Source organism: Prinia subflava, chromosome 4 (genome assembly GCF_021018805.1).
Source record: "Prinia subflava isolate CZ2003 ecotype Zambia chromosome 4, Cam_Psub_1.2, whole genome shotgun sequence".
Lineage (NCBI taxonomy): Eukaryota > Metazoa > Chordata > Aves > Passeriformes > Cisticolidae > Prinia > Prinia subflava.
In genome coordinates, this window is record NC_086250.1 from 13,372,483 (window position 1) to 13,424,876 (window position 52,394).

At 45.9% G+C, this 52,394-nt stretch overlaps 1 protein-coding gene and 1 long non-coding RNA gene across 3 annotated transcripts in view; one reads left to right on the forward strand and one right to left on the reverse strand.

The window, feature by feature from the left end:
- The window catches only part of LOC134549316 (uncharacterized), a 7,472-nt gene extending 5,363 nt beyond the window's left edge, over nucleotides 1-2,109 (forward strand). The window contains exon 3 of the long non-coding RNA XR_010080058.1: nucleotides 1-2,109. This exon is cut by the window's left edge and continues 333 nt beyond it. This is a non-coding gene — a long non-coding RNA (uncharacterized LOC134549316).
- Nucleotides 2,110-18,938: 16,829 nt separating this feature from the next.
- On the reverse strand, nucleotides 18,939-43,294 carry LOC134549698 (cystine/glutamate transporter-like). 2 transcript variants are annotated; one of them, XM_063395556.1, is made up of 17 exons: nucleotides 42,794-43,294; nucleotides 41,830-42,108; nucleotides 39,794-40,060; nucleotides 37,500-37,626; nucleotides 36,641-36,756; nucleotides 35,840-35,965; nucleotides 32,769-32,868; nucleotides 32,636-32,680; nucleotides 32,322-32,445; nucleotides 31,906-32,009; nucleotides 29,956-30,052; nucleotides 29,058-29,207; nucleotides 26,588-26,762; nucleotides 23,209-25,765; nucleotides 20,552-20,592; nucleotides 19,591-19,670; nucleotides 18,939-19,059 (listed from the first exon to the last, which is right to left on the reverse strand). In XM_063395556.1, the coding sequence occupies exons 3-14, from the start codon at nucleotides 39,984-39,986 to the stop codon at nucleotides 25,701-25,703; spliced, it is 1,422 nt and encodes a 473-aa protein (XP_063251626.1). In that variant the 5' UTR covers nucleotides 39,987-40,060; nucleotides 41,830-42,108; nucleotides 42,794-43,294; the 3' UTR covers nucleotides 18,939-19,059; nucleotides 19,591-19,670; nucleotides 20,552-20,592; nucleotides 23,209-25,700. The 2 variants fall into 2 exon arrangements, with proteins under 2 accessions (XP_063251626.1, XP_063251625.1); XM_063395555.1 differs by having other exon boundaries at nucleotides 39,794-42,108.
- Between the last annotated feature and the right edge of the window lie 9,100 nt (nucleotides 43,295-52,394).

A 52,394-nucleotide genomic window follows, 5' to 3' on the forward strand; every position in this document is an offset into this window, starting at 1 on the left:
AAAGAAACTTTGCTAGTACCACAGAATGCAGAAATACATGATTGTCTTGATGTGGAAGAAGAGAATTAAAAGAATATGCTAGATGCTAGTCACACTTCATCCAGGGATAAAGAAAATAGATCACAGGTCAAATATTGCTCTCTCATGCTCTTCTGCAGCCCTGATAAGTCTAAATAGCAATAACACACAGTTTTGGTCTCCAGCCACAGTTTTTCTGACAAAAGACTGGTTAGGAAGCAGACCACATTTTTTACAAATGCAGTATATCTGTTCTCAGAGGAGAACTGAAGGGGTCACTAGTTTGGATGTATTGAAACATTTTCAGTTCCTCTCTCTATCAGAGGGGTAAAATTAGTTTAACCAGTTATACCTATCACTGGCCTTTAAATCAAAACTAGCTACTAATTTCTCATGCTCTGTTCAATCATGACCAAGTTAGACACAAGAAAATGCGTAAAACTACACATTACACCTATAAAACAGAGAGCCAACCCAGCAGGGTTTTGACTAAATGCTTTTCTGAACTCGTAGAAAAGGCTCATGCCAACTGGAACCACTTCTTTTTTCTCAGGAACACTCATTTTAGGTGCTGTTTTCTTCCTTGGAAAATTTCAGATCTGGACTGGCATCTCTGGTTACTTCTCTTGAGCCCAAGTGATCCTGTCCTGTTCTCTCTCAGTTTGTGAAATGATAGTGGTAGGTACCCAAAAGAGGCAGCTCTAGGTTCAGTTCAAGGATAGAATTAAATGTAGTTCTTCCATACCCTGGGGAAACAGTCCACTCACTCCTCTGGCTGTGGTTAATCAACCTCTCAGATTTCATGGGGAAAAAAAAAATTTAAAATAAAAAATTAAAAAAAAAAAAAAATCTGGCCTTCTCCATTGTGAATGAGAACACTACAGCTGCAAGAAGCCAAGCAGTAAAGAAAACATTCCCCCAACTCATGTTGTTCTACCAACAGGGAGGGTATGCACAACTTGAACTTAAAATGGTTTGATGTTTCTTTTCCTAAAAAAGGTCACAGAATCTGATAATTTAAAAAATGGCTTATATAAAACCAGACTTGCAAAACAAAATTTGAATGCACCCCAAATATAAACCCCAGGTTTATAATAGCCATTAGAATAAAGATCTTTCCAGTTGCTGTGCTTTCCTAATTAAAACAAATTTCTATAAACCCAGGTCTAATTCCTCAGGGCCCCAGCCCCTTCCCTCATGTCCCCTCTCACTTTTGATTTGGTTATTTTTCCATTGTAAATCAGAGCATCGGAGCAGTCGGCTCCTGAGGAACGTGCCCGGGCTCCGGGGCTGCGTCAAGAGCGTTCGCCTTCTGCCAGGGGGGAACCACCCACAGCTGGAAACATTGCCAAAGTGTCAGGCAGGCTTTGATTCCTCCAGACCCTGCAGAGTCTGTAATCCTTGTCTGCTCAAGCAGATTTCAATTTGCCTCTATTTGCTACTGGCTGGGAAAAAAGTTGATGCAAGGCAGACCAAGGTATTACAACAGTTTGGGTTGTATCTCTCTGGTCACTCCCAAAGGACCTGGCCAGCACCAACTGGGGGTTCAGTCGTGGCCTGGGATTTTACAGAGCCCTCTCTCACTTTTTCATGGTCCTTCTCTCACTCTCCCTCCTGTCGCAGCACGCTCTAGACTCCTCCTCTGAGAGCTTGTCCATTAATACAAAGGAGCTATTGGACTCTGAGGAGCACATTTCTTCTGCCCAGAGAACATCTGCAATCCTAAGCAAGATGAAGCAAAGCTGTGCGACAACACTGGGATTTCAGGACGGGTGTCCAGCTGGAAAACAGAAGGTGAAATTGTTGTTCTATATCAAGTGCACATTTATCTTTCTTGTGCACTGACTCATCCTCAAAGACAAGCCCTGGTGTTACTGTAGTGAGTCATCAAAGCAACTTTATTTATAATCACTCTGCCTGATGTTTCAAAAGCACCCAAGACCTAAACATTATTATAGCAATACTAAATGAGTTGATGGTCTCCCAAAGCTCATGCTTTGATTTGAAATTCAATAGCATGACAGAGTTTTGAAGGAGAAACAGTCCTGTGAATAGTGAGCACCGAGGCTCAACCTCCAGATCAGATCATCAGCTGCCATTGTGGTCAAACTAAAGGCACAATGGATAAACAAACATTTCTGTGCACTGGCCATTTAGTTACACAGTATTGTGTTGTACTGTGTATGATACTGTATCCCCCAGAAAGCTCTTCTTCTGCTCAACCATCCTTGTCCCTCTTGTAGTTGCAGATTTTGGAGTAACATGTTTGCAAACTAACAAAATCAGTTCGTGGACTCAGGCACATATTTTAGATTTACTTGATGCAAGCTGTTACAGACTACAACTTTTCCCAATGCAGTGTGCAGGTGTAAAGAGATTTATTCACCTCATATCCTATTTCAGGTAGTGCTGGACAGTCCCAGTCTGAGGGAAGCGTGATGTATATGAAGGAGCATCTGATTGACTGTTTGAAACAAGTTTGACCAAGATTAACAAACTCAAGGGATTTCCACTCCTGGTCATATTTCAGGGACTGCCTCAGAAAACTTCTGTCTTTATATTCTATTTAAACTGGTCTGTCTTACTAATGCAAGCTACAAGTCCATTGTTATAGTGCAGCTCTGCAGCAAGATACATCACACTGGGCTTTCAGCTTAATGTTAGGTTTTCCTTCCTTGCTTGGCTATGTGCTTATAAACATCCCTAACAATAACATAACCTACACCTAGCTAAAGAAATTAGCAACAGCTCTTCAAGCATGATCCCTGCATTACCTCCCCTTACCACAGCCAGGCCATACTGGCCTCTTCAGGCCAAAAAAATAAAATATTGTGGCACAAATTGTTCACACAATGCCTGTTGAGACCCTAATAATTATTAAAATTATCCCTTTCCTGAACTGGGAGATGAATCAGAGAAGAAAAAGATCACCTAAACCACAACAGATTATCAACATCTGCTTTTGCTCCCACCAGAACATTCATTTTCTTCTCTTTTACTTTTCTTGACTTTTATAAGACTCCACCCATCCCTGTTCCAACAACACTGCACAAATTCTCCCTAACTGATATCTCCGCTTTTCCTGTCTTACTCTTAGGCTACAGCCTAAATCCAAAAAACAGGATGTCAGCCTTACTCCCTGATCATCCTAGCTCACCAGCAGGCTATGTAGCAAACCAAAATTCTCCAGGCTCTATGGCTATGTATGCCTCAGCTGGACCTAGTCTTCCACCTTGTCACCAGTACCAGCCTTAATAGAAGAACATAAAACACAACTCCAGAATTCCCATTGTGGTATTTTTCCACCTCCATCAGATTTTTTTGAGCAATCCCAGCCATGTAACTTGTCATCAGCAGAAAGTGGGAAGCTGCCCTGGCAGTCCCCAGGCCACTGGGATGTCTCCTGGGTGCACTGCCCTCGCAGCATGCCTGCCGCAGTGACAGCCTGCCAACGCTGTCAAACCCACCACCCAGCCTACCTGCACCCAGGCTACATCAGCAGATCAATGAGTCACTCTGAAGCAGGAGAGGACTCAATAAACAGACATTATTTTCCACTGTCAGAAAAATAATGAGCATAACACCCCATACCTTTTCTTCATCTGTTTCCTACTGCCACTTACTGCAGTGCTAGGACTTCTGCAGATTTTTCTCACAGAATGAAGATTCAGGTGGTTCTGGACTATTTTTTGGAAGAGAAAATAAATGCACTATGAATGAGAAAGGAAGTTTTTGTTCCCTGGGAATGCTGCCCAGGAGAGCAGATGTCATTGTGAAACCCAGTGGGATTAGCCTCCTGTGCTGCTCCTACATCCAGCCCCTCCTCTGTTCTCTGCTGCTTCTGCTTCAGGCGTTTTGCCATCAGTAAGCAGGAATCTGTGCAGCCTTTTCATGCTGTGGTGATTGCCTAAGGAGCTGATTATTCCAGCTTCATGTTTTCTTCCCTTCACATAGAATCTATCTCCAAATCCACCAAGCCTTAGAGAACTGCTGATCTGACTTCCAACCAGCACAAGCTCTTCTTGTGGTGTTGAAAGAAGAGACCCTCTCCTCTGTGAACTCATGATGATAGCACAGGGGAAACTCTCACACACTCACAGGCACTTGAAGTGCACCTGTGAAAGTTTTGGGGAGGTTTGTGGACATCTTTTTAACTGTGCTTCACTCTAAGTGGTGATACAGAGCAAATATTTGGATCTCTTTATAGTGGTGTAAATGCCTATGACAAAGCCAGGCCTCTTTCAGCTGCAGAGTCCTTCTCCAGGCCTCTAGACTCTGCCTTACTCACACTACATCTTTTCTGTTTTCCACTCATATGACACAGCACCCTGTATTTCAATCCCCATCCCAGGCGCTCTCACTGTTTTGCTGCTTGCCAGAGATGCTCAGGAAAGTTCCTGCCTCTCCTCCCAACCTGGCAGCTGGTGCTGCCCACCAGACAGCAGCACCAGCTGATGCTTCAGAGGCTGGGGAAGCCCGGAGCCTGCAGAGGCCCCAGGAACCTGGCAGTCTCTCCAGTGAATGCTCCAGCTCCCATGCAGTGATGTGCCCAGATTATGTTGGATGACTCAGGCTCAGCTTTATCACCGGGGAAGATGGAAGGATAAGGACTCCACACACTCACTTACAAGAGCACAGTGATGGTGCAGAGCTATGAGAGGATAAAAGCCAGAAGGAGCTGCTGTGATAGTGCTTGGTCTGATTCTCTGGTCTGCTTAGAGCTCACTTGCCTTGAATGAACTTCTGTTTGTTTCCAGCTGCTGAACAAGGCCACCAGGGAAGCCATGTGCTTCTTTCAGCCCCAGGCCTGAGGTGGAGGCATCCTACCTACCTCTTGCTCCCTTGGACTAGTTTTGGAAGATACTACAGGGCAATGCACACCACCTCCTCTAGATATAAGTGACACACACATTTTTTAATGTTTTAATCAAGACTGCCTTCCACAGCTTACAGCCTCCTTCAAATATGACATATCATGAGCAACCATCACTGCACACAATTTCTTTTTAAACTCTGCACAGGATGTGTATGCAGAGAAACTCAAATGCAGTTCATAATGGGCTTAAGCTACTATGCCCCTGACCTTTTTCTTTCCCCGTTCCTTTCCTTGGAGGCAATGGTCACAGCAGTTTGGAGAGGGGAAAGCTTTTCTGCTTGGAAAAGGCCTAACTGCATGGGACAGTCACACCCAAGGAAAAGCAGAGTCTCCAGCATGTCATGCTCACTGTGCACCAGGATAAAACGAATTTGTATAGAAAGTCAATGCATGCAACAACCATCCACAATGTGTGCGCACAGAAGGGACACCATATTGATCTTGAATTATCCAGTACCATTCCCTTCAACATACTTGTATCCTTATTTCAGCCTTCTATTTCCTAATTACAAACATGTAAGGAAGGTTCCCATATTTACAATCTTAGCTCAGCATGTCGTAATATCAAGGAGACAGAGACATTACTTTAAAAAGTCTCTACTTAGACCAGATCCACCAGTTTTGATTGGTTCACAAAAACTGCTTCCGTTCTCTTTATTTTATGTTTCACCTTCTTCCCCTTACCTTCTTCCAGTGTTAATAGATGCTGCTTGTACTCCTTGAAATGTTCCCTCATTATTTTCACATTCAAGCAAAAAAGGATTTTCAATGGCATTTTGGAAAAGCAGCTGCATAACAGTTAGTTCTCCCATAAGTATGTCAGGAGGTAAGTACACAGATTTTTTACCTTTGAGGTCTCTCTCGGGTTTCTCTGAATCCACTTGAAATTCAAAAGTGCACAGATGAATCTGAAACTGTGTCACAACACCTGCAGAAGTTATAGGGCCAGCACCTTGTTCTGGACAAAGCAGAGAGATATTTGTTAGCAATTGGCTTTGGGCCACATAGGTGTCACAGACAGGTTGGATTTAGCACCCATGCAAGTTACAGGGAACAGCCAGTGATTTAAACCAGTCAGATCACGGGCTTGTCTCTGAGCTGTGTCAGGGTGCCTCTGATGTGTTTTATGGAATTTCAGAATTACACAATAGCTTGGCTTGGAAGGAACCTTAAAGATCATCTAGTTCCAGTCCTCCTGGCATGAGCAGAAACACCTTCTACATACTGCTCAAAGCTCTGTTCAGTCTGGCCTTGAACACTCCCAGGGATGGGGCATCCAGAGTTCCTCTGGGCATCCTATTCCACCTCACAGTAAAGAATCCTCCCCACCCTCACAGTAAAGAATCTTTTCTGAACATCTAATTTAAGCTTACCCTCTTTCAGTTCAAGGCCACCACCCCTTGTCCTGTCACTAAACACCCTTTGCCAGTCCCCGGACCACAGCAGGTTGGAGGATCTCTTTCATGTCCATCTCTTCACTCTGTGTCCCCCATCAAGGACTGCTGGTGACTGCAGTGCCATCTGATTACTTGTGCATGTCACCTCTACTCACCCCTGCAGTGCCACCCTCCTTGCTCCCTGATGCCCTTCACCTGCCTCTGACTACCCTGGGAGGTGAAATAGAGGCTACCCAGAAGAAGAAAGTGCAAATCCAGGCTCTGGAGCTATTTCCAAGTGAGTTTATCGATGGTGATGGCTCCTAGTTTTGATGGGAAAAGCAGGTGATTTTCTGGAATTTGTTTTTCAGCAGAAGCATGCAGAAAGTGAGCTCTTCTAACACACCAGAACTTTCAAATTAAAATGAGTTTTCAACAAATTCCAAAGCCATCTGCAAAGGCAGCCTGTTTTTGGAGCTGTGTTTCCTGGGAGCACTGAGGAAAATCACAAAAAAATGCAAAAACGTGTGAGGTGATGAGGAAAGCACTGGGAGAATATCTGCACCCCTTTTATTAAACAAAGCTAGCAGGTGCTAAGTCCAAAGCAAGGCAAAGGAGAGCCTCCCTCAAGCAATATCCCATTCAGCTGTGGGAATATTTGCTACAAGATGTTGTGGAAGCCAAAATTTTATACAGATTCAAAAAATGATGGAATAATTACTGAAAGAAAAACACATCCAGGGTTATTACACATATAGATACCAACTCTTGTGCAGGAGATCTCCAAGCCAAAATTTGCTGCAGGCAGGCAGAGCAGTTTGGAAAAGTATTGCTCCAAATCTGCCTTGAGCTTTTAATTTTGTTTGGACACCTCTATCACCCAGTGATAGGGATGGACTCTGGTATACCTCTTGTCCTGATATGGTACAGCCTTTCCTACATTTTGGGGTAAGAAGAGCAGGAAGAGTGACTAGCATTGGGTGCTGGGCATGAGAGGGAGATGTTAACTCGCTTCGTGTATTCAATCCCCTGGTTGTGCCCATCCAGCAGCATCGGGCAGCTTTCCATCCTGCCCACGGAATGGGTGTAGTGAGGGACAGACAGTGCAGAACGACGGACACGGGCGATGGAAGAGGCAGGTGAGGTTCTGGCAGTGCCAAAGCATTCGCAGTGACCCCGCAGCCCTGCGGTGTGCCCTGCAGCCCTCCCTGCCTCCCTCACGCATCCTCCTCAGCGCTGCCTCTGCGGGTGCCGCTCCGCCCCGCACCTCGTGCCCAGCAGCGGCGACGATCCCGGGCCTTTCCCGGAGGAGGCACTGCCCTGGCTGCGGGGCAGGTGCCCGTGAGGGGCAGGACCCCCAAACCCTGCCCCGCTGCCGGCCCGGGGCTCGGGGCTGGGCTGGCTCCTCCGGCCGGAACTCCGCGCTGGGCGGGCACCGCCACCTAGGGACGGGGACAGGGCTCTGGCAGGGGCTGCCGCTCCGGGAGACGTCCTGACAGCGCTCCAGGGACTCCTCCTCCGCCCGGCACCGGCGGCAGGGCGGGGAACCTGGGCTCAGCTTCCCTTTGTATTCTCCTTTTACACTGTGCCATCTGCGCTTTCAGCGTCAATCGCAATGACTCTGAACGCACTCTGAAGACCTGTGTGACAGCTGAAGAACAGATCGTCACCGGGGTTTTCCCTGTGCCAAGGAGCACTTTGCTTCTTGGAGGTATCCAGACCAAAAGATCAAAGGACCTGGCACAGTCAGTCCTGCAGCCATGTTCGGGGGCTTCCCAAATCCACCCTCAGCTCCCATCCTGTGCATCTCCCTCTGCACCAACATCTGCACTTATCCTTGAGCCTGCTTACTGGAGAATCCTCTTCTTCCCACACTCTCCTCCATGCTGCTGCAGCACTGACTGCTTAAAATCAGTAAAGAGCTCTTCCCTGCTCTTGTGCCCTGGCCTGCAAGCCTTGCCTGTGCAGGACATGCAGCATTGCAGCACCAGTCACATCCCACCTGCACTAGACATCAAGCAAACAGATATTTCACCTTTGAAGCTGATCTCACACACCGTGCCTGAAACTGGAGAGTGCCAGCCTGGTCAGCCTGAATTGCCTTCTCTGACTGTCGAGGTTAAAGCAGGAGCACAGTAGTATGGAGACTAGGAAAGAAAAAAAAAAAAGAGGAATTATCCATCAGAAAAAAACAATTGGCTTAAAGGACCTGCAAAACAGCATTCTATTTGCTAACCAAATGGAATTGCCTACAGCTTGGGGTTTCCCAGTGCATTCCAGCTGAACCCCATCTCCATCAGAAGTTGTTTCCTGGCCACTGCTCCTTCCCCATCACAGCTCAGACGGCTGGGGACTGGTGGGGTGGTGCATCCCCAGAGTGTCATCCATCTCTGCAGTCTGTGGTGCTCGCTGCCTTCTCCTCAGCCCTTCCAGGCAGCATTAGAGAACATCACCACAGCTCTCAAAATGGTCTCCAGATGGTCCAGCTGTCAGCACAGAGGAGAACTTTCTGGCAAAGTTAGGATTTCCAAAAGAAAAGAACACTCTCCTCATAGATGCACACACAACATATTTAAAAAATAATTAGATTAAAGAAATTTGAAAGGCTCTGGTTTGATTAAGAAAAAAACCCCAACATTCAGGCCTCAACGTCTGACAGTCCTCTCATGAGGGATGTAAGTAAAATTATGAGATGCTGAAGAATACATAAAAAAGCATGTGAGGAGAATCTGAGGCAAGGCACAAGACATACAGAGAGCACATGGACAGGGAGAGAGAAGAACAAGATTATCAGCTTCTGGCAGTTTGCTTAATGGTAGTCTTGAGAGGGAAACCCAAACTCTGCAGGAATTCCTGGACTGTTGTCATCATTTCACAGCCCAGAAAATTGTCCAGCTTCCAAATCCTGAGGGAAGAAAACAAGTCCTAAAAGGTTTGGATTTTCTTTTTGCCTGTGCTCAAACCCAGGCATGCCATTTTCTGCCCTCTGAGTGTGCCAGCCCACAGAATAGGCACTGAGTAGACACTTGAGCCTGGTTAGTTAACAATAGTATTATTTGTTTGTTTTCCATGTTTTACCCACAGAAGTCAAAACTTCTGAATTTGCCTAATAAAAAGGCAAAAATTTATTTATAGGTTCCCTAATAAAACCTCCACAAGTGTGGGAATAGATCACCAGGCTATCCATGTAGCTCATGCCACTGCAAGGAGCTGCTTCTTGAGATGAACAACAACAACTTTCACAATCATCTTGAATTCACAGTCATTAGAGGATTATGTTAATTTTTATGTCGGTTGATGGCATTTAGATAGAGAAGTGTCCTGCAAGTCGTCTTCCCAGTTATGTAATGAATGTTTTGCATTACCTATGAGTGTCAATTATTATGTTTCAGCTCAGGAAACTGCCTAGATGCCACATGTTAACAGAACAAGTAGAACTGAAAGTTGAGGGGAAGAAAAGAAAAGCAATCCTAAATTCAATCCAGGAAGGAAAAGAAAAGCCAGTGTTTAGGACACATCATGGAGTTACTCTGATTGTTCAAATATAGCAGCAGGTGGAGAAGATCCTGATAGGAAAATTGTCTTTTAATAGCACTGTCACAAAGTTTAGGTTTAGTTAGCAGCCTACAGCTCCATGCAGTGAAAATAATCACATTTCTGACTGAGAAAATGTACAGGAGACATTCTGTTAGTAAGGAATTTGACTTGCTCAGTCAAAAACCCCAACCAAACCAACCAACACCCACAAAACAAAAAAACAAACAAAAAGAGGGGTTTTTTTAACCATTAGGATTGATGTGAGGACCTTCAGTCAAATAAGTTATGTGAAGGCAGAGGTTGTGTCACTGCTAAAATGAGGTCAGATTGTATGAGGATCAAAGAGGAAAAGGGATAAGAAGAAAGACTCCTAGAAGAAACTGCTTAAGATGAGAGACAAAACAAAGGTCAGCTGGCTTTCAGGACAGCAGAATGGATCACAGCTTGAAATGGATGCTACAGAACATAGTAAAAAAGCCCCATAAACCTGCAGGAATTTTTAACAGAAAAGCCAGCTGGAAGTTGCAAGGGTCTATCTGCAAAACGCAGTCAGAAGGAGCCTGCAAGAAGCAAGAATGAAAGGGTGCACAAATTGTTTAAGCAGAAACCAATGTGACTTCCAACACCTCCTTTGGACTTAGTAAATGGAAAACAATACTGAAAATAAAATACAGTTAAGGAGACCAAAGCTGAAGATACTGACCAAGAAAAATTATTTACAGAACACACACTGAAATAAAATGTCTCCATGGGAGTGAGTAAAGACAAAGCTTCCTCCAGTGGTGAGGATATCATGTGTAGAGATTTCCCAAGAATTTCTAAGTTGAACACTGGCACACCGATTAATGGGCCCTCTGACATTGCTGTAAACCATCTGGAAGGAAAATCTAAGATATTAAGAACAGATGGATAAGAACCAGGTCAGCCTTCCCTATTGCTCCTATTTGAAAGCTAGATGTAAAAGTAACCTTGTAAAGACAGTTTGAGTTGCTTTGGGAAATCATGCCCAGGACTTAACATGCCAGACAAAAGGCACTGAAAAAGGACAGGAACAATAAAAAAAGGTGTTTGCCTGAGACTTGCCTCCTACAGGAGGGACTAAAGATTCCTGCCCTTCCTCAAACCCTCAGTCCCCATCATTACCACCATGATCTGGGTTCATTATTCCCTCAATCTAGAAACAGCCTCATTAAAGAATGCAATCGTTGAGCATGTCATGCCAAGAACAATATCTGTGTTTTCTTCACCTGGCATCCATACAGTGGTCATGCCAGGTTATGGGGCTCAGGTTGATTTTTAACAGTTTGAATGTTTTGGAAAATAATATGTCATTCAGCATGTTCAATCAAGCATTAGGTTTCTGCAGTTTAATCATCCTGTAACACATTCTGTCAAAATTGTTAAAAAGGTTTCTTAAAAATGCTGAGAAGTCAAACTTGGCACCAGTAAATGAAAAGAAAGCCTGAAAACTTGCTGAGGTGTTATTTAATAGAAAGCCTAGACCAGTTACATGAATATATAAGTAACAGTGTTAAAGCTAGGGATGCTGTGAAGCCCTAAGAGAACCACAGCAAAATCAATTAGAAATACATTATGATGAAAAGATCTCTTGAGCTAACATCCTTGCAGGCAGAGACAATGACAGTACATTTGAACAAGTAGGAAAAAATACATCATTTATATGAGTACAAAATGCATCCATTGATCCTTCTGAATTGTTCCTGAAAAGCAATTGCTGAAGGAATTACTGGAGAAGCTGCTGATGCCACAGCAGTCTGTCCAGGAGATCACAGAGGTGCTGCTGCAGAACAAGCCCACTGCAGCACCTGCCCATCCCGTGTCACTCTGGCTGACACAGAGAGAAGCAAACCCCTCAGAAATCAGTTTGGCTACTCAGTGTTCCTCAAGCCAGACCTTTTCCATCACCACCTTGGTGACTGTGAAACTGTCAGTCACATGCATAAGTCAGAAACAATTTAACCCTTTCTCAGCAGATTTCATGGTTTTTTTCAGGGGAAAAAAAGGTGAATGACAAGCCAATAGATCCATGCTTGGTACCTGCCAACTAGCTTAATTGCAAATTGATGGTTTGCAAGCATTTCTCATCTAAAAGGGTGCTGAGAAATGCTTTCTGCTCACTACTTTGAAGGCACCCAGGTACTCCAGAGGCAGCCAAAGGTTCAGGTTGGGAAGAAGCTTAACAAATGTATGATACTGAACAAAAGTCCCATGAAGAAGTATTCATGGATTAAGTTGCTTTTCACTTCTACTAGCAGCTTCTGCTCTCAGTGCCTCACTGGCTGAAATATTTCTGAGTCTCTTAGCTTTAGATTCCCAGATCTGCTTGGGCTAGAGGTTCAGGATCATCTTATGCCAGTTAAAAATCATGCTGCAGCCTGCTCAGCTCTTTGTTGATGTCGACACAAGCAGAACTGGAAATCGCTCAATCTGAACACTGTATTTTAGGTTTGGGTTTTGTAGGGGTTTTGGCTAGGTCACTTTTCAAGCAGGTGAATGCCCTACATCTGCTTCCTCCCATCAGCAGTGGCATGGTGGAAACAGCAGCAGCACCCACCTGGAGGCAGGACTGCTCCTTTGGGCAGTGGCACAAAGGGAGAGTTGCAGAGGGTGACTCTGAAATAGTGTGGGCCCCTCAAGGAGAACTCAGATCTGGTCCTCCAGCACCTGCAGAGCCCACAGCAGTGCCACACCACTGCACACTGGTTCAGCTGCTCACACCAGATCCTGCCTGATCTCAACATAACAACCAGCACCTAATTCTGGAGGCAGCCGGAGGCTGTGAGAAACTCTCCCCACAGTCAGAAATAGTTTTGACTTACTGGAAAATCTCATTTTCTTCCAAACTGTGCATGTTTGCACCTGTCCTCTGTTCTCTGCTTGGTTTTCTCTTTTTCAGATCAACAACTCCTCCTTTTCCTGTGGCTGGCCTGCTTTCATCAGGCTCTTCCTCACCTTCTCTTGCCTCTGATAAATTTGGCAACCATACTCTGAAGCCCACCTTGCTGGAAACAACTTTCTCCCACATGATGGGTGGTTTCTTCTGTCATGGAGGAGAAGAATGAGGGAAGATGATTTATGTACACAGGCATCATTCCAGTATTTTGTATAACAGTAAAACTCTTCCCAAACCCTCCATCTCCCAGACCCTGTCCTACCCAAAGGCTGCATGTCCAAGCCCCCTTACGCTGATGAAGCCATGGAGGAAATCTATGGAATGTTGCAAGGATGGATGCAGGGTGACAGCTGAAAATGGTCACTGTCCAGTCCCTTCCCATCCACTTTAAGTCAATTTAAGTGACTTTCATTTTTACTTCCTGACTGTGTGGAAAGTTCCCTGCTCACCTGTGACTGACAAGACGAGATCACTAATTTGCAAAAGAACAACTTTTAGGCTTCTGCAGAAGCAGTGAGACATGAAAGTGCATGAATTAGTGCAGCTTAGGGACTTATTGCAGTCCATAAGTTATCCTTCCAAATTTTCTAGAGGCACTGATTGTTCCTGAAGATAGCAGTTTTAGGAAAGCTGATGAGATCCTACACACAGCCCTCCTCTCGGTCCTTGGTCAACCACTTGTGACTCCTCTGCTGAATTACAACTTATACATCACAACTGTTTTAAAATAAACCATTCATTTGTGTTTCCATGTTATCAGTCATCCCAAATGTTATCTCATTATCCACCAAGTTTCAAGTACTATGACCATAATTCAAGCTTTCCCCGCTGTCTGTCCTAGCTGGAGCACACATCATTGTGGCACTTCATCATCAGAAGTGCCAGGCAGCAACTGGGGGACCCAAAGCAGCCACCACCAGTGTCAGCTTGCAGCGTGGGAAGGAGGTGGCTGTGCCAGCAGCCAGCCCTCACAAAGCCCCTGTGTCTCACTGCTCACTGCTCACTGCTGCAGGAACTGGCTCCACAGCCCTGGCAGGACACTGCTGTGGGACATTACTCAGCTCACCATGGACTTCCTCACTGCTGGTGCCATGGCATGGTGGGGATCTAACTTCAGCAGCTGCCATATCCCTGTTTTTCTTGACCTAAATCCAGTGGGGACAGAGGAAGGACAGGGTGTCACAGAGTCATGCAGACCTGACACATCAGAACAAGGTAAGAAAAGATATCAGCAATATGACCAGGAAACAACGAAAAGTTCTTTGCATTAATTACAAAGGCTTCAGGATGCAGGAGCTTCCTGCCATTGACTGGAAAGACAGGCCATGATTCTTTTCTTGAGCATCATGATGTGGGTACTTTCACTTTTCCTTCTTCCACATTCCCTGCCCAGCCTCCCTGTGGCATATCAACAGCATCACAGGCAGGAATCAACCCTAGGTGACCTTATATCAGTGGATCAAGGTCATTTTAACTCAGCAGGTGTCACTGCATCATGGTATGCAAGGCAGGTACGTCCCCATTCCACACTAGAAATACAGTAAATGCTAAAGCTTTACACTGCTCTTTACACCCTAACAAAAAACTATGTCCCCAAAACCATCAGGGGATTGACACTGGTTCACTGCATTACAAAGTGTTCTAAGGCTACAACTAAAATGGAACAAACATTTTAAAAAAATGTACTGAAGGGTAATTTATTCAGTGTGAATTCAAAGGACATTCCGCCATTCACTACAGGACCACGCAGCTGGTCTCGATGCTGTACTCCAAGATATAGGCAGGGTAAACTTGCTGCTTCTCAAAGATGACAAAGATGGAAGGGTCTTCTGGGTCATCTACACAGCTGTCATAAAGTCTGTTGGAATTCTTGGCTCTGGGTGGAGGGCGACAGTACTCAGGGTTCCCCTGCACAAAGTCTCCAACAAGAACCTGAGCTACGAACATGCTGTAGCGCCCGCTGCGGGAGGAGCAGTACTCGTGGGAGTAGCTGGCATCTCTGGCAAAGTAGCTTCCTAGGGAGCAGAAAAACCCACAGGTCAGACAACCCACCAGCCAAGGGACAAACACCTGCTAACAGCACTTTGGCAGCCAGCGATTCAACAACCCCAGCCAGCCCTACATTCTTGCTGGGTGTTCCCACATTGGCTTATTGTAAAGTACTGACAAACTCCAGTCCACATTTCACCATCAACCTCCCACTCCCACCTGTCCAAGAGCAGGTACCTGAGCCAAAAAGAGATGTTTTTAGCCCTTCCTGGAATGGGATTGCTGTGGGTGCCACCTGAAGCAACGCAGATGTATACAGGAGAGAATGCCCTAAAGGCTGGAGTACATGGGTCAGGAACCATCAGCCATTTTGCACCCACATCCCCCAGCCTGGCTGGGGTCTGCAGTCCTGCACCATTCTGCACTTGTACCTTTTCCATACATTGTCCCATGGGTCCCACAGAGTCTCCAGTCAAAGTTCTGCTCACAGATGGCAGACACATGGGATGGATTTGTGCCATGGAACAGGAGCCTCTCATTCACCCCTTTCAACTGATGGAGCTTCTTCATCTTTTCTTTTTGCCTAGAGACAAAAAAAAAAAATTGTTATCCTGGTTCAAACAAGGAGAATTTCCCAACTCAACTCCTCCTACTTCTGGGTCATGGAGGAACAGTGACACAATCCACTCCCAGTTGGGTTACTGCCTGCATTGCACTTCTGCTGGTACCCTGCTGCACAGCCGGCTCCTGCCAGCAAAACAACAAGTTCTCAGCATCACTATGGACTGTGTCACCCACAACTTCATACCACATGAGAGAGTAGAGAGACAAACATCTCTTGACTGGGAATTGGTCAGTTCCCATGTTATATAAATCCTGAATACATAAATATGATTATGAAACTGAGCTGTATAAACCCACAGTGAAGACTGCATAATCTCTGCCCCTATCTTTATCACAAAAAGGTCTCCTCTTTTTCTTTTTTTTTTTTAACTCTTATGTGGAAGAGGCTAAAACCAAACGAATAAACCTGAAACACCAAGCTCAGTTATGATGAAGGAAAAGAATGTACTTTTTTAATAACTCTAGAATCACACACATATCTTGCTAGGGATAAAAGACTCATTTCTATACAAACAAAAGAACACAGATGCAGCCCAAACAACCCAGTAACAGAGAGAGGAGCCCCAGTCCCCTTCCAGGACTGCCCCAGGGGAGCCTCAGCCTCAGGGAGCCAGGTTTTGGGGCAGTCATAATTCTGGGCCACCAGCCAGACCTGAGCAGAGAGATATGTGGCAGCCTCATCTCTGCTGGACAGTAGAATTTGGCAGCTACAAATGTAGACTACGGAGGACAACAGATGAGGAAATACCAGTCTTCTCATACAGTAAAGGCAATGAAATAAAATAGATACAAACCACTGAAAAATGTCCCAAAGTGTTGGGTTCTGGATCCTCTGCAGTTGGTTGATGCAGTAATTTTTCATTGTCTTCTCAAACAGACTCTTGATTTTTCTATATTCTTGGGAATCATAGCTGAGCTGTATCAACTGAAAAATTTTAAAGCACTAAAAATGAGGTATTACTGAGAGTAACAACTCCCAGTCCTTCCAAAAGACTCATCAACCTTCTCACATCTGCTGAAAAGCCCTACCACAAAGATCACAAGTTGCTTCTGTTTTTCCTGTTAACTCTCCTTTAGCATCACTGCCCCTGTGGAAGCACATGCACTGACAGAGGGAAATCAGTGCAATCCCATGTGAGCTTCCTTTAGAGGATGCACCTCCACATCTGGACTATTTTTAGTTCAGAGTAACCTAAAGTTGAAATTCACAGTGCTATTCAGGCTGAAGCAGAGTTTCACCTTAATTTGACACTCGAGCTCCTTCCCTACAGGGCTAAGCTGCAGTTTTACCACAGCAATAACATCCTGCCGCAAACTGACAGAGGAAATACCCCCTTAATATGCAATTGATCTGGTTTATCAGAGGATACAGTGTCTTGGGAGAGTGCAAAGGACAGGTATGAGCAGCAATGGCCTTTCTTACCCTGTGGGGTATCATAGGGGTTCTCAGAGAGCCTCCCAGGAAATGCACATCTGTTCTGAGTATGAAACTGTCAGTCTTGTTTCACATCAGAGTTACTTATCTTACAAGACACATTTAAAAGCTGGTAACATCTCAATTGCCTTGAATTATGCTCTTGGAAAAATCAGTATAGAGATCTCCCCTCCCACTGGAGAGCTGGAAAGTCCTACCTTGAACCCAATCTCAGGTAGTGCAGTCTGGTCCCACTGTGGAGGATAGACAGGATGTGACAGAGTCGTGTTTTGGCTGCAGAACAGAAAAAGGAGCCAGTCAGCTGGAGATGCTACTAACCAAATCCCCCTTCTGGAGAATCTAACCACAGGCTCTAAAGCAGCCTTCAGGCATCAGTTTGGGAGCTATAGTTTGTTTTCTTTCTGAATGAACACACCTTAGGTTGAACCAACACTTTAATTGAACCCTCTGCTTCACCCTCTGTCTGCTGATGAGTTTCTAAAGCAGAGACAGCGGTTATTAAAATAAAACATTAGCACAAGTAACATTTATAGTAGATGTGTTCATTAAATCTGTTAAGCTGATCTTCTTTTAGAAAAGGCCATAAGATAGGGTATCTCAAGTGCCTCTAATTCACTTCATTTCAGTGGATTTGCCTGTTCTGAGTTTCAGTTTATCCTCAGCTTTCCAAGGGATGACATCCATATGTACCACAGCTCTTGGGATTGGCAGTCCCTCCCTCCTAATTGCTGAACAGTTTATTTATTAGTGTTGGGGCACAAATCAAGGAATAAAAATTCCTGGCACAGTTGTGTCAGCCCTATGTGGCCTAGCCTCTCACAGAGAGAGCAGATCTACTCCAGTGGCGTCTCACAGCCACCAGAGACTGTCACCAGACGTCCCTCTAGAGAGCCTCCAGAAGGGTTGCATAATTCACAAATACTGTCACTGCAAAATGTACAGTTAAACCGGTCAGGAAAAGCTACCTAAAAATGAATTTAAGAAATACAAAATTGCATTCTAGGCAGGTAGGAGGAACTTCTTGGCAGAAAGGTGCTGTCCTCTAGAAACACTGTGAAACAACCAACGTGTATTACCTTCCATCTTGTCCAACCTCAGGCTGTTTAGGCATTCGAATAACCCTTCTTTGGGTTTGAAAGAGCACATTTGTTTGGACCATGTCTTGAAAGAAAAACATAATAACTCAATAATGAGAGAATTCATTGTCTAGGGACAAGGTCTTACATATTAAGTAAAAATAAAAGAGGAGGTAACCCTGAATATTGCATTGTGGTGCTCTCTCTATACCCCATCCCAGTGCAAACTTCATTCCCACTTGCACTGCTCCTACTTGGAGATCAGCAATGCCAACCACCTGCTAGCAAAGGCTGTGAAACTTGAAGGCAACCAAGCACCAACTGCACCTGCACTGGTATTCATATCCAGGCTGCTGGCCAGAGAAAACCACATCTCATGGCAGGCCTACAGCAGGAAAAAGTTTTCAGTGCAAAGTGGCCCACAAACCTGGCTTTCCTGGCAGCACAGCTCCATAGTGCTAACAGGAAAGCCTGGACTCTCTTCTTGGTCCTGTAACAATATCACAGGGCACATGCTGTGTGACATGGGTAATTATCCATTGTTTCCCCCTTTAAACACCACCCTTTATTTATGCCAGGAAACATTTGAAGTTTGGAAAGCTAACAGGAGTTTTAAATTAGAAACAGAAAAGCATTTTTCATTTTCCTGTTTTTCTCTCTGTATGCAACCAGCCCTAAATTTTTGTTTGCTACACTGTGCTTTCCCTCCTGTAAGTAGCTTGCAAGATATTCACCACAGGCTCACTTCTCCACCTTTTAACTTTTCAGTGCCTTTTTTTTTTTCCTGAATTCTCATTCCTCCTTTTCAGGTGTATAAACCCAAATGTATAAGCCAAGGTGCCATGAAGCATTTACTCTCAACTCTTCTTTTGAATGTACAATATTGTCAGGTATGTTTTTTTGAATGCAGATGCCCAAGTGTAGAAGCTCAAATAGCATCTCAAAACTGCAAAGAAATTTACCTACTGCTCAGGTTCTGCTTGGAGAAAATTTGCAGGAGGAAGAAGAGCTGCTCAAAGAGATGCAGACATAGTGGGAAAACCTTCAAGCCAATTGCACTATGTAATAAACTCAAAACAAGGAGATACTTCACCTGCAAAGTCTAACTTATACTGCTGAGAACCAGCCCTGAAATAAATAACACCGTTCTTGTCAGCTAGATATTCATTCTCCAGAAATGCAGATGTTACAGTGGCAGTGACGTGATCCGGGTGCTGCAGAAAGAACAAGGAAATTATAGATTAGAAACCACCCTTTGGTTTAGGTGTCACTGTGGGGAAATACCAAGGTTTCCCCAGGCCCCTATGACAGGATGGTGTTTTGAAGCAAGCCTCTAGGGCTTTAAGCATTTTTTTCTACAGCGATGGAGGGGTACCCCATGGAGCACAGCTGCTTCTAACCACAGCAACAAAGCAACCTTCAGCCTGTGTGGTCAGCTCCAGCCAAATGATGTTTGTCAGCTCTGGAAAATGCAGCCACTTTCAAAGCCAGTCCCTTGAAAGCTTTCACAGAGTTCCAGTCCTGCTTTGAGGGACAATTAAGAAGACAATTCCACCCAGGAATTGGAGCAGCACTGCAAGGGCACCCAGCAGTGCGTGCAGAACACACCAGCTGCAGAACAACACGCTCTAAATAACTCCCCAAAGATGGCTTAACAAAAGCTTTTGGCACAAACAGCAATGAATTTCACCTCTTTCCCATACTCAATCCACTGCTTGGAATCATCGAGCCAATACCAGACATACTCCATTTCAGGAGCAGACAGATGAGTCAGGAGACAACACAAGCGCAGAAGAGCTGATGGCACCTGGCTGCTTGCTCTGCCCTGCATTGGAAAAGAAATCCAGATGAAAGTAGGGTTTTCCAAAGCTGTCAAATTGTGCAGTATCCCTGGTCTGATCAGAAATCTGTTCACTTCTCAAAAAAGGAGACCCCCTCCAGCTGGGAAGTGCAGGTTTGTCCCAGAACTGAGGAACTGGTGTTTGCATGTTTATGGTGCATGGTAAGCATCACAGAGATGACCCTGACTTGGACCTGTGCCACTGATTTTCCTAAAAAGTATCTTCATAAAAAACATTTTAAGAAACATTTTAAACATTTTAAGAAAATACACTTGACACAGAGATTCTCCTGCATAGAGAAGGCCATGGTCAGACAGCTGTGCCCCTGCAGCCTGTGGAGGCCCATGGAGCAGAGATCCACACTGCAGCCCATGGAGAAGCCCATCCTGCAGGATGTGGACAGGCCCTGAGGGAAGCTGTGGTCCATGGAGAAGAACCTGTGCTAGAGCACGTTATCCTGAAGGACTGCAGCCCATGAGAAATGAACCATGCTGAAGCAAGGGAAATTTTTGAGAACGATGGAGTAGATGGCAAGTCCTACAGACTGAGGACAACATCCATTTCCCCTCTGCATTGCTTTGATACCTTTTGAGAGGCTAGAAAAGTCAGGAATGAAGGAATGAAGTTGAACCTGGGAATCTGGGGAGGGGGGCAGTCAGTGATCTAATTTTCTTTCCTCACAATTTAAATCTATTTTAATTGACAATAAATTAACTTCCCCCAAGTCAGGTGTGTCTTGCCCAATGTTCACCTTGGCTTTATCTCAGTTAATGAACTTTCCCATCTTATTTTCTCCCTACTGTCCTGTTGAGGATAGAGAGTGAGAGAGGAGGTCTCATTTGGAGGAGGGGATATTGTTACTCACCAGCAAAGTCTCTGCTCTGCACTATATCCTGGACACAGCACCTACAAAGAGAAGGTGATGAAACAGGCAGCCACCAAAAGTTCCAACTCATGAGATTTTACTTTGCTTCCTGCTGTGCTTCGCCCTCCATTTGATCTCCCAGCTTTGGACCCAGACAACACTTTTTAAATGTCTCTCACCACTTTACTGCCCCTACAACATTGCCTATTATGGATCACACGTCCATAACAAAAAGCTGCCAGCCGTTGAGCTTCCAAGGGCCTGTGACAGAGCTACTTTGAGCTGCCTGAGGAATCTGAACACGATATTGAAACAGAAAGTGGAAACGATCATGTGTCCAGCTCTGACGCCCTTTGTGCTTTGGCAGGGATCAGGGGTATTCACAGCAGGCCAATGAGAGGAAATCATTACAGGAGCAGCTTCTCCATGGAGCTGTTTACAGTGCAAAGGTCCAGACAAAGGCGTGGCAGCCCCGGACTGCCAGAACAAAGAGCGAGGAAGAGCCGGGGTCACCTTTGCAGACAGACCTTGTTCCAGCCCTGCCTGTGTACGCAGCAACACCGGCCAGGCCTGCTCCTAGAAAAATGCTCCAAATTATTCTTCTCTCCCATTGCAGGGCATTCAAGAGACCCAGCACTACCAGGAGATTTTTTGGACATGGCTGTCCCTTTCTTCTTCTCTGCACACCGCCATGTTGCTGCTGGCACGGCTGAAGAGTTTGAAGTTTGTGGATTTGAAGGGTGGGATTTGACGGGGGAGGTGGGGAGAGGGGAAATGGAAAGGAAAGCAGGGAAGTGGGGTAGGGTGATGTTTCCAGACAGCTTTTCTCCATTGCTGCCCCCTTCTCTCTTCCCTCTATCCCCGCTCTAGATAACCTCTGCTAACCCCTGGCAGCTCCCCTGCCGAGACTTGGGGCTCCCTGTCTGCCCTAATCACACGAGCTTGCAAAACCATCCACTTGTGACCTTTCACTTTCCAGCATTTCTGCTCCATGCTGGGATTCTCCGCTCACCAACTAACCCCAACTAGAAATAAATAGAGGTGAAACACCTAAAAAGCAGACAGAAATATTTTGCCAGCAAGACAGTGTCTTTCACATTTTGCTGAAGATCTCACTACATGGCCTTGTGCAACTGTACATTTGCTTTTTATATCTTAACAGGAATAACTTTATACAGAGAAAAATTTGTACTTAAAAAACAACCTTATGCTATCTTTTATCTTACACAAGCAGAAAAGATGAGTGAATGAAGATGCAAACACAACTTACAGTATGACAAAGTGCAAGCAGGTATCCCTCCAGCAGACCTTACAGCCAAGCCCACGAGCCATGAAATCCTGAACTTCCTGTGTGTCCAGCCCTCCCCTCTCAGCTGCACCCTGGGAAGGCTGTCAGAGCCTGGCATGTGCCACTTCCCTGGCACATTTCTGTCCTCAGGCTGCTGGGTCAGCACCCTCAGGAGCTGAGGGCATCAGCCTTGTGCTTGCCAGGCTGGAGGAGCCTGCTCAGCCCTCGCTCTGCATGGCAAAGGTGCCCCGGGTGCAGCAACACCTTTGAAAGTAAACCACGGCAGGCCTGTGAGGGAGCTCCCTGTGAGCTCCCCACAGCACTTCTGTACCTTGCTGTCTCCCTCGCAGCCTCCTGCTGTGGGACCAGGGCTGCCTCTGTGCCACAGGCCCTTAAGGAAGCGGGGCTGAGTAACATTTCCTTCTGGTTGTTGCGACAGACGCATGCGCATCTGCCAAGCACGAGCAGGCCGGCCAGGCACAGCCCAGGGCTCTGGCAAATGCAGCTGCAAAATCAATGTCACTACCACCCAGCAGAGTTTATCCCTGCTTCTGGGTTCCTGTCACTGCACTTGCCTAAAGCCAATAGCTCCCAGCCTTCCAATGGCTGGGGATATTCAGGGCCTCCTCCTTTCTATAAGGAGCAGGTTCTAGAGTGAACATCATTGTTGGAAATCCAAAAGCTGGCGTTGCCTTGCAAAGTGACCCCCCAAATCTCAGTGCAGAAAGTGGGTGCATCGTTCATCCTGCTCTGCCCAGGGTTAGTGATGCCACTGGTGGGGGGTTTGCAGCAAGCAGACACCCGCTGAGCCCCACAAATCTGTGTGTGCTGAGCACAGAGCCCCGTGAGACAGGATTGCTCAGCCCTCGGAGCTCTGCACCATCCCAGGTGTTTGTGTTCCTGTACCTTGGAGTCTGGTCCTCCTCTCTGTCCTTCCCCACACAAGGCAAACAAGGTTTAGGAGCTTTCCAGTTGGATCTCCAGCCTTTCAGGAGCTGACAGGGCTTCCCAGCAGAGCTCTGAGGTATAAAGCTTAACAACAGGTCAAGTACTCTTAACTATGCAAACTTTTTAAGCTGAAAACTTGCTTTTTTTTTTTTTTTTTTGGTCAGATTGTGTTCAGTTGAACTGCCTAGAACATTTTTCTTTCCTGGTGATCCAGTCCCACCAGATCAGTAGTGGCTGAAACACATAAATCTCTGAGTTTCCAGAAAGGGAGCACTCTGAGTGCATTCTATAGATATAGCATTAAAACAAACAAACAAACAAACAAACAAGTAAACAAACCCTACAAAACCCCTAGCACACACACAAAAACCCAAAACAAAACAAAAACCCCACAACACAACAAATGTTATTATGAACTCACTTTCTTTCACTTCTTTCCTTCTGAGGCCCTACTGAGGCCTACGAGCTTCAGCAGACATGAGACAGTAGCTTTAGGAAGAGCTTTCTGGCTTGGCAGAAAATGTTTACATATCTTTACTGGAGCAGCACACCATCCTCTCTAAAAACAAACAACTCTCCACAAACTGGAAACTTGAGCTCACTGTAAACTGATACTTTCTGAACATTGTTTTTATTTTCTTCGCTTTTAATTGCAATGTCATCCACGGAGCTGTTGAATCTCTGATTTCTCAACCACGGTACTACATCTGTCTGCATTTCCAGTATCTGGGAATGGAACAGGTGTCAGAGCAGACATCCTATGTATAGCCCTGCAAGATCATATTCCTGCACAAGTCAGCAGAGGCACCCAAGTGATTTCCCAGCATATGTCACATGATTTATCCTTTACAAAGAAACCATAGTCCAGCAGGTAGTGTAACTTAGTTTCCTCCCAGGAATTTCAGTTCTTGTTCACTTTTTCTCTTCAGAGGAAACAAACAAAGAAGGGACATTTCACCCTTTGTGAATGTCTGTGACATGTGAAAATCTGTGACACAGAACAGTTCTATTGCAATTTCAGACTGTTCCAAGGTTTGATGTGGGAGTCCTGATGCTACAGCATGTGCACACTGTGCTCACATGGGTATTGCAGCCTGGGACCAGGCTGGCAGTACCTCATGCTTCTACCTTAAGATGTGTACAATCCCCCAAACCGGTACCTAAGTGGGTGGACTCAGGAAGTGCTGGGGTGATTGAGCTCACCAGGTCCTGCAAGGTCTTCTGCAGGTTGGTTCCCCAGCCACCCACACTGGGTCCTGGTCCACCACTGGGGTGCTGTGGGAAGGTGTGCCAGGGGGTTCAGCTTCAGCTTGAGGAGGGATTGGCTCTTGTCTGGGAGCCTGGAAGCATTTCCAGATCCCGCTTGGATCCATTCTATCATTTAAAGCCAGTACCTTCCCCGGTAGATTGTGATGGTTTCCGCTGTGAGGATTTTCCCAGCGAGACTCTATTTCATGTTGGACAATGTCCAGCAGCTTGTAAATTAAATTGTGGGAGGGCAGTGGGGAAACAAGCCCTGCAACCACACTGCTGCTGTCCCAGCTTAATTCAGCACAGAAACAGGAAGCAATCATTACAAGAATAATAATTCTCGATTACTTTGAAAAAAACCCAACTTGAGCTCCAAAATTTTATACATTTCAGTAGATTACATTGGATTTGTAAACGGTACCTTGTTTTTATTTTCAGTCCATAAATGTTTGATACAAAGGAATTAAAAAATACTCCACATTCTGCTGTTCCTCTTTCCAGCAGTCATTAGAGGAGTCTCAGCATGCTACTTCCCATCTTTTAGGAACCAATTAACAATTATGTGATTGTAAATGGCTAATTGCTGTTTTATCTGGACGTAACACTGCCACATTAATAATGTAAACCAAAGTAATCCAATAATGGAAACCTTTCTTATGCCATTAGTTCAAATGAGCATTTATGGATTAAATCAGCAAGTCATGTGCAATTGGCAAGTTAAAGCTTGGATGTGAAGTAGCTCGTTTCTTCTTCCAGCAAAAAAAGATGCACTTACTCAGGAATCTGCCCAAGTCTCATCAGTGGTCCTGTCTAATTAAAGGAGGAATTGTATTTCACTGGAGCTAGGCCAAATTCTGAGTTTTCAACTTCACTGGTGAGGAGTGGGTCTGGAAACCTGGGGGAGGGACCAGGATCTATTCTGTCATATTCTAGTTGATATTTAACTGATTTTTTTAAAAATGCATTTGTACATTTTAAAATAAAATTTCAGAAAAGTAAAGTTCATAGTTAAAAGATTATTTCAAAGCTAAAAAATTCATTCTGATTATACACAAATCAAAGCAAAACATTCCAACCTTACTTTGTTAATATTTGAATTTCAAATATCTTCTCATTAGCTCAATCTGCACTTTCTGATGAATAAAATTTTTCCCCCTGCATTTCCCTTTCCAATTAAACTGCCTTATCTCTAACTTACTCTCTCTAACCCTTCCCCTTGTCCACAACAAGGCTACTATAGTGGTTCTGTTTGAAACTTGCATTTGGCTTCCATGTATTGGATTCCAAGTTCTGCAACATGCCTGCTTTCTCTATTTGCCAAGCTGAGAAAAAAAAATACTGTCTCTGTACACACAAACACACACTCAGTTTTACTCAGGACTGGGCTAGGTTGCAAAATAAGGATCTTGGTTTCAAAGACACTCTGCAGGCAAAGAAAGCTCATTTCAGAGAACTAGTTTGCTCTTCTGGAAAAAAGAAAGGGACAGGAACAGATCCCGATTGGCAGGCATAGGAAAACTTGCAGTGAGGTTTTGGCTCAGAGTCATCCTCATTTGCTCTGACTGAAAAGAATAAAAGCATGGCCTGCTTTTGGTAGGATCAAAGGTGTCGAAAATGGTGTAAGTAGATTTTTATCGTCTTCTGTGAGTTCTGATGATTTGCTCAATAAGTCTTGATTTCTTGTTGGACAACTTCCAGCAGTAACTGCAGTTTGTGTGTAAGATAATCTGAAAGGGTGGAAAAAAAGGAAGAAAGCTTAGTTCAGAGGAAATCCTGAGACATGGCTGAAAATCAGAGCATCAGCACTGATGGCTGGAGCACTTTAGGTTGGCAGATCACTGTATCTGTTTCCTATTCTTGCTGGGTGTTTTCTTGTATTCAGTGGTTACTGATGCACCTCTATCCCACATCAAATCCAAAGAAAACAAGACTTGGAACAGAAATGACAAATTAAACTCAAACCTGGGCTCTGATATTTAAAAAACCCTTGTGCCACCATGCCTACATCCAAAGGAATTCTGTACTAGATACAGCATGGATGGAGATGTACTTCATTTCCATGGCTATGTTTGTGCCCAAACCACCCTGGCCTCTTCACCAAGCTGACAGACCTCTGGCAGTACTTTTCTCCTACCATTCCTCTCCCTAGCCTTTCAGCAAGCAGGTTTGTGCACGGAGTTACAGCATCTGCCTGTAGTCTCTCCATCCTAACCTTTTTGTCTTTTTGCTCAGTGTCAGACAGACTTGATCCAGAGCTGGATCAAAGACATGATAAAGTTTAGTAGGTGCCAGGGCTGGGGTGGGAAAGCGACCCTCTCTGTTCCCCCTGTTGCTAGACCTCAGCCTTATTTTTGTTAAAACAAATTTGGTTGTGGAGGCTGTGCCTTGGGCAAGACATCAGAGTGGTGCTCAGGGGTCATGATTTAGGTTTCATGAGGTCTGTTGGTCAAGGAGAAATTTGCATCAGAAATGAGCCCTGGGAACAAACCAGCATCCCAACCCTTGAGTGTATTTAGGTCCTCAATACTGGAAGTTAAATGCATACTTACAAAACAGGTTGCGGCAGCGGTCTGACATCTGCCTGTGAATTATGAGGTAGTAGACTGGAAAACCACTCAAAACCATGATGCATCCAAAGCTAATGTTCACAGGGTCTGAGTAGAAAGACATTGCCACTGTGAAGAGGCAGATGATGGTAAAAGAGACAGGAACAAAAAGGGGAACCTGGGAAAAGAGCACAGAAGACTATCAGGGAAAACTGGTGGCTGTAGCCAATCAGACTCTGTAGATGCCAGGACACACTGTATTCAGTTCTTTCTCTAAAGAAAATAAGAAGAATCATATCCTGTCCTGCAGAGTGCATCTGTACAATCAGACTGCAAACAATTGCATCAGCTTCAGAGCCCAGTGTGCCCTGTGAGGTGCACACCTCCTGTATTCATGTGCACCAAAATCTAAAGCTCGCTTGCAACTGGGCACCAGTCAGGGGGAGAAGCCACCTACACCCCACGGCTCTGTCAGTGTCCTGCTCCTGTGCCTGTGCACTCACACAGTCCTGCTTGCCACTTAAGGCAAGTGCTGAGGGAAATCTGAAGCCAAGAAAGAAGTGACACTTGCAATCAAACTGTTCTTTGCTTATAAAACTCACAACTCATGTTGACCTGCCTTCAGTTCGCCTGAGACTTACAGTGACTAAAGCAAGACAAACCAGACTCCCTATCCCAGTCTCTGTAGTACCTGCACCAAGAGCTTCAGCTTCACACCGTGGTGAAAATCGAAGCAGCACTCAGCACTTCAGCCATACCCTATAGGGTGAGCCAATTCATCTGTGTTATTTGGAGAGCAAGTAGGAAGACTGCAATAACTAATAAAACTGTGAAACACTCCCTCTGTCTCTGGATCCAGACTCAGCCAAGAAACTCCTTGCCATGGCTGATGGAATGGAGGAGTTGCTCTCATATAGGGTGACAACCTTTACCAGTAATAAAGATTGTATTTTGGATGCTCAACACGCCAAGCTGGAAGAGATCAGTTTCTCTAGGTATGGCAGCCATCCAGCCATCAAACTTAGGTACTCTTGTGCTTCCAGCCAGAGCATCCGCTGCCAGCCACTCCTACATGCACACACTCTCGCTGCGTATCTGCTTGAGAGGTGTGCGAGCGGACCGCTCCCTCCGCTTTCCGGTGCTTTCTCACCGTTTTTAAGTCAAAATGCCACGGAGAGAGTAAGTACCGGCGCTGTCACACGGATGCCACGCTTTGCTCTCAGCGGGCAGCGGCAGGGCCGGCCCGTGTGCGGCCACTAGAGCGCAGCACGGGCCCGCGCAGCCTGCGGCAGCCCTTGCCTTGCACAGAACTGATGAAAACCAGGGAAAAGGCGGGGGATCAGCCGAACTGACCAAAAGGCCAGCATGTCCCTCCCTCGTTTAATCAGCGTTTAGGAGCTGCTAGAAGTCTGAATCTTTGTCTGAAGAAAACCAGGGTAAAATCTCAGCATCTAAAACCATCAGCAGTACCACGCACTAATGCATCTTCCCTGAGACGCTTGGTTTGAAAGAAAAACTCAAAACATATTCAGTTTAGTTCTGGGGGAGTACACAAGCGCAGCCAACCAAGAGACTGGGAAGCCTCAAGGTCTCTGTTAAATGCAAAGACCGAGAGGAAGAATTACCCTAAACTTTGCAGGAGGATGTGCCCAGCTCACAGAGGACCCCTGTGACTGCAGGGAGTGTTTCTGTCCCCTGAGCTCCTCGCTGCCCACTGCCCGTGGCCCCGCAGGTCCTCTCTCTTCCCCGGGAGCTGCTGCTGGAGGCACCACGCAGGGGCGGCCAGAGTCAGGAGCAAAATGCGCTCTCCTCAAGCACCGCCCCAACCTAAAGCCTTCTGCACATTATCCGGCAGAGGGAGAGGTGCCCAGGCACAGGAGAGCTGCTCCAGCACCAGCTCCAGCACCTCCTGCTGACATGAGGGGGACGCCAGCACTCGGCAGTGAGAAAGGCCACAAGAGGGGCCCACTGCTATACATGAGACAATATTTCTATACAGCAGATGATTCCTCCCAAGTCAGGTTTGCTCCCAGGACCCCTCCACCCATGCTCCTTCTCCCCCAAGCCTGACACCTTCCCACTTCTCAGCTAGAGCTGAGGCTTACCTACCACTGAAATAAGATCGAGCCAAGAGTCCCTTCTTGTGGCACACAAGAAATGAGCGAGAGAACTGCTCTCTGTACATCTCCTGGTTCCAAGTCTGAAACTTTGTTCCCCGTAGTAAGCAGCCTTCTAACAAATGCATCTATGACTCTGTGTAGAACTGGCTTTATAGGATTTACCACATCTGGCTGTTTGGGCACATCAACCAATTTCAGGAGCTCCCCATAGGCATTACTAAGCACCAGGGACTGAAACCCCTTAAGAGTCTGAAGGCAACCATGGCCATGTCATGCTGTAATTATTAGCAAATCAAAGAGAGGAGTGACAGGCCTGCACATCCCTGGCAGCCAGGTGTGTGCTGTGCATTTACCTTGAAGGGGCTGTGCAGCTCCGGGTGACGGTGGCGGTGGACGATGAGCCCGAGGGTGGCTAATCCTATGAAGAGCCATCGGGAAAAGCTGAAGAAGTTCAGTAGATGGTAGATGTCTCCAATGCACACCATGGCAGTGACCAAAGGGAACTGAGCATTGTGAATGTGAAATACAGTCATTAAAAGCCAGGGATCACCTCCTCCAACCCCTCTGCAACTACTTCACAGTCCCAACATTCTGGAGGTCAGAGCACTTTACAAAACAGTGTCACAGACTGAAGGCAAAAGACCTAAAGGCACTGTTCTGCAGTGCTACAGAAGAGAGTGATCATTTCAAGATCAGCAGCATCTTCAATGCTTCATGTCCAAGCCAGGGCAATTAAAGCATGCATGATCCAAAAGCCTGTACTGCTGGTACACAGGCTATCTACAAAGACATCTGCTAAGTTCCAACAGGCACTGCAGCACAGTTGGGATGGAGCTGGACCACTGCCATGAAAAACCCCCTGAACAAACCAAAACATGAGACCAGACCATCTCTACAAATGCTCATTCCCTGCATTTCCACCACACCTGGGAATTTTCAATTTACAAATATCCAAAGCCTGGCAGAGGTGTTTTCATAAGGCATTATCAAGCGGCACCTGTGGCAGATGGTAGGGACTGTACTTTTAAATAAGGTGTCTCATGTTATAAGGCAGGGACTTCAAGGTTGTATACTGCTGGCTCAAGGGGACTTAAAACTTTGCAGCTATTTCCTGTATCCTGCCTTCTTTATTTTTCAGGGAGTAATTTAATGCCTCAACACCCTTTAAAATTCCTCAGTTTATCCAGTCCTTGCAAGAAAGCCAAGACAGCAAAAGAGCAGAGCATGTCACACAGAGCCAGATCTCCTTACCATTAACATGACAGCAGGAAGGGGGGTATGCCTTCGAATGTGGATCATGGAGAAGAGAGGAGGCCACTGCCCTTCCCTGGAAGCCACAAACAGAGTCCTAGGAAAAGACAGGGAGCCCTGGACATTAACATTCTACATCCACGTTAGAAATGAGATCAAAGTCACTGGACTGCCTTTGAGGCATCAAGGCACCCGCTCCCTTCCCTAGCACAAGTCTGCCATTCAAGGCCACAGTTCTGCCTTTAGCTGCACCTTGATAGAAAGTTTGTTTTGGGTTGGAACCCACTCCCCTGCCACGGACAGGGACAGCTTCCACTAGACCTTCACTTTGGGGACATTTGGAAGAAAACTAAAGCTGAGTTCCCATAGCTGTCCCAAAACCAGTTCAGTGCAGTTCAGAGCCCACCACCAGAACTGCTGGCAGTGTCTCCTTGGGTGCCTCATTAGCAGAGACCTTTGGGCAAGTCCAAAGTGACTGTGAATGAGCTCAGACTGGAAACAAGAATAAAAAAGTCTCTTGCCATCAAAAAAGGAATTAATCATTCCAGTGAAAAGGAAGTGGAGGGATCACAAAGTTCAATCATTTATAAGATAAGCTGGTGAGTTTTATGAAAGGGGACTGTCAGCTTTGAAACCTATATTCTTATATGTACATATATAGAAGAAACAAAGTGCAGTCTCCTCCAATGATAGATGATTTCCAGTCCTCTGGTCAGCTGTTGTAAATAGTTTGTCATACTGCCAAGAGACCAGCTACAAAATGAGAGCAGAGAGTTCCTTGCTTGCATCCCCCTCCTTTGACTCGTGAAAGAGCAATTAGGGAGAAGACAATCACATCCAATTTTATAAACTTAATATCCTCAAACAAACCATGCCAGAGCATCAGCTGGGCTGAAGCAGGGCCCCAAGCAGCTGGGGCACAAGTGTACAACTGGTTTTATTGGTGTCTCTGTGGCTTTGCAGGGGTGTGGCTGGCAGGCAGCCAGGGAGGCTCCATCAGTGTTTATATGGACTTTCTGCAGTGATTATGTTAATAATGCCAGGACGGGGGAGTCAAGGTCAATAGGGGACACAAAGAACCTCTGTGCTGTCCAGAGACTTCTCATCCTCAAACAAAACCATTATCTAGAGCAGCTAATGGGAAGGATCATCCACACCTGTAATTAATACAGGAATTCAGGGTAGTGGATCAGATAATTCATTATCTTTCAGGCTATGAAACATTCCTTTCAGATGAACTGATTTTTCTCGTTGCAATCAATGCTGTGAAGTAGAACCCACAGCAGAGAGTTTGCTCAGCTCCACAGGAATAGCACAACATAGTTTTTCATGAGGTCTGCCCTTCTCTCCGTCTCAAGGTTCCCATAAGGACACGAAGTGTGGCAGACAGTGAAGCTGGCAAGTTTATTTTTCCACAGAACAAAGCTTTTCTTATTGCTATAACAAGACTTCTTGAACCTTGACTATTGCTTTAGGAATAGCCCATCCCAGTGATATTTCACTAACTTCAAAGCAAAGTCCTCAAGGGAGAGTTTGCTTAGAGAGCCTCACAACAGAGGGACCCCATGCCCTCCAGCAGCACAGCTGGGTGAACCCAGTGGAAAAAGACTCAGTCTCACCGAGCAGCTGCCAACACCAATAAAGCCTTCAGTTCACAGAAACATTGACATTTCACTTTAAACTGGGGATTTAAATTGAAGGGTAGGGGAGAAGATAAAAATCTTTGTGACCAGTCTTGGATACCAAAGTCTGAACTTGGTTAGAAATAGAAAAAGTAGACTCTTAGCCAAAAGGGACCATCCTGTAGCTGACAACCTGGGAGTCAAAAGCCTTATTTTTCCCATAAGAGTGGCTAAAATGCCATTGGTGTGGATGGGTAGTTGCACAGGTTGGTGATGCTTCCCTCTGATTCAGTGAACTAAAAGCATAATAGATCCTTAGGGATGTGACCTTGAAAATGTGAAGATTCCTCCATTCATGGTTCCAAAGCAGGATAGTGCGACAAGGACAGGGACCACGGAGATGAGGCTTTTGAAGGCTCGCTGCACAAAGCTCTGGAGGAAGAGCAAACGTGACTTCAGGGAACATGTGGTGACCTCTAGGAGACATCAGGGTCAAAAAAAGAGAAAACTTCTTCCATTGAAGGAATAATATAGAAGTCATAAATCTCACATTTTCTACTGTCATCTACAGGTTATTTTTCAGTATCTTGTAGGCATGACAAGAAGAATTTACTATTGCCCAGTAATCCAGAGAAATCACAAAGCAATACAGTGTTTTATAGGAAAACCATCTCTGAAAGATTTGCCATGACCACAGCATAAGCTGGCCACACTGAGGAGGTAACAAGAGCAATGACAACTCACCACAGCCACAGCAGGAGAAGCCAGAACATCTTGTGTTCCCAGGACTGTGTAATAGGAGACGTTGGTGAGCATGTACCCCACGATTACCGTGATCACAGACACGATGACAGCCAGGGGGATATTTCTACAAGGAAGGGGAACACACACACACAAAGAACAAGCTGCTATCCCTTGTTATGCACAGTATTACTGCAGATTTTATCTGGTAGTACAGTTGATTGCAGGCAGGGGAACCCACAAACTACATCCCTCCTGTACTGCACTTGAGAAAGCTGTGGAAAGGGTAACCCAGGGCAGCTTCCTCCCAGCCTTACCGTTCAGGCTTGACCAACTCCTCACGCACAAAGCTGGTCTGAAACCTGCACAATGGGAAGAGACGGGGTGAGAGTTGAGTCGTGCTGAGGGCACCAGTGTGCTGCCCGTGCCGTGCCCTCCCACCGCACCTACCAGCCGGAGTACGCGAACATGCCTGCATAGAAAGCCAGGGGGAGCTTATCCAGAACCAGCGACTGCCTGTCAAAAGCATCCTGGAAGTTCTCGGTGTGGCCTGCAGAGGAGATAAACAATGGACACTGAGCAGGAAAATGTCAGAGACAGGCTGCCTTCCCTGTAGGATAACATCCCTTGTGATTTCCTTGGAGCAGGGTATTCAAATTCATTTCATTGCTTTCATTTCAGTGCTGTTGCTGATATGTTTACTTTCCTACAGTGGCTTTAAAAAAACCCCTGTCCCTTCTCAAGCTATGGCAGGCATTTCAGGAAGGACAACAACAATAGCCAGTTGTTTCCAACAGACCCTGCTGTGGGAACAGATCATGGTGACGAAGGGATCCACATTGTCCTCTCCTTTCTTTAAGCCCAAAATTAAGTTCTTGGGTTGACCCCCACGTTCAGTCCCCAGCCCCCTCAGCAGCTGGACACACACTCCTCTTTGATGTGGTGCAGCCAGCGGGGCGGCTAGCTCAGCTCTCACTGTGCTCTCTCCTGCTCCTGCTGCTGGAGCAATGACCCCAGCCCTGTGCTGGCCCGAGCATGGGAACCAGGCTGGAGGAGGGGATGGGAGCAGGGCCCCGCCAGTCCGACCCACCACTGCTCACCCACCCAAGGAAAGGACACAGAGGGTGAAGCAAATACAATTTTCAAAGTAGAGGTGTCTCAGATATTTACCAACTCTCCTATTTTTCCTTCAAGTTCTCTGCTCAAAATAACAAAACTTAACATAGCAAAAAAATCCAAGTCAGTATTTTCTCTGAATCCAAAAAAAAAAAAAAGGGAAGAGAGAAATGCTGAATGGCCTCTCATTCAAACACAGTCAAAAGGAATTGCATTCCCAGCATTTTCAAACTCAAGGTTTTGTTCCACATCTATGTTCAATTTTCCATAATAAACTAAGTCAAGTCTCTAATATAAAATAAGTCTCTAATATAAGCCTGAGCCAAAGAGAAGGTAATGGCAGAGGCAAGTACAGAAGTGCAATCAAAAAAAAAAAAAAAACAACAAACCAGCACCAGGCAGAGGAATCAGGCAAAATTATTTAAATGCACAAAACTGATTTTTAAGCAACCCCCCCCCACAAAAAAAATAAGTCAATTTGAAAATATGTTTGAAGAAAACTAACCCAAAATATAGGAGTGGGCCTATTGAGGTACTTTTTCTATGTTCTGAAATGAGGTACTTTCTATGTCCTAAAATGATGGCTGGTAAGTGATGGTGCATGAAAAGGATTTATTGCCTGCAATGCATTAATGAGCAATTTACAGTCCCCTGTGAGTCACATTAAATACAACCTCTCATTCTGTGGTCCCTTGGTGAATTCTCCCTCCAGATGTCACCTGCTCTTATCCTGCCCACCAGAGGATGGCTGCCAGGGCTCCAGATTGTCATTTGAAGGCATTCCTAGCAATAATGGCTCGGGATTCCTAGCTGCAGGGCAGTCCTCCAGTTCAGAAGCGCTGCCAGCCCAAGGGGAGCTGTGCATGTTCAAAGGAGCCAGCTCCAGACATCAGAAAGAAGCAGAAAGCCCACTGCTGTGGTGTTTTCTCTGCAGAAGAAGGTAATAGCATGAAGACAGAGCAGGCTTCATCCCTTGAGTGGGAATGCCTTGGGCTTTTCTATAAACTGAGGCTTGGATTAAAGCCAATACTCTTGTATCATTCACAGAAGATACTACTGGTAGGGTTTTTCTGCCCCACTCTGCATGTGGCCATGAAATCCTGCACCAAGTTCATTGTAAATGCACTAAATTGCTATCTGTCTCAACCTGGAGGTAAAAAACATTAGCTTATGCCACAGAAGGGTTAGAGATGCCATTACCAGGGCTCAGCTGAGGGCTGATAACACATTACACAGCTGTGGCTGGCACAGGGGATGCTGTCACATATCCTAAATGTCCATCGAATAGGTGCTGCTCTGGAAAGATTTTGAGCTACACTGGGAACAGGCAAGTCTGACTCCAAAGAAAGACCATCTGCAGAGGAAGGTGCCAGTATGACCCTGGGTAGGATCACACATCCTCTGCCACTAAGACCCACTAAATCTCGGAGAAAGCACCACCCAGCCAGGTGCATCAGCCCAGTGCAACGTTGCAGCTTGTGCCAGCTACACCGGTCTCAGCTCCCAGCTAATTCACATCTGGCACATGGATACAGAAAGTTCCTGCCACCTGAGTTCTCAGGGTTATTGATTCCCTGAGATTCTCCTTGGGGTTGCTGTTCCCCAAGGTAATAAGGGTTCCCTCAAGGTTGCTGTTCCCTGGGAGTTTCCTCTGGGTTGCTGTTCCCAGAGGTAATAAGGTTTTCAGTCTTCTCTTTGCCCTAAGTGTTTCACACCAGAGGTAGAGAAGACAAGCTGAGTCCGCCAGTGCACATTTCCAAGGTTGTTTGTTCTTCATTATCTCAGTTCTTTCTCAGCTCTGCAAGGCGTCCCCAGCAGAGCAGGACACGCGGTGGACTGGGCAGATCAGAGAGCCCCGCACCTTATGTACAGTACCCCTGACCCAACCACTGTCCACAACGTACTTTTTATTTACAAAATTGTACCAATACCTACTACCTGTGCTAACATGTCATTTCTACTCTAAACCAATCCTTGAGATCCAACTCAGCAGAAAATGGGGGACGAGAGCAAGAACAAGGAGCACAGGGGCCACTCCCCAATTCCTCCATCTTGCCTCTTCAACCCCATATACTGAGAATCCTAGATTCTACATTTACATTCTATGATAAACTAAATACTACTTATTTTGAATTCTCTCAGCTTGTGATTCTTCATACAATGTGGGCATTCACTCCCGTGGACAGGGATCAGAGGCAGTGTCCTCCTGGGCTCTGTGTGAGGCTGGCTGACCCCCTTGTACAGATCCCAGACCCCCCTGTCTGGTCTCCAAACCCTCCAGGGTGGCCAGAGGGATGTTCTAGACTCCAACACTGAGTGAGCACCACCCTTGGCACTTGGGACTGATAAAAGCCATGCTGGGGGGCACATCGAGCACCCTCCCTCAGCCATGCAGCAACACCTACCCTGGGCCAGCAGCATCATCCCTGGCACGATGATGAGTGCAAGAGCCAGGAGTTTGACCACAGAGAGAGCCGTCTGCAGCCGCGCGCTCCAGGTGACGCTCCAGGAATTGAGGGTGAGGACCATGTCTGGAGAGAAGACAACGCTGCTACAGCTGCAGCCTGTGCTCAACACACACAGGAAAAAATACAGCAGCTCTCCCTGCCCCAGGGATGCTGGGGGAAGGCTGCATCCTTATGCCTTACAGAGGATGCCTGGGGTGAGAGATATCAGAAAACATCGGTGTGGTCTAGCACACAGTTGTTTAAAGGGAGAGCTGGCTTATGCTCCTAAAAGGGAGCAGGAACCTGGTTCCTGCTGGTCAATCCACACCTGCCTGGGGGAAAGGTGTGGGACATCTCAGCAGCCCACTTCACAGTATTTCCTGTGCCAGTCCACATCAGTCTGGGGCAGGGAGGACAGCTTCACGGGCTGGATGCACCAGTAGAGGAGTCTAAAACCTCAAGCCTTACACCCACAACTCATGTGGCTTTTGCACAATTACACATGGAGAGTTTCTGCTCCCACACCCTACCTATCTATCCTCCTATCTCCCTTGACCAGCTCCAACTGGTCAACAGGGAGTCCCATTCCCCTTCCTAGAGAATACAGTGGCCCATCACCTTGAATCAGAATATTTTGGCTGGCTGAGGAGGTAAGACAGGACCCTTATCCCACAGTTGTATCAGGAAATAGCACCCCATAAGTGCTCCTAGTCTAGGGCAGAGGCCAAGGTGGACAATCCCATAAGTGTTAGCACTTACAGTAGCCCAGGAGAGAGACGAGCTTCACTGCAGGGACAGGGGCAGCACAGGGGGCGAAAAATGGCTCCAGCATGTAGCGTCCAAACGCCAGGGAAACCACAGCACTGTTGGCAGGCCTGGAGTAAGAAGTGTGGGGGGAAACAAGCACAAACTGCTCTGAGAATGGCTGAAAAATGGCATGAGGTAAAACTGCACAAAACTTGGGAAGGGGAGCAAGTTTCTCCACACGGCTTAATCCTCTCACCCATGCAGATGGTGAATTCACATCGAGTTTTGCTCAGCAAATAGGTTAAAAACCACATGCTGCAAAATGATTAATTTCCAACTTGAAAGCAAAAGTTGAGATTAATCATACTGAGCAATGCAAGTGTACTTCATATGTTCTGCTTCATCTAAGCTTACATGAAGGATACAGGTTATTGAGAGGTGAGGACTTCCTTTTTCATGTTAAAAAAAGAAGCAGCTCACAATTTTATAAATTATTTAACTTGAGGCTAAGCCAGGAAGTTGTCTCCACTTTCTGAATCTGGAGAAACCAAAAGAAATTCTCACTGAAAACAGAAGATCTGAAATAAATCTGGTATCTATTGCCAGTCTATGAAATATACCACAGCTCTTGGAGGATACCAGCTGCTAGGGGAGAAGAGAGCTATTCTTCAAGTACAGAACATATTTAACTTTTGTAACTATTTCCACATTGCATCTTCTTCCTTTTATCACTGAAAAATCTTTAAAAATCATTCAGCTTGTTTCTACTCTTTCCTTTACAAACTGCCTGGACTATTACCTGGTGCCACAACTTTTGGTATTTTAAATTATCACTGCATCCAGGAAGAGGCAAGTAAACCAAATTTCTTACCTGATAGCAAAAAACTCTGCCCACAGGAATAAGAAGCTTGGCAGAGGCCCTAGTGTCTCCAAAATGTAGATATAATGTCCTCCAGACTTGGTGATTCTTGTTCCAAGCTCTGCATAACTCAAGGCACCTGGAAAAGTTCAGGTAGAAATGTACCAAGTAAGTAATCCCAGGGATTTTCCCTTTTCTGTATGATTTTTCTGAGATTGAACAAATCCATTTATAATAAGTAGTGAATATGAGGAAGAAAAAGAGGTTTAACAGAACCACTTTTCCTTATTTTTGTGCACTGCTGTGGTTTGAAGTAAGTTTTGAAGTAATTGGCTTCCCTGTCAGGTGGAAAGAAATTCTCTATTTTGTGGTTAATGTTACATTTCCATGGAAGCTCTGAAGAAGAGTGTGTGATAGAAATGCTGCACAGAGCTACAAGAGGTTTCCTTTGAAAGACACCCTGGATTCTTGCTTCTCCTCACAGACTGGTGAAATGGTGCTTACACAGCAGCTACAGCAGCTCAGCGACAAGCCATGGCTGAACTGGTCATTCCACTCATGTTTTTGATCCCAGACCTCGTTTTTGTGTCCTTATCTTCACATAAATCCCTTCCCTCTTTTGCATCCAGTTGTGACATGGCCATGCTTCCAACTCCCATGGCAATAATGCCATGTTCAGGTCATGCAGGATGGTGGCAACCTCAATGTTTCCTGCCTCTCTGTTGCAAAATTTGTGCAGAATTCCTGTTCAAAGCATCAAATATAGACAGACAACTCATCTTGTTTATTCTAGTGAGTCCCTTTAAATGCTTCAAGCATGTACATAAGTGTGTTGCTGAACTCATGCAATGGGACTTGTATATATGCCCCACTTGAAAGGAAAAAAAAGTATAAAAGAAAGCAGGCCTTTAAAATATACTGCAAAAAAGTGTCAGAGAGATGATCAGGGGAGGTCATCAAGCTGATAAAAGGGAAGAACAAACCAACAAATCCAGCTACAAAATGCCATCACTTGATAAAGAGGCTCCCAAGGCCCTTCCAGCAGTGTATCAAAGGATGCTGCAGAGGGAGAAACCTTTGCAAGTGCAGAGCTTGGCTCTGTGATTAGCACACACATTATCATTTACTGCTCTGCTTGGTTAAGAGAAACACCATGCTCACATTATATTGTCAGCTTTTCTTTAAGCAGAAGTGTATAATTCATCAAAAACCACACAAAGGTTGCAATGTGAAATATTGGTACACTTATGCTAAGAGCAAAAACAACTTGTTGCCCTATCAACAATTGAATGTCTCAATTTCTAAACCTGCATATACATGCCACAGTGTCAAAGTGGTTTTTTGGCATGGGGTATTTCTCCTTTCTTGGTGTTTTGTGAGGGGTTTTTTGTGGTTATTTTTTGTTGTTGTTGTTTGTTTGGTGGGTTGGGGTTTTTTTTGCTGGGATTGTTTTGGGGGTGGGGGTTGTTTGTTTTGGTTTTGTTTGTTTGTTTTACTAAGTTACAACAGAAGAAGAATGTTAAAGTCACCCCCTGTAATAAGCATCAGATCTCTCTCCTGGGCTGGGAGAATTTGCAGTTGTCCTAATAACACCTTCAGAGAATTCCTGAGACAGTGATTTTATACAGCTAATGGAAGAAACTAAAAGCCACGTGTTTCATCCACTGTAACTTACAAGAGCTATGTTATTTCAAAAGAACTAGAATGAAACTCATCAAAATGACAACCCTTTGTGAGAAAAGACTGGTATTAAATGACAGAAATCAGGCCAATAGTAACACACAGAAAGTGGGGCAGCATCAGACATACCCTCACCATTTCTTACAGGCACCCACCACCCACCCTGGGCTGGTGCATACCCTGCAGCTCCCCAGGCATCCTGCTCCAGCTATTCTTGTGGCATATTGGGACTCTCCCCTTCCTACTCCCTTCACAGCACAGCCCTGGGATTTCCTTTTAGGTGCCTACATCTCCGTTCCACCTCACAGAAGGAGTCCCCTCATTCTCTCCCAGCTTTCCTGGCTTTTCCATGCTGTCTCTATTTGCAGTCACTGTCACCCCCCTGCCCTGGACTTGCACATGAATTGATAGTCACAGGCCATAAGTGCTGAAAGTTTGTCCATTACCCCAGAAATCATTTGAACTAAAAACTCCTACTGACCATTCCCTGGCTTCTTAAACCTTTGTTGCAGTAGGAACCAGGAATTTTGGGTTTATTCACGTCCCAACTTATTAAACATAAAAATGTGCAGGCTCCCATCACCTCCCAGGTGCTTAAGCAAAGGCTGCCAAAGCTCAGCACTCACCAAACATGGAGAGGAGCCCACAGGAGAACCAGACCACCAGGGAGAATCCCACGCTGCCCGAGTTCTGCAGTACTCCTTTGGGGGAAATGAAGATGCCACTGCCAACCATGCTGCCAATGAGCAGCGAGAAAGCCCGCAGCAAAGTTATCTTCTTCCTCAGGAAGATGGCTTCTTCTTTCTTGTCTTTCCCCATGGCTTTCTTCCAGTCACTGGGGAAGGTCACTCATTCGGGAGAGCTGCAGTCTCTCAAGTGTTCTCAAGGCTCACCTGTAAGAACAAGGAGTTAGGGATTCAAGGATCTTCTTGTCAGGACAATTTTTTTTTTCAATAAGTGGACAAGAGCTGTTGAATCTGTTCTCCTCAGTGGCAGGAGGTACCAGCCAAACCACAGGTGCCTAGAACACCCTTGGTATCATCTCTCTCATCAGTACAGCTCCCAAGTGACACTTTAAGTGTTTCCTGCCTCTTCTTCCAGGCAGCACAGAGTGTTACACATTGCATGCCAGCCACACCTCAGGATGATTCCCAAATTTGACTCTGAGTAATGTCAGATTGCCCAGACTGGAACTGGCCAGCTTAGGGTTAATTTAATGGGACCTAATACAGAGATACATTGATTTCAGCTCACTGGCAGAAAACAGATTTAAAGTTGCAAACCTAACAATCAATACCTTGAGAATCTCTGAGGTTAGAAAAACATTAAGCTGCATTAGCTGGTGCACCAAGAGGATTTAAGCGTTTTTAACTTCCTATCCACCTTTGCTGAATCAACTAGCCCCAATTTCTCACTAAAGCTCCATTTTAATCAGTGTTTCTTAATATAGTGTCAAGCTTTTTTGCTTTCAAAGTATTAAAGAGTCAGGAATAAGCGCTGTTTACAATTGTAAGACAGAGCTCAGTCATTACTAACAGATGTGCTGTTTCTTCTATTAATATAAAACATTCCTTGGTAATAACAGCAGCAGTGAAGTTTTTCCTAGAAAAAAAGGAACTTCAGGGATCACAAGTTGATCCAGATTTAGTTCTCACAAACTGCAGCAACCTCCCACTTCCCCTCCTTGTCTGTCCTGTCTCTTTCTATCACCCCTAAACTGGCAACTTGACCAAGAAACTCACCTTTTGCTTTGGTAGGTAAGACAAATTCAGGTCAGTTACTACAGCCTAATTTGCTGTAGCAAACCTGTCTGTCATTTTCCTAACAGCAAGGTAGATGTTTTACACTGGTAATTATCCCTGGTAGAGCAGGTAAGGCAAGTCTGGAGTAGATACTTTGGCTCTTGTCCGGCCTCCCGCCACACATCCCCAGCAATGCTCACACACTCAGCTTCACTGATTTATTTTTTATTATTCTAACACAGTAAATTGCATTATGGTGAATACTAGCCCCAGCCCCATGGCTGTATATTATTGCAAAGTTACACTTTACACGAGACCCTCTTTTATGGGTTTGTTGAATACTTTAGTAACTGCAGTGGTGTGTCCACCAGGAGACAGTGGTCACCTCTAGAAGCATACCTAAGCAGCCAGAAATTGCTTTCTTGGCAGAGAGATAATGTTCCCTTAACTTTGAGGGGACAATTCTTGTTACCACTCACTCACAATATTTCTTTGCATGCCCTATGTAAACTCAGTGTATCCAAGGTGTTTTCTCCCCCATCCTCAGCTCTTTTCCCACCTGGAAGCTGTTGGGAAGGAGCAGGGTTATCACTTTCTCTGCACACATATGACAAGCACATGCAGAAAGCCCTTTCTCCCGCCAGCAGCATGAGCTGGTTTCTCTGAGATTGTGACAAGCCTGCACAAGCATCTTCTCAACCAAACCAGCCAAGTTTAGTTATTAAACCTCTAATGAGTCCCATAGGACTCTTTGAGGCTCACATGGGTCACATCAGCCTTGTCTGGTCCCACAGAGCTGCTCCTCAGAGTCCCAAAACCTCACAGGGCTGCTGGAGACTGTGGCTCTGGAAGAGCAGGGATAGAGCCCTGGGAGCCTCCCAACCCCTCAGCTGCAGCTCCCTCAGACACCAAATAATTACCTTAATGTGAAATACCAATATCATCTGGTATTTCTCAGCTGAAATGGGACCCACACAGCATTCATTTGCAGGAGTGAAACACAGAGCCTCACCAAACTGAAACAGAACTGAAGAGAGATGCCGTGCACAGCCGCGTCTAAAGCACCATTCAGAGATAATTTAAAGTGCACTTATCTGTTCGGCTGGGTTTTAAACAAAGCAGGTGCATTTACAATCCATCAGACCCCCATTTCTTGCTGGGATCCCGAAGCTGCAGAAGACAGCGTCTCTTTGCAGGCTCTGAAATTACACAGAGAGAGCAGGGGAGTAACAAAAAAAAGGAGAGATCAAATCAAATTTACAGACCAGGTTAATGATCCAAAGTAAACACCAAACTCCGTACTTCTGTCCCCATTTTTTTTTAATACTACTGCCATGCAAAAGTATGTCAACATGGAGATAAAACAATCCAGTTCAGTAAATTTGAGAAACATGAAATGTATCAGTGCTTGTTCCAGAAGTGGTTGAAGGAGGAGGAAAAAAGGCGGAAAAGGGAAAAAAAAATAAGGAGTAACAGAAAGCTATTGAACAGAACTTCAAAGAGTCACCTAGCAGAGCCTACAGCCCAGGGAGACCATTCCTGCCTGCTCTGCTTTCCAGCTACATTCCAGCACCAGGCACATTAAAATTCAGGGATGTTAATCCTTGTGGCAATGCTTAAGAATATTCACAATGTACTTAGCGCAAAGGAAACACGCAAAGCTGCTTTTTGTTCACCCCTTTGACTTAAACGATAGGCTCAAATCCCTCTTGCCCCAAAATGCAGTGCCTTTACCATGAGAGAGATCGTCACCCAGCAGGGCTGGAGAAAAACCCTTCCCAAACCTATTTCACAACTTATCACTTATACTGGATCTTTCCTTCCTTGTTCTTCATTTACACTGATTTTATTGTTGGTTTGGGGGTTTTCAGCTGTTGGTCTTACCTCACAAGCACTGCAGCACAGACGGAGAGGGAGGAGAGAGGCGTAAGGAGAGAATCATGTCTGTTACTCGTGGTGGTGCCTAGAAGCCCCGGTCAGAGCAGGACCCACTGTGTTCAGCACAGAGCAGAGTGAATGTTACTCTGATGAAAAGCCAGTGAGATAAACAAGCAAGCTGGAACAGGAGAGGAGGGAGACAGCATCATTCTCAGCTGGGAGCTGAGACCTAGAACAACGAGTGACCTTTCTCCTCCTATCATGCAGGGAGCGGGTGGCATCCCTGGGAAAACAGACTGTGCCTCCAGAGTCCCCCTTCAACGGCCTACTCCCTAAAAAACACCCCAGCTACTAGGGAATATTCCTAGATATTTACAGCTGTATTTTCTTTGCATCCTAAATCAATACCATATAGCCAAGAACAGGTTAACCTCTTCCTTTTCGTACTGCAAAAGATGCAGTTGTCCAACTATTCCTTGCAGTCTCACTATTTTTTCTTTTTTGGTGCCAAAAATGTCACTCCAATTCAATGTCTACCACAAGGCACAGAATCTAACTAAATAAAATCAGCAGTGAATGGGAGCTTTTTTATTCATGCATGAAAGTAACATAAATAAGCTTTAATGAGGCTGGTGGTGGTCTGTTCTGGGAACTCAATCAGAAAATCTATTTATGAGACCTGAGAGATGTTTGTTTATAGACCAAAATGAACACAAGAAACAGGCTGAAAGGACAAGACATGCAGCTCAACTTCTTTTCAGTGTTCTACAGCTGGCTTGCCACCCTGGATAAGAAACCAAAAGGGACAGTAGGTAATAAATCAGGCTCAGGCTTGCAGACCCAGATGTAGTAATAAATCCATGCAATTGCCTTAGGTGTAAATTTAAAAATCATTTCCATTGGTTTCTCTTTCTATGGAGTTTCACAAATATCATCTTGTGAACTGTCTATCAAAAGACTACTATTTCCTAATATTTCTGTCTTAATAAAATTTTTCTTTGCCTTGGCAGCAAGATTGCTCTTGGCTTAGGTCACGGTGCTTTTATCATCTCATTTAGGCATTTCCAGTTATCCTTCAGCCAGGGGTCATTTTTCTGGAAAACAAGCTGATGGTATGGTGAGTCTGGACCTCTTGATGATATGAGGATGACCTTTTGAGAATTTAAAAGTGTTGAATCCACACTTTGGCTAAAAATTGGACTAAACCAAGACCAAGGTTTTCAAGCAGCTACATTCCTGTTGGCTTGAGAGTTCCTTCCTATCAGGATTTATATTCTACACCAAGTTTAAAATTCTTCATTATGACCTGTCTGCCAAAGCAGATACTACAAACGGAGATGTTTTATAACCATAGTGCTGATTGATTTCCAGAGTGCACGCATCATACAACGTCATCTCACATAGATATCCAATTCTAAATCTCCATTCAGCTGCCACAAGCACCTTGCACTTACATGTATGCAGAACTGATTTCCCATTAATGCTGTTGTTCAGGAACACTGTCCCTTTCACAAGCATTTCTTCCTCATATGTTGCCAGTGACACACAAAAATCAAATCTGAAAAGATGCACACCTGATTTAAAAGGATTCCAGTCTTCTTCTACAGCACCAGCTATTAAAGAATGTCAGAGAAGTGCACCAGCATCCCTGTATGATGTTGACATGATTCCTCTTTCTTACAAGCAGGAGCAGGGAATACCCAAGGCACTTTCTTCTCAGCCCATCAGATCCAAAGGAGCAACAACATCCAGAGTACCAGGCACTGGAGCACATGAACCCTAGGATAACAAAGAAACAAAACACTTAACAAGAGACTGTCTCACATAGTTGTGTTTCCTGAGGCCATCTTGGCTCTACATTATCTCTAGTGGGGCACAGTGCAGGGAAGTGTCCTCAGAGCTTTGTTCTTTTGTGGACAGTCCTCCAAGCAGCAAGCTGTTTTCACTCTCCAGATCAGACCTTCTCCCTGGAACAAGACAATTTGTCCTATTCACAACTGTTTTCTTAGCTGCGTAAGACAGAACACAAACAAAAATAAATCTAAACGTTTCTAGCAGAAGACACCCAACAGAGAAGTCTAATGTTGCAGCAAAGTACAGCCAAACTTTCCCCAAATGAGAATTCTTCTCAAGCACTTCAAATTAAAAAAAAACCCCAAAAATATAGAGAAACATCCCCCCTCATTCCAATGGTTTGTGGCACTGCATCAGTGCTGAGGTCTCAGAGTTTGTCTTCTTTGGACCTGGAGCTGGGCAGTGCCAATGCTCAACAGCTCTTGCTCCTGCAGGGAGAATTCCTCCATGAACCAGGCCTTTGTTTTACCTCAGGCCTCGGTGAGGGCCATAAAGGACACTGCTGCCTAGCCACTGCTTGCTGACAAAAACAGACAAATAGACAAAAACAAGACTGAGAGGCTCAGGCTGCTCTGTGGGAGCTGTTACTCATCCCCAGTATCACACACACTGGGGCTATTGCTCTGCAGGGCTGCAGTGGTGGGGTTTTCATCAAGGCCAGCGTTCCATCAGCAGTAGGACAATGGCACCATGATCCAGAACCAGGCAGGGCTTCAGAGCTGCAGACTAATCCCTAAGCCTCTCCATAAACATTCTGCAAGAACAAGACACATTTCCTAAACGGGGAAAAATGCCAAAATGGCCAGGCTCATCACCAGCTTTCTTCACAAAGAGGTAATTTCTCGCTAATGCCAACTATTTTATCCTGCTATAGAGACAGTTCTTTCCTGGTGAAACTCCTGCTGGAGTCAGAAGAAATGCTCTGCTGCATTTGCTGTTGTCAGATGGTGGGCCCCATCGATGGAGGTTCCTGATCTACCCTGCTTTAACCATCTGGAATGGAATCCTTTGAGAGCTGACTGAAGTAATAAAATTCCTCTTTCCATATTGCTTTATATATTACATTAGTTTCCCCCTTAAACTCACTGCAGTGCTGATGATTTATCACCTCAGGCCTCCAGTTCCCCTCAGACTTGACCTCAGTGCCTGGGTTTGCTCCTTCTCTTCCCACCTTCAAGGAATTTTAAAAAAAAATAAATTTAAACATTAAAAAGCAAACCCTTTACGCCTGCATTAGTCACTCCTTTTGATTGTTACTCATGGTCTAATCCACAGTTAAACCTCAGTGTTTTATGCTAATCACCCACTCTGGCAGCCGACTCACAGCCCAGCCTCTGTCTTGAACGTACCTCTGGGTGGGGGGAGTCTCCTTTTGGCCTTTCTGCTCAGCTGTTACTCATTTAATAAAATATAAGCCAAATATATAATTATGCTGGAAGGAACATGTTTCCTTGTTAGTCCTTTTTGGCTCTTAGCCAGCAATTTTCAGGCAATGGGGATTTATATTTTACTACACAAAGTTTCAGATTAATTCCTTACCATTTTCCAGGCCTCTGATGGAAGGAAGGGGAACAAGAAGGGTTTTCTCTGACCTCTACCTCACCCTCCATGAGACAGCACAGGAACACACGTCCTGGTCTGTCCTGGGTAACAGCGAGCAGTGACTTGTAAAAAGACAGCACATGTCTTTTTATGTAATGTGGCACCATATCATCTCAGGCAGTGCAGCGCCTGCCAGCTTCCCAGAGCCACAGGGATGGCACCACAAACTAATCAAACACCTAACTCATGTTTTTTCAGGTAACATACAGGCCACCCCCCATTTTCACTTGTATTCAGTGAGAATCGGATTCTAGGAAAAAGCGTGTCAACAAAACCAGATCAACATGCTCATGGGGAAGGTTAAGTCAACACAAGGCCGTGTTTATTCAATTTTAATGTAAGTACAGTCATGGAAGTATCTGCTGGGAAAGATCTCTGGGTGTCTCTGGCCCTGTCTCCCATAAGAAGCAGGATTGTTGCCAACACTAGCTCAGATCATCTCTTGCTTTGTCCAGCCAGGTCTTAAACCCTCTCCCGAGTCCCTGATCTCTCTTGGTAACCTGTTCCAGTGCTGTACCACCGTCCTGTGGAGAAGCTTCTCCCAAAGGCCACTCAGAACATCCCAACCATTGCTTGTGGCTGTTACCCACAGCTATGTCATCTGCCACTCCAGAGGCCTCCAGGAGCTCACCCTCACAGATCAGCTCACAGGGGCCTTTGCAGGAGGTCCTTGCCACCCCTCCCTCCCCAGCAGCCAGGGCTCCACCAGCCCCCAGAGAATCACTTCTCTTTGAGTTTCCCTGAAGTCTGTGGACTCAAAACTGCTGCAAGTTGTGATTGCTTAAGCACAGAGAGCTACAGGAAATGAAAGGCACCAAGTGGATGTTCCCCTCCAATCTGGAGGCTCCAGCATGTCTCTGGTGTCCCCTGAGCCCCACACTGAAATGACCTCCAGCCTTGGAAACTCTATTTTTAGTGCCTTTTTTCCCCCCCCTCCCTCTCCTTTTTCCATCCTGGACTTTGAACCTCCCTATGATCTTGTCCGCATGATTGCATCATTCATGGCAGGTAAGGTCAGCATGAATAGAAGGAAGTAAAAACAGCACTTCACACAGCATGGCAGCAGCTGGGAGAACCTGCAGCCAGCAGAGGTTATGGACCCAGTCAGGTCCAATAAAGGCTTGCATCAGTGGAGGGGCAGGAACTACAATTGCCATTATTCATGCTGAAACAGAGGTCACTACATCTCCTGCTTCAGAGGCAAATCAGAGCCCTGCAGGGTGTCTCAGGAGGAGGTTTCCTTTGTACACAGCACTGAGCCAGGGCAGCCCAGCAAGGCTCTACTGCGGGCTGCACAAAGGAAGAAATACCATGTGTTTTCTTTCCCTTGTCACCGTAGCTCAGTGCAGATGCAGAATATGCATGGAGAGAGGGAGGGAGGACTTTCCCTTATAGGACCTGGCTGTAACCCTGTGAGGCACTTGGATTTGGGATCCTTGTGGCCAGTACCAAGGAGTCAGCCTCCTGAATATGGAAGACCTGAATTCAGCTCCCCTCCTGGATGCCTTAAAACAATCCCAGCCAGTGTATCTCTAGCAACTGGCATCTCCACATGGCTCCAGCTTGGGAGTCCTTGCTGTGCAGGTACCAGCAGTTCAAACCTCTGCTTGTTTCTGTCCCCAGCTGACTTGCCACGTGAGACAAGGAGAACAAGGGGACTGTTCAGGGCAGCTACTGCTCACCAGGCAGAGGTGGGACACTGAAATTGCTTGCCTGAGCAAGATCACTGCTCTGGCAGGGGCTGCAGCACTGTCAGCAGTGCTGGCTGCCTCGTGGGACACCCTCTCCGTGGCATCAGTGCTTTGTGAGAGGTACCTCATGCAAATGAGAACATTGCAAAATTCAGGACATCTGTACAGATTCCAGACTGATGTAGCTGTTGAAAAGTAATTATAAAAAATATTAGCAATTGAATTGAAATATTACAAAACATCTAAGGAGAAAGAAAATAGACTAGCATGCTGTGATTGATGTAAGCACGTAACAGCCTCCACATGTCACTGGGACCAGCACAGTCTGCACCAGTTGAGGCACTCCTTCCTCGGAGATGGAAAGACACTTCCAAGAGATGGAAAAACACTTCCAATGAAGCAACTGCACAGCTGGGGCCAAGCCCTTGTTCCCTGTCACAGTGCTGGTGAACCATGTGGGGCTCTTTTGCCACAGAAAGATGGGTTTTCAGGGGCACAAGGCTTTGGGCTTCTGCACATGTCAAAGCTTGGGACTGAAACATAATCAGCTGGGATGAGTTAACTGGATGTCAGGAATACTCCTCAGAATTGGACCTCTGGGCCACCAAGAGTGCCTGCTTTCAATCAGCAGATGCTGAGCATCCCCAGACCTCACCACCACTACCAGGAGCTGCCAGTACCTGGCAGCCACTTTCCACCCCACTGCAGCCTCTGGAAACAGATGACCTGGCCCTTTGGTGCTGAGCTCTGGAGGGATTTAGGGACAAACAAAGAGGGAAGTGATGGTCAGTGCTGCTGCCTGGGCTGACCAAAATGGCCAAGGTTGTCAAATAACCAGCTTCTCCTTTTCCAGTGTCTCTTTGGCTGCCCCCAACAGGCATCCTAATACCATTTTGGTGAAAGAAGCTAGAGAAAAGTTACCATTCCAGATAGAACAGCTCAGATCCAGGCCTCAAGTCAATGGGTGAGGCATTATGCAACTGTATTCACATGCAAAACACACCTAGCCTCTTGCTGCACTTTCATACAGCACATCCAGTAAGAAGGTGCAACATATCCTGCATATCAGTGGAGACAAGACAGTAGGAGCAGTATTAAGATATTATCCCACACGCATCCAACTGTTTCTACTTAACCAGTGGCTACTCAGCAGCAGATACAGAGGATACCAAATCACTAAGTTCTGCCAGTCCCTGTAATTCTGTCATCCTTCCCCAGCCACCTAGTGCTCTTTTAGGTAAAGGAAAAGGTTTCTTGGGGTTTTTTCCCCTTCCTCCCCCTACACTCTTTTTGTTTTATCCCAAGAAATGTAATCTAAAAAGATGCCAGCAGAATGCTACAGGCCTGTCGGTGATGGAGAAGCAAGCCCTAATTTCAGTCCTAAGATGTGGGGAAGCTAACTAGTCTTTCCACAGGTTTCAGCAAGCTTCAAGTAAGGAACTCCTGAAGGGTAAGGAAGGAAAGAAAACACAAACCCTTGCACTTTGACCACACCCTCAAGCAGTGAGGAGCTTGGGATCCTCGAGGTGAAGCCTTTCAGTGTCCCTGTCCCCATGCCATGTGAAGGGCGAGCCAGGGAGTCCATCCGGCAGTGACTGCTCCCACCCAAGCGGCATGCCTGCAGATGGTTATTCCAGGAGACAGCTTGCGGGTTTTGCTGCTGAATCAGGCTTTCTGCAGCACAGGCAGAGACCCTGCCCCTGGCAACGAGCCCTGCACAAGGCCTGGCAGGCGCGGCCCACACGGACGGTCCGGGCCTGCCGCTGCCGCCCGCTCCTGTCCAGCCCTGGCACCACCGCAGGCACGCATCCTCTCAGCAGGGAAAGCTAAAAAATAGGCAGGGCAGGACAAACCACAGGAAACACAGCCCTTTCTGGGACAGAAGGGACTCGTTGTACAGCACACGCCGTAGACATTGGAACGCAGAGGGGGGTGTAGATTTGGCACTTGAGTGCAAACACTGTGTCCCTGCTGTGCCACATCACTGGCTGCCTTAGCCTTAAATATTTTGGTTACTCATCTAAGAGTACATGTGCTGAAATATGTAATTGGCTTTTCTGGAAGCTCTTCAAATGCGGAATGCCTTGGTTCTTCCTTCCAGACAGCTTCCACCTGCAGGGAAAGACAGCCTTGTCACTAAAAGCCTCATTTTCAGCTGCCGCCAACTGTTTATTTCTGCAAAGCAAGCAGCCAGGGCCATTTTTCTACCCACATTGCTGTAGGGTCTTCAGAGCAAGAAGTTCTTGGGCATGAAGACAGCACAGACCTTGGCCAAGCTCTGTGCATTCTGCAGCACATATGTGTACATTCTCTTATTTTGCTTTGGAGCAAGTTGTCTTAAAAAGGACTGGGGGCAAGCACAGATACCACGCCAACCCTCAGCCGGGTTTTGGTGTCTCCTGAAAAGCCCAGGGCCCTTGCATGCCAGCTCGGGTGTTTTATGTCAGGCTCACAGGAACACTGTGGGAAGGGCAGGACCTGTGCAACTTGTGGCAGTGTTTTCATTTGCTGTGTTTTCATTTGCTGCATTTCCAGAGCAGCTCCTCTCTTTGGGCAGGCAGCAGGGGTGGGTAGGTAAAGCTGCTTCCGAGGGAGACACTCTCTCTCAAGTGTTTCACCCCAACTGGCAAAGGCAGGGGAGACACGAGTAACAGCAGCAGCTCTGGAAAGGGAATCAACAGGGGAAAGCACAGGAAGACAGGGGAATTGGAGATTAAAATATCACATTGAAAAGGAGCAATAAATCCCTGCTGGGGAATATAACTGGGGGGTAGAGCAGGAACAGAATGCAGCTCAGTAATGAGCCAGATGGCATTTTCTTTGGGATCTGCAAATCCATTTGGGCTTTTTAATAGACAAAGATGCCTCACCTTCCAGAAATCAGCTTGACACATGACCTGCCTCCCCCTTCTGCTTTCAGTGGCAATAGCTGCTGGAACGAGCAGCCCTGGTAAAGCCCTCCTGGTCCAGCAGCACAGGCTGAGGCCAGACTGCTCTCACACTGAGTCCCTGCAGCTCTGCTGGGGCCACAAAGAGAAGATGACAGCCGGGCTCAGTGTCACAGGCAGGGCCCCAGACATGAGGAGCTCTCTAAAACCATTAAGGGCTGAGGGCATCTGGCAAAACACCATCTTGCTGCAAGGTCCTTGGACTACTAAGACTGTGGCTCCTCCATGAGGCAGGATGGCTCCAGCCACGTGGTTTGTATCTGTAAGGGCTGCAGGCAGCAATGTAGAGAATTCCAGGATATGACACCCTTGGGGGCAGGGGTGTTTCTACCAGCCATCAGCACTCATGTTCTGGCAGTACCGAGGCATTCTTGCAAAACACTCTCAGGGAAGGAGAGAGAGGAAAACCAGCAAGCTGCAGATGCTCACATCTAGCCCTCACCCCTCAGTTCCCTGTATTTCATTAGGCAAATAATACACAGGGTCAATAGCATCAGCCTCTTTCCTGGAAATGAAATAACTACAGCCAACTCTCAGGCTGCCAGGCTGGGGACCCAGGGGTGCAGCACAGCTCCCTGCTCTGCAGTCAGCTCCTTTTGGTGTCTTTAGCACAGCATTGCTCCCGTGTCTCCTTTGCTGGGGTTTGGGTAACACACGTGGGTGAAAGATGGGGCAAGAGCTCCCACCCTCACACTTGGTTTCCTCATAGAGACCTTGGCAGAAGTGCTCAGGAATAAATGGGTATCAAGTGGTGCTGAAGCCCTTTGAAAAACACCATCAGCTGACATGGGCTGTCCTTGACAGACAGTCAGCTCACACCATAGGTGGGGGGACTCTGTACCTATCAGCATTTTACAGTGTTCCTTATGATGCAAAGGACTCAAGACTGCCACATGCAACAATTGCAGACTGGTGTTGTGTTACTACTGTGCTTGCAAATGCACAGATGTACTTACCTCCTCCTTGGCTGCACATCCATCATGTGTTACCACCAGTTTTTCATGGACCATCAGATTTAGTTCTTGCATTTTCCTCTCATGTAGAAGTTTTCATCATGCTTTGGGCTCAAGCTCTCTGACTCTTCACAACCCACCTCTGGCCTCTCATTTCAGGCTGTTTTCCACACAGAGAGTGCTGTGTTTCTGGCTGGAGCTGGCATTGCACACAGCACTAAGAAAAACCCATCTGTAAGACTGCACAGTCAGGGCATTTTCTGAAAAGTAATAATAAGTGACAGTCATTGTTTAAAATGCATCTCAGACCTTCAGTCACTAAGGTGCTCTGCTTTATCAGTCTTGCTTGCAAAGGACTGAGTACCAGACCCTTTGCTTTGTGATTTTTGATGTTCTTGCCTTGTATGAAAAGATGTTTCAAAACACCTCTCTGTCCAAACTTAAACAAACAAACAAACAAAAAACCCACAAAAAAACACCAAACTAAAAAAATTGTGCTCCAGTCATAGAAACGCCATGCAAATCCCCATGAGCTGATTTTTCCCAGGGAGGTTCCTTA

What these genes read in the sequence shown, in the direction of transcription:
- LOC134549698 (XM_063395556.1), bottom strand. Translation starts at nt 39,986, where the DNA reads ATGGGGAAAGACAAGAAAGAAGAAGCCATCTTCCTGAGGAAGAAGATA. An exon ending in TGGGCTCCTCTCCATGTTTG is followed by an intron (nt 37,627 to 39,793) that starts GTGAGTGCTGAG and finishes GAACTTTTCCAG; the next exon opens with GTGCCTTGAGTTATGCAGAG. An exon ending in AGCTGCACAGCCCCTTCAAG is followed by an intron (nt 26,763 to 29,057) that starts GTAAATGCACAG and finishes CTCTTTTCCCAG; the next exon opens with GTTCCCCTTTTTGTTCCTGT.